General features: G+C 42.2%; 5 protein-coding genes and 1 long non-coding RNA gene across 12 annotated transcripts in view; 3 read left to right on the top strand and 3 right to left on the bottom strand.

Moving 5' to 3' along the window:
* Positions 1-8,081: 8,081 nt before the first annotated feature.
* On the bottom strand, positions 8,082-22,517 carry snx16 (sorting nexin 16). Of its 4 annotated transcripts, none has more exons than XM_034560229.1 (9): positions 22,331-22,474; positions 20,517-21,049; positions 20,146-20,232; positions 18,293-18,441; positions 18,031-18,100; positions 17,187-17,323; positions 15,300-15,416; positions 13,519-13,561; positions 8,082-11,405 (listed from the first exon to the last, which is right to left on the bottom strand). In XM_034560229.1, exons 2-8 carry the CDS (start codon positions 20,901-20,903, stop codon positions 13,543-13,545), a joined length of 966 nt encoding a protein of 321 aa, XP_034416120.1. In that variant the 5' UTR covers positions 20,904-21,049; positions 22,331-22,474; the 3' UTR covers positions 8,082-11,405; positions 13,519-13,542. The 4 variants fall into 4 exon arrangements, 3 of the variants coding, with proteins under 3 accessions (XP_034416120.1, XP_034416121.1, XP_034416119.1); XM_034560230.1 differs by having other exon boundaries at positions 13,524-13,561; XR_004611726.1 differs by having other exon boundaries at positions 11,317-11,405; positions 13,493-13,561.
* A 1,124-nt stretch (positions 22,518-23,641) lies between these two features.
* On the top strand, positions 23,642-30,460 carry LOC117749588 (leukocyte elastase inhibitor-like). 2 transcript variants are annotated; one of them, XM_034560223.1, is made up of 10 exons: positions 23,642-23,763; positions 24,325-24,512; positions 25,175-25,330; positions 26,244-26,384; positions 27,302-27,419; positions 28,082-28,224; positions 28,926-29,003; positions 29,227-29,316; positions 29,398-29,578; positions 29,784-30,460. In XM_034560223.1, the coding sequence occupies exons 2-10, from the start codon at positions 24,330-24,332 to the stop codon at positions 30,008-30,010; spliced, it is 1,317 nt and encodes a 438-aa protein (XP_034416114.1). In that variant the 5' UTR covers positions 23,642-23,763; positions 24,325-24,329; the 3' UTR covers positions 30,011-30,460. The 2 variants fall into 2 exon arrangements, with proteins under 2 accessions (XP_034416114.1, XP_034416113.1); XM_034560222.1 differs by having other exon boundaries at positions 26,223-26,384.
* LOC117749593 lies at positions 30,227-34,237 on the bottom strand. Its single transcript, XR_004611727.1, has 2 exons — positions 34,128-34,237; positions 30,227-30,757 (listed from the first exon to the last, which is right to left on the bottom strand). It is a non-coding gene; the product is annotated as an uncharacterized LOC117749593 (long non-coding RNA).
* Positions 34,202-40,765, top strand: LOC117749589 (leukocyte elastase inhibitor-like). Of its 3 annotated transcripts, XM_034560224.1 has the most exons (10): positions 34,379-34,520; positions 35,115-35,296; positions 36,877-36,978; positions 38,194-38,334; positions 38,586-38,703; positions 38,803-38,945; positions 39,163-39,240; positions 39,355-39,444; positions 39,537-39,717; positions 39,843-40,765. In XM_034560224.1, exons 2-10 carry the CDS (start codon positions 35,120-35,122, stop codon positions 40,070-40,072), a joined length of 1,260 nt encoding a protein of 419 aa, XP_034416115.1. In that variant the 5' UTR covers positions 34,379-34,520; positions 35,115-35,119; the 3' UTR covers positions 40,073-40,765. The 3 variants fall into 3 exon arrangements, with proteins under 3 accessions (XP_034416116.1, XP_034416115.1, XP_034416117.1); XM_034560225.1 differs by lacking the exon at positions 36,877-36,978 and having other exon boundaries at positions 34,202-34,520; XM_034560226.1 differs by lacking the exons at positions 34,379-34,520; positions 35,115-35,296 and adding an exon at positions 35,308-36,767.
* Positions 40,766-41,319: 554 nt separating this feature from the next.
* pigm (phosphatidylinositol glycan anchor biosynthesis, class M) lies at positions 41,320-44,629 on the top strand. Its single transcript, XM_034560227.1, has 8 exons — positions 41,320-41,737; positions 42,313-42,486; positions 42,671-42,791; positions 42,900-43,143; positions 43,264-43,367; positions 43,624-43,778; positions 44,209-44,310; positions 44,393-44,629. The coding sequence occupies exons 1-8, from the start codon at positions 41,567-41,569 to the stop codon at positions 44,558-44,560; spliced, it is 1,239 nt and encodes a 412-aa protein (XP_034416118.1). The 5' UTR covers positions 41,320-41,566; the 3' UTR covers positions 44,561-44,629.
* Positions 44,630-50,713: 6,084 nt separating this feature from the next.
* ahrra (aryl-hydrocarbon receptor repressor a) overlaps positions 50,714-68,626 on the bottom strand; it is a 58,146-nt gene continuing 40,233 nt past the window's right edge. The window contains exons 4-9 of the mRNA XM_034559946.1: positions 66,518-66,636; positions 62,096-62,185; positions 57,587-57,722; positions 57,187-57,320; positions 55,829-56,037; positions 50,714-53,830 (exon numbers count right to left, since the gene is read on the bottom strand). Coding sequence (XP_034415837.1) covers positions 52,684-53,830; positions 55,829-56,037; positions 57,187-57,320; positions 57,587-57,722; positions 62,096-62,185; positions 66,518-66,636 — 1,835 coding nt within the window. The 3' untranslated portion in view covers positions 50,714-52,683. The remainder of the gene's footprint in view (positions 53,831-55,828; positions 56,038-57,186; positions 57,321-57,586; positions 57,723-62,095; positions 62,186-66,517; positions 66,637-68,626) is intronic.

The raw sequence follows: 68,626 nt of genomic DNA, 5'->3' as shown, positions 1-68,626 counted from the left end.
TTGGGTTTTTGTCCTGTCTCCATGTTCGTTTTGTGACTTCCTGTTTTATTTTGGAAATTAACTCTCCTTTCGTTTCAGGTTCCGTGCCCTTCCTCTTGTGTCACCAGTCTGATTGTCTTCCCTGATTCCTGATTGTGTCCACCTGTTTCCCCACTTCCCTCATGTGTACTTATAGTTGGCGTCTCCCCTTGTCCTGTGCCAGTGTGTCTGATCCTTCGTCCTGCACACACGCCTTGTCATAGTCAAGTCCAGGAACCTAGTGTTAGAGAATTATTTTGTTCCCGTTCATCCCTCTTTGGAGGAGCTAGTCATTTCCAAATCATTACTGGACCCTCTGCAATTTGCTTACCAGCCTTGTGTGGGAGTGGACAACGCCATCATCTACCTGCTGTAACCAGCTCAGTCGCACCTGGATGGAACCGGTGGCTCTGTGAGAATCACTTTCTTTGACTTCTCCAGTGCGTTCAACACCGTCCAACCACTGCTGCTGAGAAGCTGCGGGTGGTGGGATTCAACGCGTCCACCGTCTCCTGGATCACTGACCACCTCACAGGCAGACCACAGTATGTCCGACTAGGCCGTGTGCTGTCTGAAACGGTGGTCAGTGATGTTGGAGCCCCACAGGGAACTGTTCTGTCTCCCTTCCTGTTCACCCTGTACACCACTGACTTCCAGTTCAACACAGGGTCATGCCATCTGCAGAAGTACTCTGATGACTCTGCAGTGGTCGGGTGTATTAAGGATGGACGGGAAGTGGAGTACAGGGCAGTTGTGGATGACTTTGTGGAGCGGGCCGGTAGAAATCACCTTCTTCTGAACGTGGCCAAGACCAGAGAGATGGTGGTGGACTTCAGGAGGAAGACAACGGCTCCACAACCGCTGAGAGTTCTGGGAGAGGATGTGGACATGGTGGAGGAGGATGTGGACATGGTGGAGGAGGATGTGGACATGGTGGAGGAGGATGTGGACATGATGATGGAGGAGGATGTGGACATGATGGAGGAGGATTTGGACATGACGGAGGAGGATGTGGACATGGAGGAGGAGGATTTGGACATGACGGAGGAGGATGTGGACATGGAGGAGGAGGATGTGGATATGGGGATGAGTCGACTCTTTTTCTTCAGGAAACGTCGGTCCTTCGATGTGTGCAGCAAGATGTTGGAGATGTTCTACCAGTCTGTTAGACCAGTGCTCTGTACTTCTCCGTAGTCTGCTGGGGGAGCAGCATTGGACACCAAGCGACTCACTCAACTGGTGAGGAAGGCCGGCTCCATCATTGGCTGCAAACAGGACTATACGGAACAGTTTGTGGAGAGGAGGACACTAAAGAAATGATTGTCCATATGGGATAACCCGGGCCACCCTCTCTATCACCTACTGCAAGGACAGCAGAGCAAATTCCTGATACAGGAGAACATTCCTGCCCACTGCAATAAGACTCTAGAATAAATCACCTCTGGCCAGATCCTCCTCAAATGAACACATGATCAATAAACCTGCACTGCTTTCACTTTATACTTATATTTAGATACACTGTATACACTTTCATTTTTATTTTATTTTTACATTTTCATTTCTTTTATTATTTAAATTCTTAAATGTAAATGTAATATGCCCTGCTATTTTATTTTATTGTATCGTATGTAAACATGTTTGCTGCTGCTTCACAACATTTCCCCCTGGGGATGAATAAAGTAATATCCTAGCCTAAATCGATTGTGTTCTGGGCTCTATAAATTACCTGCTGCTGGGCCATTCCAGTTTGGATACCATCTGTTGCTCCTCTGCAAAAGTCAACAAGAACTAGCATGGGGATTTTATAGAAGTAAAGCTGTTAGCTCAGGATGAAGGTGGATAAATTAGTAAATGTATCATTTACTAATCCATCTTCCATAACTACACCTCCAGTAACTTCATCTTGTTCCCCCTTGTTTTCCTCTTATAACCCCCTGTCTCCCAATCAAGTTCTTACCTTGATAACCTCTGCCCGCCCAACCACCTGCCCCCTTGACCCCATCCCTTCTCACCTTCTCCAGTCCATTGCTCCGGACCTTCTTCCCTTTCTCACCCATCTCATTAACACCTCCCTGTCAACCGGCTGTTTCCCCAACTCTCTGAAGGAGGCAAGAGTCAACCCTCTCCTGAAGAAACCCACTCTCGACCCATCTGAAGTCAACAACTACAGACCTGTCTCTCTCCTCCCCTTCCTTTCCAAAACTCTAGAGCGAGCTATCTTTAACCAAGTCTCCTCCTTTCTTCACAGTAACAACCTTCTTGACCCCCACCAGTCTGGATTCAAGGGAGGCCACTCAACAGAGACTGCCCTCCTTGCTGTCTCTGAGCAGCTTCACACTGCTAGAGCAGCCTCTCTCTCCTCTGTCCTTATCCTTCTAGACCTTTCCGCTGCCGTTGACACAGTGAACCACCAGATCCTCATGTCCTCCCTCCAGGACCTGGGTATCTCAGGCACCGCGCTCTCACTCTTCTCATCCTACCCCACGACCGCTCTTACCGGGTAACCTGGAGAGGATCTGTGTCTGAGCCTTGTCCTCTGACTACTGGGGTCCCTCAGGGCTCAGTCCGTGGTCCTTTTCTCTTCTCTCTGTACACCAACTCTCTCGGCTCTGTCATTCGCTTGCATGGCTTCACCTACCACAGCTATGCTGACGACACCCAACTGATCCTCTCGTGAGTATCCAGGTTGCTCAGCAATACAGTTCAAGCACATCTTAAAACAACAGCATGGCTGTTACTAAGTTACTTAAAGGACAGTTCACCTCAACAATCTAAAATACATATTGTTCCACTTTCCTGTAGTGCTATCCATCAAACTAGCCTAATATACATTGTCTGTAGAGATGTCTTTCTTCTCTCCAATATAATTCAACAATATAGCACTCTGCTTGTGGTGCTCGAAGCACAAAAAAACTCAACATCCGAGAGTCTTTCCAGAAATCAGGATGCAGTTAAGAACAGGCCAGTTAACATGCAGAAAGGATTCAATTAATACGGTGTTGAGTTGATTTGTTGTTGTTGTGTGTATGTGTGTGCACTCCAACCTAAAGGGGGGAGAGATGAGAAAGGGAAAATGTAATCGTAATAACAATAACAACCATAATGATAACAAATAAAGAAATAGAACAAAATATGGACACATGTTAATACTAATCCATGTTTACTGCCACCAGTAAAGCTACTATTAATAATAACAATAACACAATAATAATAACAAGTCAGGGGACCTCCCATGCCCTCTCAGTGAAGCAGAATCTGGGCACCACGGAGCTCTGGAACGGGACAAAAGGGTCTCCCGGTTTAATAATCTGGAATTTTATTTATCCATGTATTTTTTTTTAGAAGCAATAGGTTATCTTTCTTTTTTAAGTTTGACCGATTGATCCATCTTTTTGGAAGCCCTCAGACCCTTTGAGGAGGGGGTCGGCCCATTGTGGGCTTGATACCTTTTAAATAAGCAGCACCCAGACCCTGGGTCACTGCCCCTAACAATTTCCATGTACCTTATTTATCATTATTACTACGGAACAATATCCTGAGGAATAATAAGGATATTAATAATAGTATTACTAATGAATAATATGGTGGCTGATAATATTAATAACAATATATGTATACAATACATGTCCTTAATAATAACAATGGCAAAACATAAATATATGAAAACACACATATCAATATAATTATTAGGGAAACGGGTTTGTAAAAAACGAATTAGAGATGACCAGATGGAGTTAGTTGCAGTGTTTATGACAGAGGGGGATAGATTTTCCATAAAGCTATGACCTATAAATACGTGTTTCCAGTGTGCAGTGTGTTGTACGGTGTTCCTTGATTTCCAGCTCATGAGGATGCTTTTATTGACGATAGTTAAGGCAACAAGGAATGTTCAATAGAGCCGGTGTTGCTGGATGTTTTAATAAAGGCGGTGAGATCTGGGTGAATTATGGAAAGTGACGTGTTCCATCATGTGAGCTGGTGTCTTATTTATGATCTTTACATCCACATCTCAAACTTAAAACTCAGGATTCCGGGAAAGTATCAACAGTCATTTTCTGGGACACAACAACATCTGTAATAAGAGGGAAAGTTATTTCCATGGGCAGAAATTGGTAGATCTGCAGGGCAAATTATAACAGCTATAATTTATTGACTAATAAAAACTAAATAGAGATTAACTAAATATATATCAGGAAAACAAGAAACGGTTTCTTTTACTGAAACAAAAACTGAAAACTAAATGTAGTCAAAGATAAATTAGCAAAGGTTCAAGTGCACAATTTATGCCAACAAGTGTAAAACAAAATGTATTAAAAAAAGTACCCCAAAACATGAAGAGAATAGAATAGAGAAAATGTAAGAGAGCTGTACCAGGAGCTGTATTCTCAACAAGTTCCTTAGTACAAGCAGGTTCTGCCAAAGAATTGGACTCGGCTATCTCTAAAGGCTGGAAAGTCCCCGGCTCAGATGGTTTTTTAACACAAAATGGTACAAATCTTTAAAGCCACGGCTATCTCCATTATTACACAACCCATAAAACGCAAGCTTAGGAAGGGAGAATGTTCACACTCTTGTAGGGAGGCAATTATCTGTGTTATTCCCCAAAGAGGATAAAGAGAAACACGAATGTGGGAATTATAAACCTGTCAGGGTTTAAAATGATCCAACACAGCTTGTAGTAAATAGAACAATGTCATTGTTTAGATCAAGGCATTCGGGCTTGTGTTCTTCATCAGTGTCGTCAAAGAACGGTTTGACCTCGTCAGACTCTCTTCCCATGCACCTTGGAGATTGTGCCAGAACCCCACCCCCACACTTCTACAGTGTTCTGCATTATTATGAATGATTTACTTCTATGTTAGCTCGCTGACTCATAAGACTCTTACCTGACAAACTATGGAAAACACAAGGACCTTGCATATTGTCACCTCGCATGTTCAATACCGTTACTTTTCAGGAAATGGAAAGAACACTGCATTGTCAATGTTGGTATTTATATATGTATGGTTAAATACTTGCGTGCGTCAGTATATCATTCATATTGAACAAAAGGATCTGTTGGAGTTTCAAGATTTAGTCACAAGCTCTTTTTAATGACTTGGCTTCAAAGGGTTATATATAAATATAAACATACAAGCTGTATGTTTATATTTATATATCAAAAAAGGGGACAGGGTTCTAAAATGATCGAAATGAATAAAGATTATTGAAAAGCTTTTGTATACTTGCTGGCTACATGCTCTTGGTTTGCGGACAGGGGTGTTACGAGGCCCAGCAGCTTTACTTGTATTCGATCTTTGCAGAGTTGCTCTCACAATACTGACAGTTGGCAGTCTTCTGGTCGAAGCGAACATATAAAAGGTGTTACGCTCATCTGGCCACATCATTAACTGATTTGCTGATGAATGATGTCACTGAGGATTTATCCGAATATATATATATATCGTCGCGGCATCTCTGAACATGTGCCAGTCTGCACAGTCCCGTGGAGCAGCTGTAGCCTAATTTGTCCATAGTAAAACTGTTTTTTTTCTGAAGATTTGACCTTTTTAATAGGAGAACGTTGGCATGAGAAGAAGATAAATGTGGTCTAATTGTCCGAGGGGGGGAGAGCTTTGTAGCTGCCAGGAATTGTTGTGTCAACATGGTCCAAAGTATTGTTTCCTCAGGTGCAGGTGAGGACATGCTGGTGGAATTTAGTTTAACCCGTTCTGTACAGATGTAAAGATGGGGCCACAGCTGTGTCATTTCTGCCGAGTGGTATTGTCATGTTACTCTTTACATAAAAGTCACTAGGCATATTGATTGTGTAGTAGTCTGAGCTTAAGTGGCCAATTGTATCAGTAAACATTATAGCTACAGTGTTTTGTGTATGTGTATATGCTTGTTTCATATTTGCCTTTGTTTGATAGTCAGTATACAGAGAGTCATGAAACATGGTGAGAGAAGGTAAGAAGGTTCTTTGTTATTTTAACGGGCTGACACTGGTCCAGCAGCAACACCTGCTATGACCTTTCTGGCTCTCATCCAACATTTGCCCTGCTGGCCTTCATTCAGGGGACAATGTATTCTCTTATTATAATTTTTTTATTCAGCAGTTGCTGTGGAAGCTTCACTAGCATACACAAGCCTGAATGCTTTCATTTTGAGGAACTCTTTACACTTGTGATCACACATACTGAGAGGTTTATTTACCATTTGGACATGATGCAGCTGTACCAGACACCAGAGTTTCATTGGCACAAATTGATAACATGATTTCCTAATTAGTGCATCTTACACCTTAGTTTACATGTGAGCGGTTTAGTAATGGAGAATAAATAGGACAACTCGCCTTTAGGGCAGCAACATAAAACTGCCAGTGTGCCTGTTTGGTTGCACTGCTAACAGTCAGTCGATTATAATAATCCTTTAAAATGCCTCTGGAGAAACTGTGCAACATACATTGAATGACACATTGTTCTTAAAATTGTGGACTGTTTTTTTTTTTTGTAAGAGAGGTGGGAGGAGGGAAAGAAGGGTAAGAAAAGAATGGCAAGACCTTTTGTTCATGAAGGAAAAATAAAAGAATTGGGAAGATTTTATCAAATGTAATGTCTGCCAAAACACAACCTGCATAATGGCCTTAAATGAACACCTCACTGAATTCCCAACCTTATAAAGCCATAAAGCTTTTACAGTACTTATGCAGCTGGCTGGGATACAACACATGTTATTTATGTACAAAGATGTACATAAATAACAGGCTACCAGCTGGCCACCTACTTGTGTGTGTAGTTTAGAATTAGGAAATGATACACCTGGAATGAAGTGTATCAAACATATATTTTTTGGCAGACGGGTAGCAAAAACCTTGATTACAGCAATGCAGCACGATTGGTATAAGACATTTCTGTGGACATTTTGATACATACCGTATTTAGTGCCACGGAAATGTTACTTTTTAAATCTAACACAGTAAAAGTATGGTAAACAGCCTCTGTTTTTACAGCAGCCTTAAAAACTAAAAAGGGAGTTTGTTTTTAAATCGATGACTAATGATGTAAACTATCCAAAAGGACCTCTTTAGATAACTCTTCTTGAATATTTCATATCGGACCTTTCTGTTATTCAATAACATGAAACAAAAACTTACAGCTCAGTCTTATAGACACAAAGGCAAATCAAATGCGGGACCTTTTAAGCAGCAGACGCTAACGCTACAGTGTCACCCGACATCTGACCCGCGCAGAAATGCTTTATATTGCTCTCGCTGTTTCTACTGTCCAAATAAAATCACTTGAATGTGTAAAAAACTATACATCGTCTCTCTTTTCCACTTCTTGGTGTCCGATGTCTATGTGACTATATGTAGCCTGCTGTTTATGACTAGAGCGCCATTGCACAAAGCAGATGTGTACGCCTGTGCTCTCAATTAGTTTGTGCAAGAGTTTCAAGTTGGTTTCTCTCACAGGCCCGAATTTGTAAATCTATTTTTAGGTGTTCCCAAATCTTTTGCGCGTGTCATTTTTTCGTGTCGTCTTACAAATGTTGAAAATGAATAAGAGTTTTGCCAAATTGCCGGTTTGGGAAGGATTGGTGAGGCCCATACAGTAAACAAGGAATCCAGAAAAATAAGAAATTAGCATTTACACCTCACGGTTCAAGAAACCAAAGTGCCCTCTAAATGACAGTGTATTTAACATTACAGTCGCTGCCTTCCTCATCATCATCATCATCCCGCTGAGAGAACAAAAGAACAGCTGGATGGAAAAAAAAAAACTGTGAAAAGCCACATTGTGAAATCAAATCCCTGCAATTTGTGCCGGGGAAGCCATGGAGTTACGAGCATATACTCGTCAAGTTGTTTTGTTACGGCTAAAAAGATACTATGTCGGCAATGAAAGAAGATATTTCCGTGATAAGAATTTATTACATTTTGAAAGCATTACACTTATAAAATGGGCCTTACAGTAATTGTAAGTTATTAGACCTGACAGTTTATTTCACTCAATCACAAACTACTACGCCGATTTCATGAAAGCAGACTTTAAATAGGAAGAAACATACACGTGTAGTCAATAGATCATTCCACGTTTAATGGGTGAATTCAATATTTCGTTCTGATAAACATCTCTGCTGTAACATTTGTTGCAGTGTCCACAGCATTCATTTCGGACCAGACTTCTCAGTGAAATACCCCCCTTTAAATCCAGGACATTAAGAGTGACACCAATTGTTATTCATTTAAGCCTTTCATAGTGCAACTATAGGTGTATATGTGTAACAAAGACTTCATATTAATTCATGTAACATTACAAAAACAAGTCTGTTCAATCTATTCCAAGCAACCGCCTACACATGTGGGTCATTTCAAAGATTATTTCCATCAGGAGGAACAAAGTTGAATTGTTTCATGTTCTGCACAAATCTATAAAGCTATTTAAACACATCAAAAGAAAAGTTAGGTGAACGATGTTCAAGGCACTTAGAATTACGCGTGAAGGGAATTTACAGAAAACAAAACTCATGTACATTAATCACATATTGACACATCAGATCCAGTTGGGACTCAAGACAGATTCAGTGGTTGAAAAGGCAAGTTTCTGTCTCAAAACCAATGAAGTAGTACAAACCATATCCTAGCAAACATTATGGGTTGCCATTCATCCATAAAGTGCATCACATGACCCGTTTTCCAGGTCGAGTTTGAGACGATTCAATAGAGCTGTGGTTGTTCTCCACTTCATTAACTCGTCATCAAAGAGTGAAACCACTGCACTTCAAGTGTTTTTATATGGCTTTAGGACATGCAAATGATGCGTTAATCAACCACCGGACCCGACCCGCATATAACCATGCATTATAGTCACACAATTATCAAGACTCTGGTCCGACTCGAGTGCCGCTGCTTGCAGTGTGCGTCTGTGTGTTTGAGAGCGTTCTTAAAATCTAGTATACTCTTGGTAGTTTCTCAAGATTATCAACCCAAGATGTAAAAGGTCAGTTCATCCAGGCTGTACAAACTGTTCTCACCCCACTCTCACAGAAATCTAGCAGTGCAGATAGTTTTGGTTTTATGTGCAGAGGTCACAGTTACTCATGATGTTACTCACAGATGGCCCCATTAAGAGGGATTATGGTCCGGTAGATGGTGGTTCCAATTGATAACCGTCGTGGATAATCAGTGGATTACTGTTGAGTTTCTCATGTCATTTTTCAGTACTGTGGGCACCTCAAAACACATTTCCATTTACCTAATTTGTATCAAGATAGAGGCAGACATCTTAGAAGTGGATATCTTAGAAGATCCTGAATACAGAATTCAAAGCATATCAATTGCCTCCATACTGCTCTCAACATGGAGATGGCTGAGCCTGCGGCTAGCAGCTAACGGTGTAATGAGCACAGACGTTGCATACAACGGCGCCAGTGCTGAGAGAGCCAACAGTGTTTACCTCAAGGGGAACGCGGCATTATCAGCGGTAATATGAGCGCAATGCAAAGCGGCCATGACCTAAGACAGTGGTGAATCAAAAGAGGGACTGTCGTAGTGACTCAGTGTCTGCCAACCGTGTTAACTGATGACTTTCAGCCAAATCCCTCCTTGGTTATTCGTCACTTACTAGCATGGTTGGTGTAGATAATAAACAGATTAGTATATATTTTAAATTGATTAAAGCTAAACTGAAGGCTATTACAAGGACATTAGGTTAGCCTGGTTAGATCAGCTAACGCTATGTTTCACAATAGTTGGCGGATTGATCTAATTTCTAGACAGTGTCTTAAGCACACTAACCTTTGCTACGCCAGCTAAGCAGTGTTCACTTGTTTCACCATGTTAGACTAACATTGGGCAGCTGATAAGTGCAGGTTGTCAAGAATCTCTTAAAAGTAGAACATTTTACACTTCCGAGGACAGCTTGCATGCAAGAGGCACCACCGTAGGAATGGTGACGTGTTCACTTCCAGTATTTCCCGGTGTTGTGTGTCTTTAGATCGCAAATAGCTTTCGGTCGCTATATTAATGCTCTGAATCCAGTTTATAGAACCTTCAAAATCTTCAGCAGATATGACCAAAACTATCTGCATAGCCACACACCAGTAGGGGTAAGTAGAATCTTTTTGTTTCGTTTAACGGCTGAACTAACCCCACAGCGATACCCTTGTTACAACATCTCGGTTGACCTTGAGGAAACTGATACAGGTCCAGGCTCAGTCTACTCTAATAACAGGCAAGGTGCCAGAAGAGGTTTAGTGTTGTAAATATGTATGGACTCTCCGTAAATTGGCATACACAATGTCTAAAAGCAAACTGATGCATGTGCCAGGGGAATGATATAAAAGAGTACATTATCTCTCTCTCTCCAACATTACAGAATGTATCTCTGGTCTCTCGCAGGACTTTAGTTTACCACAAATCTTCCATGGCACTGCAACATTGGGGAGTCAATGCTTTTAGACGCAAAATGAAAAACCAATGAAGCATCTCAAGGCCAGTCGATAGTCTCAATGGGAGTCAATGGCAGTACAAAGCAATAACATGGAAGTACCTGCTAACATAAAGTTATCAATCCTCTGTCATACCCACCTGGTTACTGATGCATATCCTGAGACATATAATCTATCCAGAATGTTCTGTTTATTTCTATAATCACATGGGAGTATTGATTTTCTGGTTTGAGAGAAGGGCCTCTTGTCACAAGTGATGAGCCATAATGCACGTCTGCAGAAATGATGATGGTTCGGGTTGTCTGTAGATTGTCATTTTTTATTTTTTGGTCAGGAAGCCATGCTTTTGTGAGCATGATCAAGTTGATTCAGACTAGCAGCCGCTGTATGAGGTTCAAAAGCAAATGGGGACGATTGACAAATCCCCACAGTTTAAGACAGATCAACTTAGTTGGAGGTTTAAATAACTGTAGCCATGTAATTCAAGATATTGTTTAAATCTTGTACATGTTGTACGAGGTCTTCAGGATACCTCCTGTAGGGGCCAGACAACATATCCCATGACCCATCATCGTATTGTGGAAAATAAGTGAAACAGGCTGTTGCAGAATAAAACTGTTCCCTTTTAACATATCACAGATCTTGAGATTAATGCTGCTTCAGATCCATCTATAAGACTGAAGGTAAAACAGCAGTAAAATGTGGAAAGTGAAAAGAGGAAATCTGAGTTGTGATAAGAGGAAGGACTGATAAGGTAAACAAGGTCAAAAAACCACAGAGACTATGGAATAGCACTTGGAGGGAAAAAGGTGGAAAAGAGGGGTACCAGTGTCCATTGTTAATGTTCCAGCTTTTGGTGGTTAAGCTGAGTGACCTCAATGACCGGAGGAGAGGTGCTGAGTGGCGGACCACACCAACAGGCAGAGGATTGCACCAGCTGGACCTCACATGTGCCACTAGAGATAGAGAGGTCACACAAGAGGAAGCACATTCAGCAACTGACCTTTATAACTCGAATGAAATGCAACTTGAGAGCTGCACACCTCAGACAACATAAAGCCAGACAGACTGAGAGGATCGAACAGGACATGTACAGTAGAGGAGAGCTGCTAATGTCGCTCATCTTAGGAGCCATCCTTGTGGAAGGGGACACATACCGTTGGGACATGTGATTAATGCCACAACAACCGCCAGTTACAGGTCCACTGAAAACACAGCAGGAAGACAGGTTTTTATCACGGATCCTCTTTCATCTCACACTGCATGACAGATAATGGGGAGACGTCTGGATACAGAACGGCACACAATTTATGAGCAGCCCTTTGTGGAATACATTGCTACCAGGCGTTCTTCAAGATTTAATGCTGTAGATTATTTTGTAGTTTTCAAACTTTTAAACAGACACAGGTCAGTGTTACACAGGCAGAATGGAGTAGGGTTTTGTCGGTTGCGGTTTGAGGACAAGCGGGTAGAAGCCAACCCCAGATTCAATCTCGTTTTGGAGCGAGCTTTATCCGCTTGGCTTTTCGCCGTGCTTATTTCAATTTTTTTTCCCCGGTGGTGTGTCCGCCATTTTCACAACAGAAATCCCCAACAGTACAACATAAGAAAAGCCAGAAAGTGTGCAGGCTCTCTACAGATGCAGATACTACAACACACTTGTAATGGGTCATCATAAGTGATGATTGAGAGAGCTTGTGTTTGGATGAGTCTATACATGCCCCCCTCCCGCTCGCACCCCCTCATTCTGCCTTAAACTGATTTCCCCTGCATGTCATGTCACCAGAAGAGGAAGAGGAAGGAGCAAGACCTGAAATCAAACAATCTACAATGCCCATATAGTGAGCATACATCACCGTGTGAAAGAGAAGTGTGTGTTAGTCAAATATGATGCAGGGGAGCAGAGTGGCACGGCCAAAAGGTTTACAGAGCACAGAACACTGCAGTACGATGGAAACACACCACGGTTGGGAACAACTCAAAAAGGACAAACAATTCAAAAAGGGGAAATACTACTAAAAACGTCCCTTTTCTTAAGTGTCTATTTTAGAATTAACTTTGTGGCCTGAAACTCGGTTCTCGTAAAGAACAAGAACCTTCAAGCTTTGGAGTAAACACACATCTTTCTTACAAGTTTCGCTTTCACAAGGCCAGCGAAGTTTAAAGGGGACATTTTTGGCATAATAAATGTGGACGTCAAATTTGTGTTGATTGTAAATGTAGACAACTGAAGCAATACATTCCTCAATACATGTTATATAGAGCCAGAGAGCAGAGTTTGCATCCTTTGATGCAACAGCAACGTAGTTGGATGCATAGTTTACTGAAATACGAGTGTAGAGGATGTTATGACGGGGACACTGAGCGTGTGTGTGTGTGTCTGTGTGTCTGTGTGTGTGTGTGTGTGTGTGTGGGGGGGGGGTGGAGTATACGAGGGAGTAAAGTGGTGTGAGAGTGTAATGAGTAAAGAGAGTGTTTAGCAGTGCAGATATCAAGTGAGTGTACAGTAGGGTTTGCAATGTGTGCTCAAAAATGTCTGCAGGCCAACAGCAGCTTCCTGTGTCTTGGTACTTAGAGGCACCGTTAGACAGAAGCTCGAACGCGATGCATCCTGGTACATGTAGGCTTTACCACTCTGCGAGGAGAAATCAGCTTTCTCTGTCAATATAGTACATACTGAGGAATGAATTGCTTGAATTGACGACATTTACCATGAACACCGATTGGGATATCCACATTGTTTACTGAATTAGGTGCAATAAAAGTGAACTGACTCCAACCGTGATAAACATCCTCACTGAAAATACATAAAAGATAGGTATATATTGGAAAATGTTATTACAATGCTCACATGTCATAGATATGGCCAGTGTGGCTATTAGGAACAATAACAGCAACACTTAACTGCACATATGGCATACGAGCATGGTATTAAGACAAGATGTGAAAAATAATAGAAACCACGGAAATGTCTAGTTAACAATGGGATGCACATGACTGAGAAGAAGAAGAGGACAAGACAGAATGCCCGTGAGGTGTTAACCTGAGCTGGTATCCAGTATAAAGTACCTCACACGTTATGGGACTCTTTTTTCAGATTGGGGCAGCACTGCTGTGAAATGTGAAGGGCGAAAAAACACAAGAAGGGAAGGGGAACATTTTTTAAAAAGCACACTAACAGGTGTGATTATGGTGAAAATAATAATAATGGTAATCATATTTTCACTTTCAAATTAATGATATATTTGCAGACGTACATGCCAGTGAATCATTTCTTTAAAAGGACAGCTCAGAGACCGGTGTGTCTACCTAGCCATGTGCAAAGGTTTGGCTGTCATTTGGGCCTGAAATTTATGAATATTACTGGAAATGATCACCGATATCTGGGCCTCATGTGGGAATAAAGAAAATAAGCCAATGGGCAATACAAAACATAAAGTAACCATTATAAGGCTTTATAATGGATTTGTTTCTCCGTAGTAATGGGGGCTAATTTCTGGTACGGATTAATAAATCAATGCAGTGCAAAAAAAGGAAACTTATAGTTAATGATTAATCAAAAGAATTGTGATTGGATTAGTGTTTCATTTTTAAGTGGAACTTTTGACGGGTGCATCTGAAAGTTTAACAGGAGTATTCTCAGATCAAATTACAGAATTTCTTTGGAGGACTTTAACTTGTGGTGCAGTATTTAGTCCATTGTGGCATTGCTACCTTTGCTTAGGAAATTAGAATACTTTTCCAACTATAGGTAGAAGCAGAGCAGAGGGTTTAAATGCATCTGTCTTCTTGTGTCTATTTCCTCCTCTTTAATTTGATTAGGTAGTAGAGACTGAGGCAAGAAAAGTCCACACTGCTTAGGACTGGCCAATCAAGTTCACTACGGTATTCAACAAGCCATGGTCTTATTTAACTGAAGGAAGATCCATGCGTTTGTTTAGACATGCTTTACTTCATCAGTCAGAAGCCTCCAGCTTTTTCAATCTGCTCCCGTTTACCACGTTAATTTGTCGCTGGTGCAAACTCAACCTCCATCTATTTCAAATGAACTGCTTCCCGTGATGAATGGGGCATAAACCCTTTACTTCCCTGAAAGGCTTAGCCTGGAAACATCTTCAGGAATAGCAGCAGCTTAACACTAAGAAACACAAGTGCAACAGTAGAATTCACCAGAAAATGATTTACACTCATTGCGTCCTCATAGTCGCTGTAGTTACTGTACGTGTGTGAAATGGAAGAAAAAGGACTTGAAACTTAAGTCATGTGAGGAAAACACAAGAGAATTGGGAGACGTGGCCTTTGAAGGCATAGGTATCAGTGCACGGATGCTCCATAGGATGATTGATGCAACGTTAACCAATCAAACTTACCCTCGACTCCTGAGCCCCTTCCGAAAGCATTAGACATTACATTACATTACATTACATTACATTACATTACATGTCATTTAGCTGACGCTTTTATCCAAAGTGACTTACAATCATGTTACATTCATACACTGTAGACACAGCTACAGGGAACAATTCAGGGTTAAGTGTCTTGCTCAAGGACACATCGACTAGGGCGGGGATTGAACCGCCAACCCCCTGATTGAAAGACGGACCTGCTAACCACTGACCCACAGTCGCCCTAGACATTGTATTTTGTCACAAAAAAAAACACCAAATGGGAAATATCCCTCAGAAATAATGTGCTCGGTGTAATAGAACCAATTGTAGAATGGGATTGTGGGATTTACTTGAGAATGGTGAGAGTTGTGTTTGCGCTCTACGTTTGTGGAATTGCTGGTGCTGAACCTGCACAGCTCATTCACTACTGCGTGTGGTGTGTTGTGTGTGTGTGTGTGTTACCCGGTGTCGTCAAGCACATCCTGATCCGCCTCTGCAGCGGACGACTCCACATCTGCACTGCTCTCGCTGCCCTGAGCTAACAGACCACACAGGGACTCGGGGCTCACACATTCGCCACTGGGACAGAGAGAGACACACACACAGAACCAGGTTGTTACAACATAATGCTATTTCAGAACTTGCCTGTGCACCTTAATTACCACCGCTTTCTGCCAAAGAAGCAGCATGTAGCGGACGTCCACCGAGAGATTATAAAACTGAAGTGTCTATAATCTGAACTAATAAACTTCTTTCAGGAACTGCTCTCACAACACATAAGCCAATAAGTGGCTAGACTCACAATTAACCATGTGCCTGGAGAAACTCAAGATGGGACTTTTACACTTTGTTAACCATGGCACTCAAACCGTTACAGCTGACCTACAAACTTTTATGACCCTACATTTGAGATTTTTTTCAATCATTCGCATTCCGGGGGACATAAAGAGCATCCAATTTTTAATTTAAAGAAACTGTAACATGATTTTCTAGGCCTAGTCGTAGAAAGTCCCTGTATTTTATCTATATTAAAACATCTACATTTATAAAGGTTATGTGTAGTTAACTTACTGACAGCCAAATCTGTTTACAATTGTTGTAGTTTCCCTCCATATAAATTGGATGTTTCAATTACTCTGCCTGCAAGTATTATCTCAACCACAGCTCAGGACAACAGAGGGGGGGAAGGAATGCCCGTCCCCCCCACCCTATGACCCCTGCTGCTACGAAAGAGGGGGATAAGAGAGAGATGGAGACGAGGAAGACTGGTTCCAGCCAAACCTCAACGAAAAAGATGATCAGGTTCCAAAGATATCAGAGAAAGAAAGTGTGCGATTCAACAAACTACGTATCATCCAACTGGATGCAGACGTCCAAAGAGAACCTCACACTGCCCATCAGAGAGGTGAAACAATACCTTTTCCAGAAGTAAATGAGTTTAATGTTCTTCGGCCAAATACATTTAAGTCACATGATAAAATAATCTTCGATAGAAATATCTCAGACCTAAAGAGCTGTGCCGTGGTGTTTCATAAACTCAACTGCTGAACTATAAATAATTTTAATGAAATGATACTATTTAACTTATTATACAAGTATAAAACATCAAACGATGGATTTAAGTGATGAGTCACTGATTCTACCTGGTCACATGTAACCCTTTTCATTTAGTTGTGGTTCATTGTTATTTATTCTACTCTTCATCCTATTCTTTATTCATTCCCTCTATTTTTTTTTTTTTTTTAATCACGTATTCATTTATTTTTTGTTCAGTAATTCAGTTATGTAGTTAATCAAATAAATATGTTATTTAAAAAAGTTTACATAAAATATGTCCCTGTACACCTTAAGAAAAACTCAGAAGCAACCGTGAGATTAGGAATTAATTGATTAATATCAAATTGGGAAGTTTTCCCAAAATTGAATGGTGTCCAAAAATGTAATCTTGTGTTAATTTGTGTTTGTCAAACTAAATGGTGGCTTATAGCTTCAGTAGATAACCATCATTATTTGATACAAATGTATGGGTTTATAAATCATAATTGAATTATAAAAAAAGAGTTGTAAATGTATATTAATACTTAATTTATATATATATTCAATCTCGTATTATTATTAATATAATAATATAATATAATAATATATTAATAATTCTGTATTAAATCTGCTACTAGCCACAATGCTACAAGCACATGGTGCGATCCACGTGTGTCGTTTTTTGCATTTTGTAATTTGCTAAAACCCTGATTCCCATTTTCTGTGTGTGTGTGTGTGTGTGTGTGTGTGTGTGTGTGTGTGTGTGTGTGCGTGTGTGTGTGCGCGTGTGTCTACTACAGTATGTCTACTGACTTGATATGCTTCTCCAGTAGCAGGATGGCTTGCTCCCTCTCCTGCAACCTCCTCTTCAGAGAGGCGATCTCCTTCTGCTTCTCCAGCAGCTCCTTCTGGAGACGATAGTTGCTCTCTTCCAGAGTCTCACAGAATGCCTGGAGGAAGGCAGCGACAAAGAAAAAAAGCAGAGAAAATATTTGGCAAATGAAACATGTTTATTGCCTGCTGTGATGAGTCAGCACCTGCCGTCGACGTCAAGTCACTTCTTATGACATCCCTTGGAAAATGTAAAACAATTGCTTAAATACAATCTCCATATGGTACCTGAAGTTTGGCTCTGACTTTAAGATGACACTCATACAATACTTTATTTTGAGTACTTTGTATTTAATGTAGTCTTAAGACACACAGAGGAAATGAGACATCCATCTCAAACAGTGAGAGAGGGAGAAAAGTGGTGATAGGTCAGTCCTAATAGCTCAGACAGTGAAAACACTGATGACAGCAGAAATGAATATGGCAACAAATATATATAACAGGCCACTTTTGAAGAGCTCTCAGGGAAACAACTTTTGTTTATACCTTTCTATTTCCAAAGCTTCTGAACTGCAGTTAGGCGTTTCTTTTCATATCTAATAGAAATTTTTAAAAATGTGGCAGGCCTCGTAAATATCGAGGAGCCTAAAGAAAAAGGTGTGAACTTTAGATACTTGAGAGTTTTTCTAAGACATGGCCGGTTCTCAAAGCTACCGTATTAAATGTTCAATACTCAGCCCTACTAAAATGACCTCTTTAAAAAGGCCTTGAAAGAAGACGGAAAGCAGCACAAACACACATACAGCACATGCGCATGCACACTTACTCTGCTCTCCTCCAGACTATCAAAAGGCCCGGGGGGGTCATCCAGACACAGAAACTCTCTCACTGCCAGGCTGTCAAGGAGAACAAATGAGGTGACGTGAGTGAGTGTGTGTGCGTGTTCGGTGTGCTCAGCTCAGTAATACGATGAAAAAAAACTGGGGGAAAAAAGTAAGAGATTATCAGTTATCGGGTAACCACATAGTTTACACAAAAAGGCTAAATATTCTATTTTAACATAATGTATGCAAAATCATGTCACATACCAGTTGGCGATGTCCTTGTGTGCCACCAGGTTTTGCAAAAAAGCCTGTAGTCCCAACAGTCTGTCTTCCAGGAAGTCGCTGTCGTAGTTGTCTTTGAACCACCGCTTGGGAGGAAGCGAGAGGCGGAAGCCGGGGAACATCTCCTTCAGCTAGAAGACACGCAAACACATATGACATGATCTCCAACAGTTGGTTACGGCAGTTGTAGTCGAAGAACACTTTTCGGTTAAAGACAATATGAGGTTATGGAAATAGAGTGGCAAAGAGAAAGAGTACCTGCTGCTGCTCCCTGAATTGCTCCCACTGCACTTCTGCATTACATGCTTTGGTCAATTAACTAATGAAGGCTGCTGTCCTCCAATCTGTTTCCCTCCCTAAATAACCACCTTCTAAGGGCATCCCAACGACACACAGGTTCAAATTGGATACAAACTTTTGATCCAAGGTCACATTTCATTCACAATTATGTCTCAGATAAAAGTATGATCATATACTTCAAATGACATTAGATTGGTTGGAATTTCGAGTTCCACGATTCAAGTCGTATGTCATACGCAAAACAATCACAGTGTCAAACAGAGGAGGAGAAATCACATCATTACACCAAAATGTTAGGAAAATGGAGGCGGTACGCGTCCGCCGACCAGTCAAGTTGCAGTTTACATCCATGTTTGTCACTTTTTCGTTTGTAATTCCATTAGACATTTTTTTTATGAAATTGCCATATTTAGAATATGAATTCTTTACGACTTTTCTTTATGAGTTACGACCAAAAACATGTTTTGACTATCAACCGCCAAAATCTAACCACCGCGCCTGCCGCGGAGGCATTTTAACTGTGGAGCAACATGCGTCAATGCCTCTGGAGATCCCTGGAGTAAATTACATTGGTACGGCACAGTCTCCTCGCGTTCACCGTTCCCAGTCTGGAGAGCTGAGAGAGAAAGATGTGCATTGCCTCTTTTGATAACCCTTGCATCAAGCCCCGCCTCCTTCAGAGATGTGACCCACACAAACCAGACGACTTCTGAAAGTACCGCTCAGTGTAGGTGCAAGGTTTGACATGAAAACTCAAACTTACTCACAATACTAGTATAAATTAACTCAATCCCAAAAAATAACCCTTAATAAGAACCAGGGTGGACCAACAACTTTGGTTGATGGATGCACCTGATGGTAAAACATTTCCAGCCATTTGAATGTATGAACAATGAGGCCTCACATAATTACAGTATGTGGACCATTTATCATGGACCTTACACCTCTGCCTTTTGCGGGGAAAGCTAGATGAATAGTAGAGAAGGATGCCCCCGCCCCCCCCCCTCTAACCTCTAACTCCTAACTAGGGTGATGTTGTTTACTGTGGTTCCATTCTTCTTGCCTGGGGTTACTGATTTTGTGCATTTCAGTTATATAGATTTAATCAGTATTTTACAAGCCTATAAAAATAAGTTGTTCTTGTTTGTTGCATCCATTTAGCGTCATCTTTTTGCTGTTGCGGGCTCTTGTTATTCATACAGTATTATCACATGGCATCAAATCCCTTTCTGCTGGCAATATTTCCCCCTTTTGTAATCTGTGACAAAATGGTCCATCCCGAAACCACGAGAGACCTGTTCCCTAGTTGGCTCTGGCCTGTTGGCTATTTGGGAACAGAAGGCGTCTTTGTGTAGCTGTAATCACTTCTACAGTGCACTTAAAAACAAAAGAAAGTATGCTGAAAGCAATTCTTTCAAAAACAGCGTCCGCAAGAAAAGGATCACTAAATGAAGCTTCAGTTCGGCCACAGATATGGGACCGGCCGTCCTTTGCACACAAACGTGCATATGTACATACAACACACTCAAACACACCTTGTCGTTGAGTCTGGAGAAGTCTGTGTACCTTCTGAAAACAACCCAGTTCTCATCTGGAGTCTTCCTGACCAGGACCTTGAATACCTGCAGCAGAGACAAGACAACCCATGTGAACTTAAAGCCACGTTTACAACAAAAGATTGATCCAATTAATGAATGTCTGTGTCCTAAGTAATTGTTGACATTTGAACTTTAATCTCTAGTATTCTTCATGCAGTGTGGTTGCCCGGCCCCTTTAAACTACATGTCAATGTGGGCTAATTAGCATAGCATTTCAAATGTAATCAGAGCACTTAGCTGGAGAGTTGTGTGACAAATAGACACGATCAAAAAGGTTGTCATGACTAGCCAATTTTCTGCTTCCATACCGTGAACTTGGCCCTCTCCTCCATGACCTCATACCCCAGCACAGTGGGGGTAATGGGCCTCTCCTCGGCTTGCTGGTGCCCAACCGGATCCGATATGGAGCGTGGACAGCTGGAGTACTCTATGGAGGGCTCCAGAGCCCCATTCACCCTGGCCAGTGTCACAGGGCTGAGGAGGGGTGGGGGTGTCCTGCTCCGACTGCCTCTGTCAATGCCGCGGGATTGCCGCCGGGAATCCAATCCTACGCATCCTCTTCCGTGGTCCTCCCCGGCCAAGGCACCGGAGACGCTGCCTAGCGATGAAGCTCGCTGTGGCCGCCTGAGCTTGCTGCTACCTGCTGACAGGGCTCTGTCCATCGGCATGGGGACAGGCACAAAGGGTGATGCCATCTTTCTGAGCTTTGTCCTCCTGCCCCGCCACAGCAGTAGTCAACAAGGCTCTTTGCTCTGACTGTGCCTTGCTACAGAGGTGCTGTGCAACGATGAAGTGAAGCAGCAACGCTCACCCTGAGGGGGCTGACAACGACTCTGAGCACCTTGTACAAAAAAAGAAGAGAATAAACTGTATTTATTTTATTCATCATGATCACAATTTACTATGAGCCTCCCTTCAAAAACAGGTTGCAAGGATGAGATCCTCAGATGTCCTTTAAACTTCCACCAATGTGGCAGAATCAGTCAGCAAACATTAAGCTTTAATAAGGGTGCCAGACTGTAAGGGCAGATTAATTATTGACATGAGGCACATATCCTTCATAATTTATGGATTTGTGCATTATTTGTAAAATGCATAATGGAAAAAAAGGCATGGGAAGATCTATAGATACTTATAGTGAGTCAGATCCTCCTGCCACCTGCATGCAGATGTTGATTTCTGCTCAGCCTGTGAGTATTAATTCAGCATCAGTGGAGCTCAGAGAGCCCAGCGCCTCTGTGTGATTATCTTAATTACACCTTAATAATACACATTCCCTTAGATGTTACAGGATGCTCGAATACACATGGTCATGTAAATGTAAGCATTACAGAATAAAAGCACAGGGAATGAATTGGTTAGTTACGTTACCAAAATAAAACTGATGCTATTTACTGCTTTACTCTACATCAAAGTTGGTTGACAACAAACCCAGTGGCTAGCAAATACCCTGCTTATGCTTATTCTGTTTAAGTCGAGCGGCCAAGGACGCAGCCTCGCGTTTGGGAGGCAAAGTTAGCGCGCGAGCTAACCTGACAGCGATAGATGGCGTCCTGGTCCTGAGCAGAACGAACTTCATTAACTAAATGCGCCAGTGAGTGCAACGTTGCCCTGCTTCGCTGTTCAGGCACAACAGGTAGATACATTTGAAATTGCAGTTAAGCAAGGCAATATAGTAAATACTAAATAGGACAGTAACCACCAAGCTAAATATTTGTTTAATTATCTGAATTTCAGTCACTGCAATAGCCGCAGCTACCGTTAGCTAACGTTAGGCATAGTGGCTATTCACATCGACCCAAACAAAGTAGGTTTACGACAATTTGGTCAAGATAAGAGCTGCTTATAATATTAGTTCTCATGCCGAATGGAGTAGCATTTCCTAATAGTTTGTCGAACGTTGCCCCCTACTTTCTACAAGGTATTGTGACAATAATACACAAGAAACGCTAAAACGACAAGAATGCTGGACGGAGTTTGGCGTGTGCTCCATACCACTGAAAGTCCCTTGGATTCAAGGCTTATCACATTACCCTCAAGTTAGCTAGCTAGTACGCCAGGACTGGGCAGCCTTTTGTGGACAAAGCTAAGGTGACGCAGGATGACAACGAAGTTCGCTTACCAGGACGTCCCCAGTATCCGTCCCCTTCAGAAAATCATTTTCTTTCTGCATAAACAGCCCGGTGTCTGGTTGTTCTTGTTGCTGTTATTCCACTGCACTATCTCCACCCCTGTGCTGTTCATGTTAGCTCGGTTGAATTCAGACCCCGGCAGTTGCAGTGCGCCCAGATAGCCAGGTGGGGGCGCTGTAGTACACATCATATTGAACCGCAGTGTACTGGGTGTAATTCAGCAGCGGTTATCCAATGGGAACAATATTGGCAGTAGAGGAAGCGGTGAATATCAAACTAAAATCCTGTAGCATGGAAGATACGATTATGCAGAACATTCTAAGCAAGTGGAGACCTGCAGTATGACTTCACTCCTTTGCACATCTTCAACCCCAGGACTCTCTCATTCTACTTTTGCCAAAGCTACTCACTACATTTTTTAGACGGAACAAATTGTATCGATACATCTCTAAATACAAACACCACAACCATAAACTTATGTATGAGCATACAAAAAAAGCTGGTGCAAGCCTGATATTTTGTGGGCCACAGGTGAATCATGCCCAACATTATATGAGAAATTAACATTTTTGGAAATTTCTCCAAATATCTCATTAGAAACTGCACGTGTCGTCAGCATCTCAAATTTACTTTCCCTTTCCAGCCTTTAACAAAGAACAATTTGAATTATATTCTGTGATGCCACAGCATCAGCACCTGCATTGATAGCAGGACTTATGAGCTCTGAACACAAATGTGCATTTTAAAAACTGCATTTAAATCCAGTTTGAATTGCGTGATACATTTCATTATTCACAGTGCAGCTGATCATAAATGTGTGAATAAGATTTCTATAGTGATATTTCTGAAGACTATTGCTTTACAATTGTAGTCCGTACCTTGTCTTCATCTCAGCACCAACCCTCAATCCATCCATCCCTTTGCACCATCGACAGCTGCAGCCGGAGACATTATGTTTTTGGTTCGTTGACCCGTCTGTCATGACTCATGGCTGTCTCGCCTCGGGGTAAATTCTTCCATACCATTCTCGTGAACGCAACACCTCAGGTACGCCTTGAGGACATTTTTGTCCATAACTCCAGAGTTCATAGGCTAAACATGACAATTCCACACAAATGTCTCATAGTATAAAAGGGATGTAAACCGCAACATGACTTGGTTGGTGGAGGCTTACAACGCCCAGGTGGTAATTCTAGTGCGGGTATGTGCTGTGCCTGTGGTTAGCAGACTCTTACAAAGCACACCCATTGTCATGATGTCAATAGTGGGTGTGATTTATAGATACTTTCTCAAGCTGCAGCCAGACCTTTTGGGCTTGGGTGTGTCAGAGTGTAAAATAACACTGATGCTTCCAACAGAACACGTCTTCCTTTCACTGAATCGTTCCTGATCACTTGTTGCCTTGAAGAAGAGTCTCTCGTCAGTAAGTACAAGATGTGCCTTGTTGTCATTTGAGTTTGGTGAGAGTGATAGCAACAGATTAACCTGTAACTGTTCTTGCTTTATGCCTTTTTTAGCTTAGTTTCCAAAGCTAACAGTGGTCGAGCAGCGATAAACAATATCTGTGTGATTTTTACTGGCTTTGGTGATATTTCACTTTTATTTAAGAATCTAAATCGATTCAGAATAATCTGTTAATGGTAAAGGAAGAAAAAGGATCTGTATACACGTGTCTGGGGAAGGGATAGTATTGTTGGAGGACGCTGCCAAGATAAATACAAAGGTATTCAAAAGAATGCAGAAGCTGTTTGCATTTTACAAGTGCCGAAGACTATCGTTACATGAAAACCAGTAGCATCTCTGAAACACCGTGCAAGTAGACAAATGAATATTCTGGGGGAAAAAAGAGTGATTCCTATTCCAATTTGAACTTGTTATAATAAAGTGATTTGTGTTTTGCATAATAAGGGAAAACAAAAAGTTATCAGATAAAAAAATTTGCTTCGGTTCATAATGCGATGAGTAACACTCTGCTCTGTGTCAGACACAATGGAGACATCCACCTCATCCAAGACATCCAAGGCCAACACCACCTTCTCTCTGGCTCTGCTCAAAAAGTTCGGAGATGACGACAAGACAGCGAATGTCTTCTTCTCCCCTTTCAGCATCTCTTCAGCTCTGGCTATGGTGATGCTGGGGGCCAGAGGCAACACAGCCACGCAGATATCAGAGGTACAGTACACACATACACACCTAAACACACTGTGAAAATTAAGTAATTAAGTTCCAGTTCTCATGTTAACACACCCATTTGGGAGTGTTTATACAAGTGGTGCAGTCAAAAGTCCTTGTCAGTGGATCTGGTTCAACACGGTGTTGGAATTTCGTAACTCCATGTTTATGCAAAGGAGAACGGTGTGGGTTCGGGTTTCAACTTTGACAAGTTTTATCCATGTATTTTTAATGAAAGAGAAGGCATCTTCCAAGAAATATTAAAAACACGAGTAAATGATTCAGACAAAGAAATGTATTCGAGATGACAGGTTTTTTGGCCTGATCTTCCGATGGAAAACTTTAACCTAGCTGTCTTGCAGTGTTGGGTGTGTTTGGACATATATTACTCATTCTGTTAAAGAAAAGAAAAGCATCGGTCATGCCGAGGGAAAACGTGTGTGTACATGCATGCCTTGGTTTGGATGTGTGACTCAACGGCTGTACAGAGGTTTATTTTTCTCCAGCCAGCCACTAGAGACTTTAAATGCAGATAGTTAACCGAAGCATCAATCTGCCCTGACACACACAGACACACACAGACACACACACAGACACACTAACAACGTTAAACTGTACAGTGATCCTATACCGATGAGAGAAACTACCATTTGCACTCCCAGGTCCTTCACTTCACTGAGGCAGAGCAACCGAAGCAGGTGGAAGTGGAGGAGATGCAAACGCAGTCGCAGTCGCAGATGCAGTCGCAGATGCAGACGCGGATGCAGTTGCGGACGCAGATACAGCGGACCAGCAGACTGCCGAATTATCTGGTCAAGGTGGTATCAAAGCCAAAATTAGTAGTAATAATGTATAGGCTTAGTGGTGTAGTGTGGTGAGGAAAGCTGAGATTTTGGTATTCACACTTAATTTCCTACTGCTTTGCGCACACATTTGTTATCATGCTGCATCTTTTAAAACATGATTTGGAAATTTGAAGTGGCCTGGGAAGCTTTTTAAAAGCAAAACAAGCTGAGTTATGAACAGAAGATAATTCTGTGTCTTGACAAAGCAACAAAAGCACTCCATCCTAACATTGATTTGGTCCACTATGAAGAGGACAGTGTAAAACAAGATAATGGTGAGCAAATGGTGGATAAGTGTGTGCAACTGCAAAAAAAAACATCCCCTTGGGTTATTTCACGATAATGTTAATGGTGTGAAGGCTTTGGTTTGGTCTGTTTTTGCCTTTTTCCATATTCTTTCCAAAAGGTGCTGTGGGTCTGATAAAGAGAAATCCTTCTTCTGAAAACTTCGTGGGAGGTTTGGCTGAAAGTCATTCTAATTATAGTAAATGATGAGAACAATAACACCAAAATCATCCATTTTATATTCCTTTCACTGAGCAGCATTCCAAATTGGCACATAGACAAATTGAGAAACAGTTGCCAAATACAGCAGCATTGTCAGAAAAAAAGAAAAATACTGACCATCATTTTTGTCCTATAGCATGGATTTATAAAATGTATTAAAGATGCTAATAGTTTAATTTCCAACACCCAACACAGTGTTTGCAAAGCTGTAGTGTGGAGCACCAGGGTTAATAATGATGTTGGTGTCTATTCTCATTATTTAAAAGGTAAGCTGACCACTAGGTCAATGGCCCATACAAACATAATACAACGCTGTCTTGCATCTATCACTGGCTCAGTGTGTCTTTGTAACACACAGGTCTTCTCTGGCTGTTCGCAGTGCCTGAAACCCCAGAATGGTGAAGACGATGTCCACGCTGGCTTTTCCCAACTGCTGAGTGAGCTCAACAAGGCAAACGCTCCGTATGCCCTCAGCCTTGCCAACAGGCTGTATGGGGAGCAGTCCTTCCAGTTTGTCAAGGTTGGTGTGTGTGAGCCTGTTTTGCTCAGCATTAATTAATTCACCATTCAAGAAAGTGAACTGCAACCCTGTAAATGTGCAGCCTAATTCCTAGTTCCTTGGTCCTGGTTCAACAGACAATGGACCCTTAGCTAAGCCCCGCCCCCTCTGCTACTCCGTCAAGCTGTCAAAACAACCGTGGAGCCCACACTGTCACTAACGGCACTCTGTGAGGACATTTTTTGGGAGAAAAAAAGCTCTCAGAAAGAAGCAGGCGGAAGGGCCGACAATATATGTTAGAAGGAAATATCCAGGATGGCAAACTGATTAAGCAGCGAAAACTGGTTGGAAAGATGACGGTAGAAGCTGAAGCCTACCGACCACGGTGTTAAACGGAACCACCACATCACCTGGCGATCGAGACAGACAACGATACAAATTAAGGAGCTACACTGTTTCTGTCAAGCCAAGCCAAGCATGTGTATACATTCAGTATACCTTCAGTAGCTAGCGTAGCATAGAAGACTTTAGAAACATATATCTACTTCCAAACTCTGGGTATCGAGTATCTTGACAACGTTTATCAATGACTATCTTTAAATCCACAAAACCACCATCAAAATGAAGACAATCTGAAACGTTTGCATTAGAGGCGATAGAACAGAGTTGGATGGTTGTCAGACACTGGTCGGGTATGGCTGCTGATAAGCTGTGGTTGGTCAATAAATCATACTGAATGACGGCGCTCAGCTCTCCACTCATGTTGGCTTTATTTAAAAATCCCTGATTAACAAATCAATCCTATGTTCAAAGAACTGAAAATGAAACTTGTACAAAGTATTATTCATAGTATTCCTTGAAGTATTCATTTGTGGATTGGTTTGTGTGAGTATCAAATTGTGGTGTGAGTATTCAGATGTGCTGTTTTTTGCTTTCAGGATTTCTTATCAAAAACCAAAGAGCACTACAACGCTGAGCTGGAGTCTGTGGACTTCAAAACCGGTGCAGCTGACGCCACAGTCAACATCAATAGCTGGGTGGAGGAGCAGACACAAGGTAGATCTCACACAAACTCATCAGTGCAATACACATATTGGGGACTATAATGCCCATTTCCAGGCCTTCTCCATCTTATGAAAACAAAATGTATGAGTGGAGCGAGTCTGCCATCCTCCTACTATTAATAATTTGATTTCTCATTCAGAAGTGCCTCAGACATTTAGTGGGCGTTTGCATTTATTATGCTCTATTTTCATTACAATGGGGTCACGTAATTCACAAGCATTACAGTGTTTTCTTTTTCTCGTTTCAATTCCTAGTTTGAATTCTATCTTATATCAAGCAGTTATGGTTCGTCTCAGTTGAGGAATTGGATGTATTTTAACTTCCTTTGGTTCAATTCAATTCAATTCAGTTTATTTTGTGTAGCTCAATATCACAAATTACAAATTTGCCTCATTGAATGCTCGATGCATTCAATTAGAATTGTTGTAGTTCACTACAACTTTAAAAAACTGTAGGTTTCTCATTCAAACCCAGGTTTGAGTTGATGTTTTTTGACCCATCTTTGCTTTATGTGTTGTGTCCTATGGGTTTGATAATATTATTTTCACTTAAAAAATAAAATAAATAATTCGACATGATGATATATTTGAGCCTTCTGTTACTTCTGTGTCTGTGTCTTAATAATGACGTATTTGCTCAATGCTGCTCACCAGGAAAAATCAAGGAATTGCTGCTCCAGGGTGTAGTGGACGAAACGACCTTGCTAGTCTTGGTCAATGCCATCTACTTCAAGGGCAACTGGAACAAAAAGTTTGAGGAGGATTCTACTGTTGATGCAGAGTTTAGAATTAACAAGGTAACACTGCACAAAGTCGGAGGAAAATAAATCAGCATGTCTTGCAAACGTTTCCTCCAAATTTGTGAAGACATCCGGCTTCCATCGTAATAATAACATGTTTATTTAGAACTATGATATCATAAGTATCATACATTTGACCTTTTGATGATAACGAGGGATGGGTACCGACACCCGTTATTAAAAGAGCCCCGGTGCTAAGTCATTAAAGACCGGAGTATTGATAAGTTCCCACCTTATTGGTTCTTTTATTGGTACTTTTCATAATTTTGGTGTCAGCTAATATATCATCACACTGCAGCTCACAACCCCTTTGGCGGCCCTCCTCCCCTTATCAGCGGTACCTGCAGGCAGTGAATCACATGAAGCAAATGACTGATACAGACTGATGTTTGTGTTCTTCACTCAGGAATATTGTTTGATTTATTGACATTTACATTTGTTTCCAGTGAGATATCAATGACTTTGTATAGTGACTTAGCTGCTGCTTGAAACAACATTTAGTTATGGTTAAAATATCTATAAATTCTTACCCTGTTCCTAATGTATTCTATTTTTTTAAATTGTATATATATCTTAAAAGTAATTATTATAAGGATGATCACTAAGAGTAGTTAGTAGCATCGATAGAATCCTAACGATACCCATCCCCATGATAACTCAACAAGAAAAGGGTTTGTTCTGTCTGCTGCTTTCTTTAGAATGACATGAAGCCGGTGAAGATGATGCACCAGAAAAGTAAATTATCTTTCACCTCCATTCCCGAGATCAACTGCCAGGTAATGTCCATGTTTTTCAACAGTGTGGTTTTGCCCGTGTCTGTTTGTCTGCTAAGCAATCTGATATTTGAGAACAGATCTCATGAAATATATATGACATTTCACAATTGGTTCCATTTTTACAATAGTTGAACTCATCATATTTTAAGATAATGTCCATTCCTGTAACTAATTAGATTATCTTCAAATTAAATGTAAAGAAAGACATAATGTGTTTGGACAGATCCTAGAGATGTTCTATGAAGGGGAGGAGCTAAGCATGCTCATCTTCCTGCCCAATGAGATAGAGGACGACACAACAGGCCTGGAGAAGGTAGAACACATATACACACGCAGACAACAAATGCGCGATTTTAAACAGGCCAATTAATAATTCATATCGCATCCACAATAGCTGGAGAGGGAGTTAACCTATGAGAAATTCATGGAGTGGACTCGTTCAGACATGATGGGCCAAACCCAGGTTGAGGTGAAGCTTCCTCGATTCAAGATGGAGGAGATGTATGAGTTGAAAGATGTTCTGACCAGCATGGGCATGGTGGACGCTTTTGATGTCACAAGGAGCAACTTTTCCGGTGAGGAAACACACCATAAATGTATATGCTGCATAATATTTCTCAGATTATTCTCAGAGCACAACATATCTGAACAGACAAATGAAAGATCACAAAACCCAAAAGCACAACCAAAACATCAGTTATGCATAACTCAAGGCCATCTGCATCACTGATTTTAGTGTGCATGATAAAGCAACAGGCTCTCTCTTTCCTCTGCTGACAGGCATGTCCCCAGCAAACGACCTGGTGCTGTCAAAGGTCGTCCACAAGGCTTTCGTGGAGGTCAACGAGGAGGGAACGGAGGCTTCCGCCGCCACTGGCGCTGTCTTGTCGGAACGCTCCATAATGATTCCTGCTACCTTCATCGCAGACCACCCCTTCCTCTTCTTCATCCGACATAACCCCTCCACGAGCGTTCTCTTTGCCGGCCGATACTGCTCCCCTGAGTGAGAGCTACCGTACGGCTGCAGACATGGACGGAGACTATGAGACAACGGGGCCCTGAGCACAGACATGTAAAAGGGCTCCCGACCCCATCCAATGAGAGAACGAACGAATACTTATTTGTGGGTCCTTTTGCATCTCTCTGTGGACGTGTTGAGTCTTTGTGGTCGTATCCTGTCTCTTGGTTGTTCTGTGTTTATTTTGGGTCATTTTGCATCTCTGTGGTTGTTCAACGTCTCTTTATGATAGTTTTGCGTCACTTTGTGGTCCTTTTATGTCCTTTTGTGACTTCCCAACAAGAATTATAGCCCCCTTCACTACTCCGTCCATGCCTGTAGAGCATATTGATTTAGCCAGGGGGAACCATGTGTGTTCCTGTCCTACATTTTCAAGACCCTGATTTTGTAGGAGAGCCTTAATGGAAACTACTCTGCTACTAGATTGAATAAAAGTGCACATGGGAGCTCGGTGGGGTTGAATATTATTCATATCTTTTGCATTCATGCATTTTACGCGTTTGTCCACCTTCTGTTAGTCTGTTTGTCACCCTGCACAAATACTTTCTATCCGGGAGATTGTGTGTGTTTTGTGTGTGCGAGTCCACGACTATTTCTACCAGGTATAGAGCAAAAAGTGTGTACTTATCTGTGTGTCTCAATGATTGAATGAAGCTTGGCAGACTTCTTCTGTGGGCAGATTCGACTGTAGGCCCCATCGCTTCCACGACCGTCCACAGTCTCATTGGGCTGGGCTCTAGAAAAAACACCCAACCCACACAAATACATTTTTACAACATATTCCTCTTAAACCATTTAGTATGCGTCATTTGAATACGTGCCACCTTAAACATGAATATGAATTGAAAATATCACTTTTACTTAACAAGTATATTTCATTACAATAAGCTTCATCACAATGTAGTTATTATACCATTAAATTGTGATAACCCCACTAAAACTGAAACGCTTTCATGTCAACAGAGTAAGTGCAATGCAACATAACTCCGATTGTTTCTTTTCATGAGAAGTATTTTGAACTTAAACAGAAAGTATAGTGGTTGCATTCTCTCCTCGCAATGGCAACAACAATTATCAAAGTAACGCATGGTTCACTTACTAGAGTATCAAACACTCATAACCCGACAGAAACTGTCTCCTTCACGTGCACAGCTGGGATTCTCATAAAATAACAAATTATTATGACTGCATGCGCACACTCCCTACCTCTAGCACCTAACATTACACCACTACAGTGCATTGCGTGTGAGGCTTAAGTGTACGTGTAATAATTATTTACAATTGGATTAACTTTCTGATGGTTATAAATAATAATAATATATCATTTCTTAACACGAACCATGGGACACTTCTTTTTTGCTTAGGAAGGTTCCTAACTGAGTGAAATAACCTGGAAGTATCAAAGTGTCGGCCATGATAAGAGCTGTTCAAATTCTCTAAATGCGGAGGAAAGGAGCTTCAATGCTTCATTTCTTAGGTCCTTTAGCAGAGGATACACTGGACCATCCTTTACCAAAGGAAAAAATATTATGAAAGTCCCAGACTTTCTGAAGAATTAACAGGTGGCTTGAAGGTCCTGCATTTCTCTGGAAGCAGGAGGAGGACTGGGAACTGTGTTGGAAGACTCAGTGGACTCGGATGACCAAGAGGTGAGAAAAGAGACACCAGCAAATGTCATCAGTGTACTTAACGTGTCTAATCCTACTGACCAACATAATGTCTACTTTCCTTACTGGAGGAGGCAGTTGCCTGACAGCAGTTGCCTGGTTCCTCAGGTTAAAGACCATGTTGTTGACACAGACTTTCCAGAGAAAGAGTCTGTGGCTCATCATTCGGCGGACACCAGTCAGAATAGGTCAAAGCAGGCTGCTAAACGACAAAGTGTCACAGTGGATATAAAAGTTTAGCATTTTGACACTGGATGATCTAATGAGAGTGGAGATTGCCATCATTTGCTACTGCCAGCGACAGGTGTTTTAGTGAGGAGATTTCTGCCCTGTCGCCCAGGAAAGCAACCGTGAGCCGACAGAGTGCCGTTTATAAGCTGGATCCAATTTTGGAGAGTTGGAGAGAGGTTGTGTAGAGGAGCAATGGCTGAAGAAACCAAAGATCCACTCATCCTCTGGCAAGGCTCAACATGTATATATGCTCATTCTTAAGCATATGCACCGTAAACTGGGCCACGGTGAACGGACTGATGAACTGTCCACAGTGAGGAAGAAGTTTTGGATCGCCAACGCCAATTCAGCTTTCAGAAAGATCGTTGCTGAATGCAGCTTCTGGAAACGCTACAATGGAAGAGCAGTGGAACAAAAGATGGCAGATCTTCCTATACCGAGAATCCTTCCTGATCTAACACCATTCACCAACACAGGATTATATTAGATAACCTTGGACCAATCAAAGTAAAGAGGGGAAGGTTAACCTGTAATACCGTGTTATAGTGACCTGTATGGTGTGCAGGGAGGTAACAGTATTATGGAAACTGATGCATGCATCAAGGCTTTGTGGCATTTTATAGACAGGAGAGGACAAGTGGTACACTGAAGGTCAGACAATGGTACTAACTTTGGGGCAGAAAGAGAACTAAAAGAGTCACCTACTGCTTTAAATCATGATCGGATTCAGGGAGGCTTGTCACAGGTTGGACAAGACTCCGTTAGAGTTTTAATCCACCAGCAGGTTCACACCATGGTGGGATTTGTTGTGGTGAGAAGGGTTATTAGCTCTGTTCTTTGTCAGCAAAGTGTGAATGATGATGGACTTCACACAGTGTTCTATGAAGCGGAGACTATTGTAAACGATTGGCCAATTACTAAGCTCTGGGACAATGTCAATGACTTGGAACCGCTCACACCTAATCATCTACTTCTCTTGAAGGGTAAACCAGTTTTGCCACCTGGAGTGTTCAAGCCTCATGAACACATTACATTATATTGCATATTACATTACTTTATATTGCATATTACTAATGATGTGTGGAACAGATCAAAGTGTTTGTCTGAGATAGGAAATGATACACAGGGATTTTACTACAGGCAAAGACTATTTCTAAAATACACGTTTTATTTATTAGAATTTGAAACTCAGTACAAGCAACAGACACCATTGCGAGGCGTTCCGTTGCTTTGCTTTGGATGTAAATGCCCGGGTTCAGGGAGACACTTTTAACATGGCTTTCCTACTAAATTGTGCTCTTGATAGAAGGACGAGCATGAGATGTGAATTTAGATTGATATCTTTAATTTAAGATGGAGAAAGTGCTTGATAGACGCAAAGGTGCTGTGCACTTGCTCGATGGATGAACAGAAACTTGAGGCCGACCAGGCAGCGTTACAATACTGCGATGTTCCACCAGAGGGAGCTAATCTCAAGGTTTCTTTGAGAGGATTGGAAGGAAAGCAGAGACACATGCTGACCCAGTCCTGCCCAGAATCGATTACCAGCGATGGCCGCAGTTTCTCGGTCCGTGTACATCACATTAAAATCCCTTAAGGTGGCCTACTATTTATATGAAGTGAAATTAGTTTTTAACTATGGATATTTACTTTCAAATCTAATCTGAATTTAGAGGTAGATTGTGATTTAAAATTAAGATGTTGTAGGGCTTTATTTTGAAATTCAATATCAGAACGTCTTGATTGTCTCTAAATGTGACACCTTGAGGTGGTCTACTTTTAATCTGAAGTGTAATTTGTCTTGTATTTACAGAACTATTAATATTATAATTAATTAACATAATTATTGTCTATAAAACACATTCTTAGTGTGCAATCTCTAATCCAGTGGTGTGATTTGTGTAGAAATAGCACTTACAGTGATACAAGCTTTTGACAGGAATCTATTGTCATTGACCTCTCAAAACATAATATCATCCTGTCTATTATCAGGAAGAACGACGTAATCACAATTACATCCAAAAATTGCTTTTCGTCAAGTCACAAAACCAAACCCTGTGTTTAATATTACAGTAATAATAGTTACTGCAATATACTACTACTACTACTAATAATAATAATAATAATAATTATAATTATAATACAGTAATAAACTTTAGGGAAAAAATGAGAAGGCTGAAAGCTATTGTCCCCGTACGGCTTCCATACCATGACACATGAGACTCAAGGCTTTTTCCCATCCATGGGCTCGTTAAAGGAAGGCTTGGACACGGCTGTGGGGTGTGACGCATGCGCAGTGTAGCTGGGGCTGCGACGTCGGACGGTGTCCCTTCGGGTGCTTTTTGTTGCGCTCCGTGCGCTAGCTAGTGAGCCTGTCAGGAAGCGCACACCATATTTCAGTGCGCATGTGCTGTACCCCGATGTTTGAGGCGTGACATCTCCTCTTGTAACTATCCTTGATGTGAATGCGGAAGCTCATTTGGAAAGTTTTTGGGGCGTGTCAGTCAGCGTGTAAATAATAAAACTCCCGGTTCAGACAGACGTCTTCCTGTGAAGGAAAGAATATTGAACACTTGAGGACTACAAGACAAATCCTTGTCAGTAAGTAGAAGATGAGTTTAATTCAGATTCAGACGGTGGGATGGGATTATTTACTTTATATACAGTTTGTGTATTAATAACTTTACTCGTGTCTACAGGTCAGGTTCAAAGGGACCTGTCGTGAGTTATAGATGCATATATGATAGTCATTTAACTTGGTTGACTCATGGTGTGGCGTTACGAATGAAGTATACTAAATAATAGAATATGTTATTCTAAGTTGTAATATAAAGCTACTAAATGTCACATGATAAGTAGCTACTCTTTTTCTTATCCACGAGCGATATTCACCATTTCAGCTGTTATTATTCCATTGATAAATCCGCAAGTGTAATACTTTCCTAAATGTATAATATTTTGTAATCATATTGACAACAAAATCATATATTAAATAATTTCTTGAATATATGATTTTTTGACATGTATTTGCATATAGACACCACAAACGATGCAGCTAATTTGAAAATAAATAAATAATGAATGAAAACAACCGCCACATACTTAGTTAAATATTACTAGTATATATAGGTAAAGAGACATTTTAGAAGTTTGTAATGCAATAATGAATGCTAGTCGGCCCTCCCTTCTTTGTAGACATTATGGCATCACCAACCCCTCTGTCCAAGGCCAACACCACCTTCTCTCTGGCTCTGCTCAAAAAGTTCGGAGATGACGACAAGACAGCGAATGTCTTCTACTCCCCTTTCAGCATCTCTTCAGCTCTGGCTATGGTGATGCTGGGGGCCAGAGGCAACACAGCCACGCAGATGTCAGAGGTACAGTACACACACACACACACACACACACACACACACACACACACACACCAACTGTCCTTGTGAAAAGTAAAAGATCAACATGAATGGCTTTGTGGGCTGGTGCACCTGGTTCAGGGGGATTCTGTGAAGCCTTGTTGGTTTGTCCGTTCGGTGGACAAAAGGATGCAGGTTTCACACAGAGAAATGCACTTCATCAAAACACCATCATGAGCCGTGTCCTCCTAAATCCCCAGAAAGTCAACCCACCACCTCCTTCAGATACTTTCAAGCAATAATGAAGATAGTGGGATAAATTTGATAGGAATGAAGGGCACAGAGGCGTACTGCTGATGTGTCAGCCCTCGTTCACGATGAATCACCAGTTTTTTTCCTTTCGGCGTCAGCAAAAATGACAAAGATCTCTTCTGTTCAGGTTGTGGGGCGGGGGGTTGCGCTTTGTTGTGTTACTATGGGAACGTGAAACATAATATTGAAGTGAAAGGGCAATAAAGATATAGGTAAAGTATTCTGTACACCTTATCAGTTCCCATTATGGTATGTGCAGCAGACACTTGTCAGGCTCGCCTGGGTGTTACGCGTTGAATCGCTGAATGGATGATTATAATTCTAACTATAATTAATTAAATAATTAAACCCAACTATTTAGAATCAGACAATTCATAGTAATGACTGTTTTTACTCTTACTATGGTCTAATTAATGTAGGTACAGCACCTGAATTTGAATGAAGTTCCTAAGTCATTAAGAAGCCCGGGCTTCCTTTGGAGGAAAAAAAACATTTTTTAAAGCCTAATTGATGTCCATTCAGTGGTCATGAGACATGGAAATAATTATGCATTGCAATACACTTGTGGAATAATGGACTGATTTACTTTAACACCTTGAGGAGAACAAAAACTCACACAGTGGCAGGCTGTATAGCAGTAGCAGTAGTTGATGTAGCAACAGCAGAGGAATGACAATAACAGCATTTCTCGCAAGCAAAGACACACCCAGACAGCTCCGTGCTGCTCGACAGGGTCGTGGACAAAGTCGGTGTTATAAATGCATCCTTTTATGAAAGAGATCCCTCTGCAAAGCAAGGAGCTTTGTCCTGCTGTTTGCTTTGTGTAAAGGCTGGGTTCATTCCAGAAGGTGGAAGCTCACACACTGTGTGTCCAAACATGACTTGGTGAGTGTGTGTGTGTGTGTGTGTGTGTGTGTGTGTGTGAGAGAGAGAGAAAGAGAGCAGAGGTGACAGTGACATGAGGCCGCTAATGAGGATTTGACTTAACAGGCAAACTTACCAAACATGTTCTTCTAACTTGGACATTAGCCAGCTTACCATCAGCAATTACATCATCCAAAGTCATCACCTCCGTATTTCTTCGTGCCGGAGAGGGGTTTATAACGGCAGAAAAGGGTTTCCCTCACTTCTCAAGACCTCAATGCGACTTGGCATCATCTTTGATCCATCTTCCAAATCTCAGGTTAACGTGCTGCATACAAATCCACCCACTCAGATGGTATTATGACTTCCTGTCCAAAGACAGGTTGGTTGCTAACCTAACAGTCAACACAACTGCACCCCCACTGTAGGTCCTCAGCTTCACCGAGGCAGAGGAGCCCCGGCATGCGGGAGCAGAGCAGATGCAGATGCAGCAGCAGGCCCCGTTCAAACTGCCAGCGCATCTGCTGAAGGTGGTAACAAAGCGGACAGCGGAGGAATGATGAACTCACTGAGGGGCTTCTTACTAACGCTCTGGTGTCATGTGGTGAGGTGATCCTTGGAGACAAGAGGGACGGAGGTCAAGAGAGCATTCTGTGCTTGTTTTGTGCCGCTTTGCTTGCTGATCTCCAATCTGCTGCTAGCTCAAACTGAATTTGAAAAAAAAAAAAAACACAACAATGCAAAGGAGGTGACCAAGTTGACTGCTGTGTACTGAAAGATTAGTGTGTGTGTGAGTGTGTGTCCAACAGCTTGAAACCACAAATTATTACATACCGGTAATACATAGGAATGTAGTCCTGGCTTTGATGGCTATCTCCTGGTGTGCTTTTTCATCTCAACCCTCTTAACAAAAGGAAATTAGTATACACACAAAATAAGCTTCCCTTTCCTTTTGTATGAATGCCTTATTCTTGTGTATAACCTTCTTGTATCTGGTTAACACCATATTTAACGAACGGACAACTTTCTATGAAAATGACTGTGTAGGTCTGTGCTGATTTGGATACTCACTGCTCTGAATTTAGCTGAATCATCAGATTGTTCGTGTGTTTTTGAAGATAACCATGTAAATAACATTGTGGTGGAGGGATGACGTGCATCTTCACGTGGATGTTTCATTTTCATGGGTTCTTTAAAAGGTGTTAAAGTGGTCCCTCTACTTTTTCCATTTTGCCTTTTGCCATATTTTTCAGTCGGTGTTGGGATGTTGTGCATTAACATTGACATGTAAATGATGACGTGTTCTCAGATACAATGTGTACAGTATGTGGAGAGTGAAATACTGAAAGCCTTCGACTTAAAGGAGTACCCCTGTTCAAAACATAAGTATCATACCCATTAAGTGATGAGAAGGTCCAAGCGATCCAATTCTTTCCAGTAGATCATTATGGACCAATCGTTCTGTGTTATAGATTCGGTGCTGATTCCTTATTCTTTTATTACCAATTAATGAACAAGAGAGGGCTTTGCAACCAAATATATCAGGAAGTATTTCAGGTGAGCGACTGCCACCCAGCATCACTCAACGTAATGTATGCAAACTTGCTAAAGCACCAACGTCAACAAGGAAAACTCATCAAACTCATCACTTAATCGGCAAGATAACGTCTAATATACTGTTTACAATAGACTGGTCTGTCGCGTGCTCAGTGCATCTCTGTAACACTTGTCTACTTTTTCCACAGTGCCTGAAAACCCAAGATTGTCTGGATGACGTCCACGTGAGCTTTGCCCAACTGCTGAGCGAGCTCAACAAGGCTGGCGCTCCGTATGCCCTCAGTGTTGCTAACAGGCTGTACGGGGAGCAGTCCTACAAGTTTGTGGAGGTGTGTGTGTGTGTGTTTTTCCGCATGTGTGTAGTTTACATATGAGGCAGGAGTGAAGGAGAGGCCCACATAGGAATCTTTAGGCTTTGTATAAGGAATGATGAAAGTGGGGGTGGACAGTACGCCAGGATACCATCAAGTTAAACCGTGGAAATACTTCTCCGGCTGTTACTGTACTCTCGAAGGTTCAGCAAAGAGATTATTTGGCTTTGGGTGATCAGACTCAATAAATGTGTCGTTGATGATTCCAGGATTATTTAGGAAAAACCAAGAAGCACTACAACGCAGAGCTGGAGTCAGTGGACTTCGTAGCCGGCTCAGAGGCGGCCAGGCTCAACATCAACACATGGGTGCACGAGCAGACAGAAGGTGGGTCTGACACACTCACACACATGGAAACATGGCAATAGACAGATAGAGTGCAATAGAGTGGCATTGCTTCACGTTTGTGGCTGTTCTGATTTCCAGGTAAAATTCAGGACTTGCTGGCCGAGGGTGTTGTGGACAGCCTCACCAGGCTGGTGCTGGTCAATGCCATCTACTTCAAAGGCAACTGGAACAAGCAGTTTCAAGAGAGTGCCACATGGGACGCTAAGTTTAGACTCAACAAGGTAACACTGCTCAAAGAAAACATGTCATCGACTAACACTGATTGACAGAAGTCAATGAATCACAGAATGTACTGGCCACACCCAGCTGTGATGTTACTATGTACTGACCACACCCTGCAGTGCACTTTTACTTCATTGTAACAAGTCATTGTGTACAAAATGTCACTTTGTGTTAAGGTTCTTTTTAAGCTTTGTGTATTTGTCTGCTTGTTGTCAGAATAAAACCAAGTCAGTGAAGATGATGCACCAGAAATCCAAGTTCCCCTTGGCTTACATCCCAGAAGTCAACTGCCAGGTGACTAGTTTGTTGATCAATTCAGTGTGTCAGTCCATCAAAACATTTTTAAAAAAAGAACCTAGTAGTAGGATATAGAATTTGCTGTAAAATTGTTATCCCTCTGTTGCACAGATCCTAGAGATACCTTACCAAGGAAAGGAGCTCAGCATGCTCATCTTTTTACCCAGTGAGATAGAGGACAGTACAACAGGTCTGGAGAAGGTAGGACACACACACACACACACACACTTGCTCTCGTAAATAAACCCACAAGATGCAGACAAACTAAATCATTGATTGTGTGTCCACCCCAGATGGAGAAGGAGCTGAGCTATGAGAACTTTGTGGAGTGGACTCGTCCAGACATGATGGATGAAGTTGAGCTCCAGGTGGGGCTTCCTCGGTTCAAGTTGGAGGAGAGCTACGACATGAAGAATGTCCTGGTCAGCATGGGCATGGTGGATGCCTTCGACGTGTCAATGTGTGACTTCTCTGGTAGGACGTGCGCATGGATCATATCAGATATTTTCATAATAATAAATACATTATTATTATTATTATAAACAATTAATCGAACAGACACGTGAAACCTGAACTGTCTCCGTTCTCCCCTGTGACAGGCATAGCTCCAGGCAACGACCTGGTGCTGTCGAAAGTTGTCCACAAGGCTTTCGTGGAGGTCAACGAGGAGGGAACGGAGGCGGCTGCCGCCACTGCTGCTATCATGATGCTTCGCTGTGCCGTGCCCATGACACGCCCCTTCATCGCTGACCACCCCTTCCTCTTCTTCATCCGACATAACCAGTCCATGAGCATTCTCTTTGCTGGCCGATACTGCTCCCCAAAGTGATCACGCCATTGAGAACAGTGTTTCTCAACAGGAGGGGGGAGGGGTACAATACATCTACTATTGCAACAGTATACCATTTTATTAGCATTGCTGGAAGAATGTTGAGAATCACAACTCTGGAGTTCCCTCCAACTAATCACACTGTGAGTCCTTCATCTTTAACACCAGAATGACCAGTAAAGTTGGAGGTGTTGAAATGTCCTCCGTGTAGTTTGCATCACCTCTGTGTGTTTCTGGAGCATTGTGTACTTGCACTGTTTGATCTTTTGCACCTAATCTCATCTTTCAGGATCTGGTTTACTGTGTGTAATGCACGTATGGCCTTGTTTGCTGCACCCTTTACACCCTACCCTAGTTAATCTATACCATTAAAGCCTGACACCCTGAGAAAGAGTTTGCCTAATCACAAATTCTATTTTTTCTACGTCAACGTTACCTTTATACCATATGAAAATACGACTCTTGCAAGATTTGATATCACATTGTCAGATAGATATGTCCTTAGTGATGGGTGTAATCAAGGAAAGTGTGGTTATTTGTAATTGTACTATTATGCATATAATAAATAGTAAATATAAAGAACAAGAGCTTACATAAAGGGTTGAACTGGCATTAAGTCCAGGTCAATGTATGTATTCTGATGCTTTTACATGTGTAATAAAAGTGTTTGGTTTTGTCACATTGAAAAGAAAAGAAGTGTATTGATACTTTCTAAGATCTGGATCAGCCGCTTGTGTAAAATGGATACACCTCTGTTTGATCAGTCATTGTGGTTTGTGTGTTAATACTAAACTGGTTATCAATGATACACCTTTAAATGTTAATGTTTAACCTTATAGCTGACAGCAGTAATGCTTTGGTCAATTATGTATGGGGAGACTAAGTATACTACAGGAACTACTTTAAGTGTCCGATCCCTAAAGGGCGTTTCTTCCCTGAGACCAAAAGAGTAAGCAAGCATCTTGTCTGACTGGTGTAAAGAAACATTTTAGATGAAGACACATTCATAGGTTAATAACGCATATTCTGCACACACAGGGTTGAATTCTACAAAGCAGATATAATAAGATATATGCTGCGTAATAGAACAATGGGACATCTAATGTTGTGTTAAACATAACACAGGAAGACGAGGGGTTTGTCGTTCCCAGTACACAGAGGGACGACATAATGCATGTCAGTAAATGCATCTTACTCCAGCCCAGCAGGTGGTGCTGATGCATCGGTGTGTTTGTGTCCCGACTAGAAGGCGAAGAAGAAAAAGTTAGGAATGGCACTTCCGGATAACTTCCTGGTTGTCTTGTTTGAAGTCCAACTATTTAAAAACGAATCTCTTATTAACAACACATACGGACTATATCACCTGAAATCCTAGGGGATAATGAGATGAGGGAAACGGACACGTTGGCTCACGCATTCCGGCTCAAAGATGACAAACTAGCTTCGTTAGCCTCCGGTTCTGCCCGCTGAACTGGTTTCCCTGCTTGGCTGGTGATGGAGAGGCTAATAACCGAGCTCACTGAGAAGCGTGTCCTCCTCACGGCTTCCTTCGCCGTACGACTGGCCCTGGTCGCTTATGGAGACTACCAGGACAGGACTATGGTGGTGAAGTACACTGACATTGACTACCACGTGTTCACAGATGCTGCAAGATTCATCACTGAGGTAATAGCAGTCTTATAACGCCTGTGACCGGAAGCAAGCAGTCAGAGGAAGCTGCTCCGTCCCCGAATGTGTCTCCTCATATAATGCTGGGTCAGCAATGAGAAATACGAGTGGTGGGAAGTAACAGCTAACGTTACATCTCTTCGGCGTCATTCCGAGATACTCCTACTATATGACGTCAATGCTAATTTAATGACATGCTAACAATTACTTTTAAAAACTCCAAACAAAATGTCAACATAAAAAAATAAAATTACAAAACAATATTGAAATATCGTCTTTTGTATTCTCTTAAATTCGTCAATCAACCAAAGTTATAGTTGCCCTTCAAATTAAGTGTTTACATCCCAAACATGATCAGTTCATCGAACATGATGCATTGTTAACGTTACAGATCAAACTCCACGACACAGTTAAAATGATCTCCACAACATCTCAACTACAACATTAAAGTACTGCTTACTGCATGTTAATGTCTCAATAATAATTAGCAAATAACATTGACTTGGGGCCATTCTGCGTGATGAGTACTTTTGATAAGTCCACTTTGTTACTCATACTTCTGTGCTGCACAGGGGCAGTCCCCATACAACAGATCCACCTACCGCTACACCCCTCTCCTAGCCTGGCTGCTCACCCCTAACATCTATCTCAGCGTGGTGTTTGGCAAGATCCTCTTCATTGTGTGTGACGTGCTGTCAGGACTGCTCATCTACAGAATCCTCCGTCTGAGAGGTCTGAGCTCTGAGGTATGTTTTCAGGCACTTTTTAATACATTTATTTGTGTTGTTTAACAGAAATCCTTCATGAGGATAGTTTGTTTATAATAGCTGACTGTCGTTGCAAATACCTCATTTGTTTTGTCCTGTAAAACAACAGCGTATAGCAAAATACACAGCTCAGATTAAGTGTATTTGGTGAATTTATGTTCAGACTGCACGGCGTGTTTGTTCTCTGTGGCTACTCAACCCTCTGCCCATGGGAGTGTCCAGTCGAGGGAATGCCGAGTCAATACTGTCAGCTCTGGTGCTGGGGACCTTACTCTGTTTGGAAGGTAAGGATGTAGATGTTGCGTGTATGGAGCTTTTGAGTTTCAAAACAACATTTTAAGGTTTAATGTAGATACTCAGCTCCTGTCCTCCTGTTTTGTTTCTTCTTCTAGCCCGGCATCTGATGTGGGCTGCCGTGCTTTATGGTCTGTCAGTCCATATGAAGATCTACCCCGTTACATATGCTCTGCCCATCGCTCTGTCCCTGCGCACGCCAGAGACCAGATCAGAGAAGGTCAAAAAGGGGGGTAGTTGGTTCATGGGGTTCATGGGAAGCTTCCTCAACCGGCAGCTGTTCCTCTTTGCAAGTGTGGCCGGAGGAGTTTTCTGTTTGCTTACAGCCCTCTTCTACTACATGTGAGAAGCTACCCCGCTAGTTAAAATGTCGAAGTATTTCTGTTAGGACTCAATATTAGCTTCTCCATGCTCTCCCTTATCTAAAGAAATACACTGAACAAACCTTTCCTGAATTGTCAGGTATGGATGGGAGTTCCTTCATGAGACTTACTTGTACCACCTGACCAGAAGGGACATCCGACACAACTTCTCTCCATACTTCTATATGCTCTACCTCACCACAGGTATTCACCGCTCCATCCCTTCATAGCCTTCTAGCGTGACACCTTGCTTCAGACAGAACTGCAGAACAAAGACCAGCATCTGGTTCAAGCTGGCGTGTCTGGTCAGCAGCAATAAAATGGTTGTTTATTAAATCGGTTTTAAAGTTGTAAACTATTTTATGAGGTATTTTCCTTGCATCTGTGTTAAATTGTGAGTTTAAACTTGCAGGAGACGATGCATCTCTCTCAGGCTGGTCTAATTATTTTGTTGGCGCAGACAGCAGGTGGAGCCAGTGGCTCGGCCTGGCAGCATTCCTGCCTCAACTCGTCCTGCTGGTGGTGGCGTCATGGGCCTTTCACTCGGACCTAGCCTTCTGCTGCTTCCTGCACACCGCCATCTTTGTCTCTTTCAATAAAGTCTGCACTTCACAGGTACATCAAGCATTACATTTTTGTAATCCAAAAGCATTTTCATGATTGAGATGAGCCGTAAAAAGGAAAATGGGGATGCTTGTTTGAGGGAAGGGGGGGTGTAGGTTCCAATTAAGAAGATATACTGTATTTGTGAGGCGTGTTGTTTTGTAGTTTAGTCTTATGACACAGGATTTGACTTTTCAAAAGGCATATGTCTTAGAGAGAGAACCACCTGACATGCAATAATGAGATAAATCAAAGCGTGAAAAAAAAAAAAAGACATGTAATGAATTAACTTACCGGACGCACACGTCATGTCTGAGGTCACAAAGTAAAAACAAAGAGAGGAAGGCAGCCTATATAGACTCTCACTGAGTGAATGTAATTGTACCTGTTTTATCCTACCTGCCTCAGGTGTGGTCATATGTTGTGTGTTATCCTTTCATAGTACTTCCTGTGGTACCTGTGTCTACTCCCTCTGGTCATCCCTCACCTGAGTATGTCGCTAAAACAGGGAGTGGGACTGCTCCTCCTCTGGTTTGCTGGACAGGTAATTCAATTGATCATATTTTTGGGTTTCTTTGAGCAAAGTAACTAACTACTAAGCTATTAAATGTTCTCTCCACCATAAGGGTGTCTGGTTGGTTCCAGCCTACTTCCTGGAGTTCGAAGGCTACAACACCTTCCTGTTAATGTGGCTGGCTGGACTACTCTTCTTGATCATCAACTCATCCATCTTGATTCAGATCGTAGTCCATTACAAACCGACTCAAACTCCACAGAGACTGAAGGTTGAGTGACATGCCTGTAATTTTAGCTGAAGATGATGGACTATGGATGTTTAAAAATAAAGTGTTTTGTTTTGTAAATTCTCAGACTCCCCTTTATTTAACTACTTCCTGGAACCTAACTCATTTTAGGACAGAACGGATGCATACAGTGCTATTTTCTGAGTCACTAAATCCATGGGTTAATTAATCTGTCGTTCAGTTAAAACCATTGATTAAATGCATGCCACTGGAGACCAAAACACTTAAAATCCTCAATGACTCACATAGGGCTGAAAACTGCTGTTGTTCTGCTTTCTTTTGGGTGAAACTTTTGAAGTCTGTTCTTCCACCTGTGGTCACACCACATGACTAAGCAGATGTTTTACATTTGTTGTCAAGGGGAAAATACCATCCGTGGATCAGAGAACACACACACACAGCCCTTCCACAGTTTAACAACCACGATGTTAAACAGCTCTTCACCGAAATACTTAACACACCCTTCAGAGGTTTCCGCTTGCCCCTGCCACTGCCATCTTGAGAGAGGGAGGCACTTTCTCAGTCCAGGGGGAGGAACGGGCAGATGGTGAATAGCTAGGCGTCACTCAGTTTGAGTGTCTCAATTCAATCTTGGTGCTCACCCCTTACGTTTGAAGCTGGGATTTGGGATTAGATGTCCTCTTACCAAATCCACGGAGGTAATCTATATCATGTCAATTTTGTGACCTGACCGAGATAAATAGTACCTGCACGTTAGTCGAATGAATTGGGAACAGTTTTCTTAGTTTGGAGAAAAATATCACTATTAAATTACATTGTGAAAATACTAATGGCTAGACTGTGATCGGTAATTATCAATACATCCAGATACGGATACACTGTCCTGTAATAGACGCTTCTATTTCCCTATGTACATTTTCCACATGGCCTCAAAGTTCATGCCATGCGATGTGATTTAAAAAAAGACTGGACTCCTCCTTAGTTGCAGTGTGCGGTTGTGACCAGTAGGTAGAAGCATTCGCCAGCAGACGAGGCAGTTTAGACATCTATCCTCTAGTAACCCTAGCAGATTAATCAGGCAACTGGAGCATGAACAAAACCCAAAACAGACAGTGCTGGCAGTGGCTACATAATCTCACTGTACTCTCCCCCTAATCTCACTCGGGAATTATTAGAGCATTGGCTAGTCCTGTAGGTTCAGATCATGTTTGCTGGCCTTGCCCCGTGGGATTGAATGTGGGAGTGCATACTGATGTGAGATACACCGTGGAGGGGTGATTTAGTGGCTTTCCTGAGACATTCCTCCACAGCACTTGGTGTATCTGTGGAAGAGAAAGAGCGTGGTTCCTTGTGTGATGTGTACACTTGTGTCTGACTCACGGTCAGCTGCGGCCTGCATATCCAGTTTGTGAATCACCAGGTTGCACTCAGTGACCTTTCAACTGGCTCTTCGCCCTCGGGCACATAAACCATTTCATTTTAAACCGCATCCCACTGAATACCCTCACATTTATTTTGAAATCCCCAGGACTGAAAATATGGATGTTGTTTCTTCTTCTTCATCCCTAACCAGGGATGCTTGTGCCTCTCCAGTTCCCCGGTGGGTTGGAAATATTTTAGAGTAGCTACATTTATTTGACCAAATCAGAATTACAAACCTTTTTACAGTAACGCGTTATGTCAGTATCAGCTGCAACACCTGAACACATAGCGATGGAGGCTGCTTGAAAAGTAGTGAGCAAGCTAGCAGTTAGCTAAATACTGGATAATGATTCAAATGAATAGCTAAAAGTCATGAATAAACAGTTTAAATAGTGAGGTAAATGTACTCTGTGAATGGATAAAGGATTGTAATAGTTACAAGAATATGAATATATGTTTGAAATAGAAAGTGAAAAATTGGACAGCTCAAATAGTTAGCTAAAGGTAGGATTAACAGTTGAAGTAGCTAAAGGTAGCATAAATCATTTAATTAGTGTTGGCTAAAAGCGACATTAGGATAAATAGGTGAAACTGTTAAAAGTAGGGCAATAGTTAGCTAAAAGTGTTGGGAAAATGTTGGGAAAAAACCCCAAAATATATCTGAAATGGCTTATTCTCTCCAGTTATGAATTACAGTGATAATAAATAGCTAAAAGTAACAGGTAATGGTTGAAACACCCAGCTCTAGTGTGTTAGTGGTGCGAATGAAAAATGGATTCAATCGTGTTCAATAACAATCAGTTTAAACTTCTGGAACTTGATGGGTGGTTCGAAGGGGTGCTTGAGTTCATCTGACAGGGCAGTGGGGATGGATCAGACTTTAAAAAAAGGTCGGACACAGCTGGTGAGAGGTTGTGACAGAGCTAAAGAAAGTAAGCAACAACTCAAGGTGCTGTTTATTGTTCATTAGCTAATTGTAGTCGGAAAGCAAGAAGTGGCAAGGTTATGGGCGAGGGATCGCGTGACTGTGTTCCATATGCTTAGCAGGGTGTGTGTGTGTGTATATGTGCATGCTAATGTGCATGCATAAGTGTATGTACATGCATGTCTGTGATATACCCACAAGGATTCTCCACATTGTCGCTGGGGGATATGGGGAGAGGAGATGCGGACATAGTTGTGTCTATGCATTGGTGCATCTGCGTGTGTGTGCCTGGGTGTGTGTGTGTGTGTGTGTGTGTGTGTGTGTGTGCAGACCAAGATCTATAATCCTATGCAAGGTTGCGTGACTGTTCATACCCCATTCTTTGCTGCTCCACACACCATTTGCCCTAATTGGTCACACCCACTCTCTCTCACACACACACACACACAGACACGCACACACACACACACACACACACACACATACACACACACACACACACGCATATGCACACACACACACACACACACACACTCTCTCTCTCCCCCCCCCCCCCCACAGATACAGCTGTCAACAAGCATCAAACACTTTGCTTACACTACAGTTGCCTTAAGCAGTCTCTCCTCTCTATTTATTGGATGTGCTCTCTGCATTGCGTTCACCCTTTTCCAGAGCTAACTTCTCTTTTCTCACCTCTATGTTTTGTTTCTCCACCTCTCCCTCTCCCTGTGTCTGTTTCTTTGTCATTCTCACTCCTTTCCCGTCTGTGCAGAACAAGTGTCATATGGCATGATGGCGTGATGGACGGTTGCGTGCATGCTGATGAATATTAAACATTTAAAGTCAGCCTCATCTCCCCCTCCCTCTTATTGTCACATCATCAGTCTCACTTACCTTTGGGGTAAAGTGAGCGAGAGATACTACACCCAGTTTTGTGTGAGTTGGTCGTTACTCACTTGTAATTCATGATCTAGAGCTTGAAAAGCACGACACTTCCTCCTTGTTTGGCTCTATCTAATGTTGAACATGGTGGTGTGCATTCAGTTATGGCTTTTAATATTCTGTATCTGCGCATGTCCTGTAAAAAAAAAATTAATTAATTGAACTAAAACTTCTTTATGCCAACACCACTTAGCCTTTACTATTCCTCCTGTACTGTATTCCCCCACTCCTTGCCAACTGCCAAGTTTTGAAACGAATAAATTGCCACACACACACACACACACACACACACACACACACTCTCTCTGCTTGCTGAGGGAGGCCCCAGAGAATCTCACTGTTAAGATGAAATACATGTTAAGTTCCTGTTCAAGTGAAAGCCCAAACAACTGAACACAGTGTTCAGTCTCAGGACAGCACCTGGAGGAGGAAGTACTATCTTAATTGGCTAGAGCATGTTTTTAGCTAAGAGGAAGAGAACAGTTCTTCTGTACGGTCCGGGTCTACATGGGTAAACATCAGCGCTGACACACATATGGCCATTGTGTAACTTGTTGCCTGAAGTGAATCAACCAAATACTGGTAACCATAGGAAATAACCTTGTTCAGTGTATTTTTACTGGAAGGGAAGTGCAAATTTAAATGGAGAAATACTCAATAGCAATTATCTTCCAACACACTGACACATACATTAGACCAACAAGGACATCCATTATTAATATTCTGCACATGAGTGACTTCTGTGGTTTTTGATGCAGGGTAATGTGCAATTCTAGCTATTGCATCGACTTCATTGTTGTTGCAGAGGCTATTTTAACCACAGAAGTTCCACTCGATGTTTTCAAATCTTTATTCACAGCACCTTTAAAATCCAAAACATATTATGTTCCGGTATCTTTTTCTTTCAGTTTGGGTTTGTTTCTATCGCTTCCCTGTAATGTAAGGTAAAAAAACAACAACAATAAACTCCATACCAGCATGCAAATGCAACGTCTTGCACACACGCCACATACACACTCACAATCGTCCCCACACTAACAGATCTTTGTGCATCCTGAAAAAAAGTGAGGGACTCACTGCAGGTAATGGTCGGATAAGATCTGGACGTGATGGCTGTAAAATTATACAAAATCTGAATTTGTTTTTGTTTCTGTTTGGCAGCAGGCAACTGAGTCACTGGCGCCACTGGTACTGAGCTCTGATGTCTCCGTAGAGGTCAGAGGTCAGGCTGTAGTAAACAATGGATGAGGAAAGCTAAACAAGGTGGCTCCAGAGAGTCCTGGAGACAGCGCATGCAACATAACGGCAACGTCCCTGGTTCAATGTCCCATTTCGCCTTCAAATAATCGCAAAAGAAAACAGCAAAAAACAAACATTTAATCCAATGGGAAAGAGTCTATATTTCTCCTGGTGTAAATATTTAATATATATTTACCCAATTGCTTGAATTGTGATTATTCAAAGAGCCATTATTGAATGTGTGATTTTGTTTCCAATGTCATGAACGTTTCCATGTGTTGTACTTATCGGTCGTTCAACATTTGCTTTATTCCTAAACCTCTATTTAATCTCCTGCTATCTGCAACCACATCACCCTAGAAGTTTCCCTTGACCCAATTCACATCTAATATTAGCAAATCAGACAGATTAACGCTAACCAGCAAGACTAAAAGGAAAATAGTTGTATTTCAAGCTGTTAATAAATTATTTATTCAAAGCCAATATAATCTACACTATTCAATGCAGTTAATGATCAAAGATCACATTCACAATGCAATGGGAGGACCACTGGATAAAATAGACAGTGAATGTCCGGGGCCTAATCCGGCGTGCCAAGTGAACACAATTCCAAGTTGATAAAAGTCCTGCTCCACTGGGAATCCCCTGGACCAGGACCTAACCACAGCTTTTAGGCTCCGTCTCTGCCTCCTCTTGCTGCCTGCTTCTGTTCTTGCCCTACACCTCTCCGCGGATGCCAACATTCCCCTGGCTCCAGCTCTTGTCCTAGACAGTGGTGAGAGACTGGTGTTGAGTTTCTCAGATCGTGTGAAGGAGCTGTCATGCCAACTTTACAGCACATTAATCATACAGGCAATGTGGCTAGAGATACTCTGTATCCTGTTCTGCTGAGTATTTATTATTAATAGAGACACAAATCTGAAGGATGAGCCCACATTTGGTGTACGTGAAAAATTAAAAATCTGCTAAAGAGACATGGCTGTTAACTGAACCATAGAATTTGGCAATTTTTTTATTCTGGAGACCGTTGTTAATGAGAGCAAGAAACCTTAAGATTAGTAGACTGGCCATGTGTTTACATTATTATTTCACATTATTTGATTTGAGCTCCAGGGTTTTCATTTGGCATTGTTACGAAAATGACTTAGAAAAAAGTCCTTTGAACATGTACCAACTCGCAGTAAGCCTTTGCCGAGGACTGTTTCTTGCACAAAGCCCTGTTGCTGCTCGCTTCCACTCTGGTTTCGATCTATTGAGAATCTTAAAAGACGTGTATGCTCGTCATTCACAGCGGCGCAATATTCACACAGGCCTTTCTCACAGCAGACGTTTGACTTGTGATAGCAGGAGCACAGATGTCACTAATACCACTAACGAGAGCATGCATGCATGCACGACACCATGACACCTGAAATCAAAGCTGTCATTCATTTGATTATTTACACCTGTGCTTTTCCTACTGCGACAAGTCAACCCGTCCTGTGTGAAAAAGGTCCAAGTGACTAATTATGTGTAATCTGATTACTGTGGATGTGTTTTTTTTTGCCGGTAGTCCAGAATGTTGATCTGTTGCTCGCTGACCAAGCTGGCAGTAGTTGGTGGCTTTGTTTTTGATCTGCCTAGTGGCAAAAGAACAACACTTCACCCAGAGTTTACATAATAAAGAAAAGTCTTTTAATAAGTCCCGTTTGCAAAAACACGTAGAAACATTGGAAGACATTGCATATGTACACTGTGTTCGCTAACTTGCAACTACCTCCTCCATGAGACAAGTATGACTTTTATAACAATTATCAAAAAAAGATAGCAAGAAAAACAAAAAAAGGCAAAACTGTAGTTTTTAAATTAGACGCTTTTGCCTCTTACAATAAATACGAATCATCAAACATTTATTGAAATGAACACACACACACACACACAGAGAGAGAGAAAAAGACAAAGTCAAAACAGTGACACCGTGTAACAGTTGTGCGTGTTGACTCAAAAACCTGTCTGGGTAGGTTGAACTTCAACTGAACTACTCCCAGTAGTGCAATTTCGAAGCTACAACAGTAGCTCCACAGAACTGAGACTCTAACATCAAAACAATTTGGTGCTTTTTAATTCATTTTGTGCAAAAACATTGATTGTGAGGAAAAGGTTGGATGTTTTCGGACTCAAACGACGACATGAAAAGTGTATATTCATTTCAAAGGAAATGTGTCGCATCTGCAGTGAGACAGGCTGTAAAGAGTTGAAATGCTGAGCTTGCCGTGAACACTAATCCAAACTGTACAACACTAGCTTTGACATGAAATGACATAAAGTAATTCATTATTTGTAGGTTGCGTGACTTAATATGATTAAAAAAAAAAAAAAAAGATTGTGCACATTGGAAGAATAATCAACATCGAACCTATTCGGTTCCTTCAGTTCAAACATTTCTACCTCGTCCAAACAAACCTTCAACTGATTATGAATATAGTCATTTCAGCGGTGCAGACTATCTCCCCTAGGTCCAAGTTCATTTTAGGTCCTGCAACTTAAAGGGCAATTCAAGTGTGATCTTTTATCTCGGAGCCAAGCAGCACACGCTTTGAACCACACGTGGTGGAGCGTCATGCGCCACCTTATGTAATCGGTTTCTAGTTTAATAAACAGATGTAGTGAATATACTTCAAGCTTTGGCCAATAGTTGTACATGTTTCCGAATATTAACGACAACGTTTTCCAAAGGTGTCTGCATTTGCAAGGAGAAACCTTTTTTCTTCTTTTTTAACTGTGTATTCTTGGGCGCTCTGACAAAAGCACTGCATTGTAAGCTATGCTCTTGGAAAATCAAATTCAGGACAATTGCATGGTTGTGTCATGCATAAAAAAGAAACAGCTTTCCTGTAGCTGCAAAAAGGAGGAGGGACATAACTTTTTGTTTTTACTGCAATTGATTAAGTTTCAAGTGTCTGAAAGTTGACCTATTACAAGTCTAAAATGCATAGAAACCACTAGATTCCATTCAAACATCACTGAGGGCATTAATAAAAAAAGGTAGGCGATTTATAGTTGAAGCACTAAAACATGCAAAACCACCATCAAGGCAGATCATCCTATAAGTTGTTAACACTGACTGTGTGCCATCTCCCTTGATAACCCCAACAGTAGGTGTAAGTCATCTCCTGTGTACAACGTTTAAAAAAACAACTCTCTTTTTACAGCAAAATCTTTGTTCATCCCACAAAACCCCGGTGTACACAACACATAAAACAAAAATGAAATTGTGTCTATAGACATAAATTGTCTCATTGTCACTAAATCCAAAAGTGCTAGGAACCAACTACAAAATGTATCTCGTAAAAACTAAATTGTCTATCCATAAACTGGATTCAAGGTATTATTTTTGATTGTCACAACACAAACACTAGAACCTGAGCCTTGTTTGTGACCTCTTCATCGAATCGAAGAAGAAGTCGTTTAAATGTTAACATCCTGGGAATCTCTTTGTAATGCTGGTGCATTGGGCGCAATACAAAGTACTTTAATGCACACTGATTGTTTGAGAGAGTGTGTGTGTTTGCGTGTGTGTGTGTGTGTGTGTGTTTGTATTTGTGTTTGTGTGAGAAATGATCCGCTGTGTTTGCGCCAATCACTCTTATGGCATATAAATGTAAGGACTGGATTTGTGCTGCCCTGTGCTCATAACACAAGGCATACTGTTCCTCGGACCAACCATCATGGACTGGCTTATGTTGTGAGCGTTCTCAGACCACGGCGGGGAGTCCATGGGCTCCCGCTTGATGGAATGGACCAGGCCGTGACCTTTGAACTCATAAGTGCCATGCTTGTTGTAGTCCGGGTGCATGTAGGCCTTGTGAGGGTCCTGTGGATAGATGTGTGAGTCCATGAGGTTGACAGATTGGTTGCTGCATAGAGAGTCTGAGTGAGAGAGCCTCTGAGGACTAAACTGGCTGTTGTCGTTGGGATTGCCCAAGTCTTTGTCACATTTTAACAGGCGTCCGGTTGTGTTCCCGCTGTTGTTGACCGCATAGTTCTGATAGTTGCCGTTGTTGTACGGTGGGCTGATTCCTGCTTTCCCTCGGTGGCAGGGCGAGTACTGCGGATCAAAATAATCTGCCTCCGATTTAAGATGGAGGCCTGAGCTCTGATCGTATACCCCGTTGCCGTAGCGACGGTCGATGGCCTCTGGGTCCCGGCAAGCCCAGGGTCGCCCGTAGGCATCGCAGCCGTTCTCAGAGTCCGAGTCATTCTCCACCTTGATGGGCTGCATCTCGGGCATCAGGTGGCCATCGTAGCACTCCCCGTAGCCGTTCTCGTTCTTCACCAGGTCCACGCAGTAGGCATCCGGGTCTGTGGGAATCTGGACGTTCCCGTAGAGCTTCGAGACAAACAGTTCGCCGCCTCTGCCGCTGTGGCAGTTCGGGGAAAGGCGGTACGGCCTCCCATACTGGCCGGCCTTGTTCATGCGGTTAGATGGGATGTAGCCGACACCCTGGCCCGCTCTGAGGGGGCCGGAGTTCGGCCGCAGAGGCCAGCCGCAGCCCAGGCCTGGACTAACACCTTTGTGGGAAGCCATGGTGGACTTGCAGTAGTTGAGAGGCTCCTCTTGGTTGTAGTAACCCTCGGGGCGGTACTTGAGGTTGTCTTTGGAGAGCGGGGTCCAGGGGGTGTGGTGGCCCCGCTGGGTTGCACCAGGAGTGGGACAGGAGAGGAGGACAGGGTCTGCTATGTCACCCATTCCTCCACCAAAGGAATGCCTCCCTAGGTTGTCCCCTCGCTCACTTTAAGGGAGGGGAAAGACATGAAAAGAGGGGTGGGGAGGAGAGAGGAATGGAAGAAGGAGATCATTAGTCACGAAACAAGATGGCAAACCATCAGAGTAGATTATAAAACGTTTCTGTAGTGCTTGAGGACATTCAAGAAGAGGTGGCCTCTTGAAATATCATTGATCCGCCCAGAAATCCATATGGGATCGTCCACAAACTGATTGTTTATTCTACTGTTTGATGAGTGACACAAAGCCCAAATATCTAGGTTTGGTTCACTTAAGTTCATGAGAGAATCATTCCAAAGGTGACTCATCCTTTCCAGGATTCATAACATCTGAAAATTGAGAACAGAGTCAACATCCATAGCCCAAAGATCAAGGGTGGCCCTCAATCCCAGTTAATAGGCAGGACTGCGCAGTAAATCTTAGATATTAAGTATTCAGTGAATAAAATCTAAAAACACAGTTATGTTTCTAATCTTACAAACTGTATTTTAAGTGTTTAATTAACTTTGTTAGCGATTAGAAATCCATCAGTGGTGTCAGCTAAAGTCGTGCTGTCTCCTGATTATTGTAGAAGAAGAATTTTTCAAATGAGGTCATCAAGGCATTTTGATCACTGCATATTGGAAATACTATATTCCTTGTTATGAAATAAAGGCCATTTCAATCTTCTGATTTTAATGGCAAACGACTCCTTGAATCAACACTCTAATTGTCTTTTGCTTCTCTTTGCTCTTTTCTCTATCTCAACAGGAGCTTTTCACAGTTGTGTTGACACACCAGAGTAAACACAGGTGTAATTGATCAAAGTAATTATGCCCTCATTCTATTTAGTGTGTCACAGCCATTACAGTGAGCCAGCGAGCACAGTACCGGGTCCATAATTCATTAAAAACAACTGTGTTTACCCTGCAATTACATGTCAGAATGGCTGCTGTGAAAATGGCCTACTGGATCACATAACACTGTAATGATAAGATAAGTAAGGCTTCGGAGCGGTGTTGTCTTTTTGGACCTGGGCAGCGCACACTGTCTATTTAAAACCATTACATGTGTAAATATACACATTTTCAAGTATTTCCCATTGCATTATATGAGAAGATGTTCTTCATATGAGCTAACCCCCAATACCTTTCCTTCAAATCAGCTGCCATGTATTTTGTACACGGCATTGTGCTCTCATACTGAAGACCCAACCCCATGAGCTTCACAGCCTCATGATCCAACCGGCCAACATACCGTGCACTTATAAGTAATTGGTATTTTTCTCAAGAAACCTGGATGATGCTGTGAAGGAATGAACAGCAGAGGGGGTGGTAGGGTTCTGCTCCCTGACTACAGCTCAACTCTTGGCCTCTCTGCCTCCTAAAGTTGTTAATGATGCATGAAGCGCAGAGGGCCTCATCCAAGCTGGGACATGTATTTGCTCCTAATTGGCAACAGGTAAGACCTCCAGCTCTCGTACGGTTTGGTGTCTGAGCCTGCTGGGCCAGGAAAGGGTTATGTCTGTGTTCATAAAGCTGTTGCTGGGCAGTACGCTGATATATCTTGAAAATAAATGTAAAAAATGAATAATACACAAGCACTGATGCCCATTTTCCATCACTCTAACGTGTTTGAATATGTTTGTGTCCCGATGCAATCACTAAGTATAATTTCACATATTTACCAAAGTAAACATGTTGGCCCTTACGATTTATGAGGGCCAGTTATGATGTAGCGGATGTGGCCTTTCAAGGTTTATAGTTTTGACCTTTACTTCTAGCTCCCTATCAGGCAAAGTGGTGTAATTTCTAGAGGAGATAACAAGCTGCCAAAATGCATCAAAGGACCAAAAGGTGTCTGAGACATCAAGTGTGTGTTAAAAAGCTTGACCTTTAATTACAGTACAGCACCCCCATTAAAACAATCAATAGCTTTAGACCAAGACTGTGTGAAAATACATCATTGCTCCAACTTTGGTTAAAGTGTCATGGATGGCGCTCATGGACTGTAAGGGCTCTCTCACCCATGCTCCAGTGCAGAGATCATCCCTTCACCTCCTCCCTTGTTCTTTCCCCGCATTAACATGTTCTTCATTTTCATCTCAGTGATGGAGGGCAGTAGGAGGGGTACACCTATGCAGAATAAAGCCAGCTGGGGAGGCATCAGAGCCCCGGAGGCGGACTTCTTTTTCTGACCGTGGAGGAACTTCAACCGACCCTGGAACTGAATAGTCTGGGAGGGAAGAGAAGAAGAATGTACTGGTATGAACACACTTCTATTTTTATTTAAACTGGTTTTAAATTTGATTCCAGGAAACATTAAAAAGTGTCAACTTCTCCTGAAACACAGTGTACTATACAGTCGGGACACTGTTTTTATGTAATATATAAAAAACGGAACCACACACACACACACACTGGTAACCACATTAGTATTTAAACAAGACTAAGCGTCTATAGCTGAGCCTCTTTGAGGTTGCATCGCAGTGCTTTGAGCTAAATGCTAACACCGTTATGCTAACAGTGCTAGCATGCTGATGTTTAGCATATAATTGGCCCATTCAGGAAATCATTTGAGGTCGTTTTGCGGTCCACTTCCAACTTGTTCGCATGCTAACATTTGCCGATTAGCACTGAATTCAAAAGTACAGTTGAAGTTGAAGGGATTTTAATGAGTTGTTGTTGAGATATTTCAGTCTGGGCCAAAGACACGTTGGCATCCATTAGGCCTCTGTGGCGGGCAGATATGTTAAAAATAAAGTTAATTTCCTTTTCGTTTGTTTCACAGGAAAGGAAGATTCTCTGTTCTTTTTATTGGCTAGCAGAATGAGTAGCGTGCATTACATTCATATTTTTTTTGTGCCTGCAATTATGTTGACTGATCAGGAAAGTATCTCACCAGTATTTGCTCGCTACTTGGCTATAAGGGCTTCCAGAATAAAACTGCCGTCTACAATTTCTGTACAGGCAACATCAGTGCAACCAGAGCACACTTGGTGACAGTGAACTTTAATGACCCTGATGAAATGGTCCAAACCCATATGCCTACTGCTCTGTCATCACAACCCTGGACTTTTCCACCGCTGTTCTCCAAACCACTCTAGTCACAGCCATGAAGGATGAACCAGGCTTCTATTCTGCTGCCGTGTCCAAGCACACAGTTGCCTCATAATGCATTGCACAACAACTATAAATAACTGTATGCACTATAATTAAAAAATAAGTTTCGCTGTACCGAAGGGGTCATACTATTTTTTATAGGCCTGGGTCTTCTCCCAGAAAGGGGGCAACATTTACTCCAAGGTTTAATTTTCTTTTCTTTTTTTGTAAACGTTAATGCTTGTAACTGTTCAGTTTAGCTAGTTTGGTTCCGACCACTCACCAAGAATCCGGAGGTGCTGTCCAAGAGGCATCGGACTCTGGCAATGAAACACCTGTTGAGAAAGCAGGAGAGCTCAGGAGGGATCCCCCCTGCCTCCGGAGAATGGAACAGGCTGCTCACAACAAAGTCCTCACCTGAAATGTAATGGAGAAAGATGGAGGAGGTGAGGAAGAAGAATTTCATTTCAACTGCAATTGTTGTGGCAAACCTACAATGTGTTTCACAGTAAGCAAAAAAAGAACACACACTTATATAGACATACTCTAGATCTCACGAGTAACTAGCAGCACTTCAAAATTAAAAAACTTAACAAAGAACGTCTGTGTCACCCCCATATCCACATTTCAACCAAACACTATCCCAAGGGAACTTGTTCATCCCTTCCCAGTAAGCTACCCACCGGTCCCTGCAGGTGGCTGGTCCTGGTGTGCCGACATCCCCTGTGGAGGACACATGGCCCAGTGGAGCTGGCGTCTGAACTCCTGGCGGTCGTCTATGTGGATGTAGTCAAACACATTCTGGTGCATCACGTCAGTCTGCCGGGGAAGATTGAGAAGCATTTAGTACATTTGTTGAGGAAAGGACACTTCCAGTTCATCGCGTCATCTCATGAAAGCCTTTCGGAAACATGAGATTGCAGCAGACTGACTTTGGACTGTGTTGAGCTGCCATCAGTGCAGCTGGTGGGTGCTGTTTAGAACGGGGGATTCCTGCTATGGCTGCTCTGACACACACACAGCCTGCCTCAGGATTCCCAGGGAGCATGTTAACTTCCCCCAATACACTCATGAGGACCCTACTGTCCACACAAAGTCTACGGAAACATACAGTACATGCGCACTATATCATTAGATATTTGTTTGCACATACACACACAGGAGCATTTACTTAGTACTGTAACAGTCTAAGGGCCGCTGTCGGACCAGCGACAGGGCAGCTGTATTTGTCAAACATCGCGTGACGCCGGCTCTCAAACAGCAGTCCAGCCCAGCTTGCCTTCCCATCCACACACACACACACACACACACACACACACACACACACACACACACACACACACACACACACACAGAGTGAGTCGGGTTCCAGCCCACTCTCGTCATGCCTCTCTCGCTCTTTTCCAGCAATAGCTTTGCTTTCTGTCATTCCATGGCAGATTCCTCACTAAAACGTTCAACCTTCTCCTGTTCCCTCCTCCCTGCACTCTCTCCATAATTTCCACACTGGTGGCACGCGAGGGTTTTTGATCGGCTGCCTCAGAAAACACAATCTGTTCCCACCGTCTTCGGCGGGCGCTCCGTCCTGTGGTTTTGGTTCCCTATCCGGCAGACAGACGGATCAAGTGACTATTGTTTATGTTTCTCGTAAAAAAATCGTGGAGGAAAAGAAGAGGGGGAGAAAAGAAAGAGAATAAGGGATATTTTCACTGACCTTCAAAGGCTAACAAATGGGATCAAAGGCCAGTGGAGGTTTTCTGCTCTTCTCCGGGGCTTTCTTGTGGTGCTACTTAGTGAAGCGTTCTCTTTTCTTTTTCCCTGTGGTATATTAGGGATAAGTGTCCTTCTGACTACAATTGTGGGCTCAAAATTATGTGACATGTTGTCAAGGCCTTAGAGGCAAACAATGCGACTACAAAACAACCATTAGCTCCTTTGCGAGAAATGTGGGAAAGGCTAAGATGTTTCTGAATTATAACATGGTGATCTTTGAGTACTTCTCAACACATCTTTGAGTACTGACAACAACACATTCACTCGTAAGTTTCTTATAAAGAACATATGTATCCACTGTAGTTTAGCCCATAGTTCTCAACATTGACAGAGAACTACATGATTTGAATTTGAAGAATTGATAAACAGTGATCGTTTGCCTCGAACAAACTGCTTTGGCTCTTTCTCTTGAGCATGTAAAGTATGTTTTTGCAAAAATATCGATGAACAATTGTCAACACGAATAGACAATTACATTAATGGCACAGACTATGTTCTGTATGATAAAAGGACATTGTGTGGTTGTGTTGGCATAACTCCACCCTGAAATATCTCTACAAATATTGGATGACCAATTGCCATGAAATTGTGTACAGAAATACAAAGTCCCCAGAGGATTAATCTTGCAGAAATCCCCTGATCTTTTTTTTTTATCCAGCACCACCAGCTCAAAATGTCACTTTGTCCAGAACCTCCAAACTTATCACACAGCCATGTTAGCATTTAGCTCAAAGCCCCGTTAGCATAGCATAGCTCGCAGTCTTGTTTATATTAAGTATATTGAACAGTTGTCCTTTTTCTTTTTTTTTTTACACATGCACACACATTTGATGCACTTTAAAGTTTTAATTTCCTTTGTCTTTCTCCACTGGCTCCCATGCCACCCTGCACACACACTCATGGGCGCACAGACACACGCTGACCGCTGTGGTTCGCATGTCGATTTCATGGCGCTGGGTTACTGCCCCCGTCTGCTTGTAAGCCAAGTGGGAGCGCTTTACCAGAATAATTTCCACACCAAAGTGTCAATGTGCTGTGCATGTGCATGTGCGTGTGTGTGTGTGTGTGTGTGTGTGTGTGTGTGTGTGTGTGTGTGTGTGTGTAAACTGACATGAGGTCAAAGGAGGGATTTTAACAGTGAAAAGCACTTTATTCATGGTTTTGAGGGAGGGAAATGATTTCAGCATCGCAGGACAGGCAAGCCTGTGTTGATATCATCCATAATTAATGACTGGCTGGGTATAGCCGCCGGAGAGGAAGGAAGCTAAACCGTTGGTGACTTATCAGTGCCCGCACACACACCGACACCCACAGTGTGTATCTCAGGGTGAAACGGAGGTCTTCACCTTCCTGTGGCCTCTTAGTGTGTGACTTAGTGGGTTCAGTGTGCCCCTCTAGATAGAGTTATCAGGCGGACTGGAAGAGAGACTTTTACTGACTCATTAGCCGTAACATGAAAAGAAAAGAAAGTAGAAAGGGATGGATGGAAGAGAAAACATCTTCCGGGGGTGAAAAAGGGAAATGGTGAACTTTCTGAATGATGGCGGAGATCTCTGACCTCTGAGGCTTCCTATCTGTGGATGTATTAGCTTGCCTTTGGGAAAAATGGATATAAATCTCTAATATAATGTAAAATGACACCTGTTTAAAATTATGTTATAATAATAATAATACATTTATTTATATAGCACCTTTAAAAACAAAGTTTACAAAGTGCTCTACATAGAAGCAAGGTAAAAACATAACGTCAATACAAGTAAACATTTCAGAAAATTCATGAGGCAAAGGAGACCATGCCATATAGGCAATAAACACAATAGAGGAATTGAAAATTACAAATACAAAATAAAGCAGAACAGACAAACTAAAATAGGGGAAACAATAGGAAACTGGATAAAAGGATGACATCACTTAAAAGCAGTTCTATAAAAATGGGTTTTAAGAAGTGATTTAAAAGAAGTTACTGATTCTGCAAGCCTTATCCCCTCAGGTAGGTCGTTCCAAAGTCGAGGGGCTCTGATGGCAAAAGCACGGTCACCCTTTGATGTAAGCCTTGACTTTGGAGCGGCCAGAAGGGCCAGAAGGGCCAGAAGGGCCAGAAGGGCCCCACCGGAGGATCTAAGGCTGCGAGCTGGCTCATATGGGGCTAACATTTTAATGATGTAGCTTGGGGCCAGACCCAGGCGTGCTTTAAAAGTGAGCAGCAAAATCTTAAAATCAATTCTAAAACGAACAGGGAGCCAGTGGAGAGAGGCCAGGACTGGAGTCATGTGATGCCGTCTGTTAGAACCAGTCAGAAGCCGAGCTGCTGCATTCTGGACTAGTTGGAGGCGGGAGATGGATTTTTGATTTATGCCGGAAAGGAGGGAGTTGCAGTAGTCGAGTCGAGAGAAAATGAGTGCATGAATGACTTTTTCCAGATCTGAGCGTGACAATATGGGTTTGATTTTTGAGATTATTCTTAATTGAAAGAAGCAGGACTGGACAATTTTTTTGATCTGTGATTCAAAATTTAATTGAGAGTCAAACATTACACCCAAATTTCTGGCAACAGGTTTTAAATAAGCAGCCAGGGGACCAAGTTGACTCTTGATGAGACTGGTGTTATTGTTTGGGGAACTGAATAATATGACTTCTGATTTGGAGTTATTGGGCTGAAGAAAATGTTGAGCCATCCAGCAGTTAACGTGATTAATAATAATTGATCCAAGTTATTAAATAAATCCTTTTGGTAAATAAGCTTCTTTTTTTTGTTGCTTTCTTACAGAGAGTAAGGATGAGATTAGAAGACCAATACACGTTCACGCCTGTACTGTAAACATGAAGCTGACGCTAGCAACTGCTTAGCTCAGCATAATGACTGTAAACAAGTGGAAAACTACCAGCACCTCTAAAGCTCTCTAATTATCATGTAGTGTATTGTTTAATCTGTACAAAAACACGCCTATATGCCACTTTATGGTAATGTTCCGGACAGAATATGTTTTTGTGGGGAGCAGTAACTTTGAGATATAATATATTAATTTGTATGACTATTAGACTGTATATTCATCAGACAACAAGACCACAACAAGAAATTGATGAATATTAACAATGTTTGTCATTTTTCATACTGGCTGTGTTTGCTGTCAGATGCCTAAATTCCTGAAATAGTTTCATGGGTTCAGGTTACCCGAACCTCAGGCAGGAGGACTTTGGACGACCGACAATTAGTCAAAAACATGATAAGTTGGGCTCATAATGCAACCGGCTGAGCACAGAGGGAGGACCTAACTACACACCTACTTTTCAGGGAAATCTTGCAGTTGATAAAGACATTGATAAATGGTTTGTACATATATATATGTACATATATATATATATACTGTGTATATATATATAAATATATACTGTATGCATATTCAAGACGTTCAACTCACCTGATGAAATCCCAGATAGTCCACAATGGTTGAAGAGGCATAAAATACCATCCCATCACTGCTCACCACCAAGGCAAAGCCTGTAAGAGACTACACACACACACACACACACACACACACACACACAAACACGCACACGCACACGCACAGGGAGACAGGAATAAGCAGTTACTCAGGGTAACTCATGCAGCAAATAAACTCAAGTGCAACAAATACATAATTGACAAACACAAACAACTGGATTTAATCGGTGCCGTCTTTGCAAAGCTAGCTTTAGAAGGCATGATTGCACTCAGCAGAAACACGGTGCCACAGAGTCAAATGTTTTTTGTATTTAAGACCCAACTGTGGTCACAGTCATTACTGTACTTTTTAAGCAAAGCGCAGCCAGAATTTGACTCTTGCCAGATTTTATATAGCACATTAATATCATTCTTTCCATAATTATCAGAACAGCAAATCAGAGTAAAAAATTGAACAAAAGACTGAATAATACTGTACACTGGTGCAGGAATGAAAGACAGATGGCTATAGAGTTGAGTGGGCCAAGTAAAACTTGCTGATTTGCAATGCAAAATATTGCTTTGGACCTTTTTGAATATTTTCTGGCGGTATTTCAATTCTTTTATTTTTCAAAGCAGTTAACTTCAGGATGACATACACACCAATTTGCATCCCTTTAAACGTATGTATTTCATCAGAAACTTTGATAATTAAGTCTGTTTGATTGCTAACAGTCTTTGATTTATGATACCAAACACATTGATTAAAAGCAGTGAAACTCCAGACACAAACACAGACTCGGGCCTGCATTCCCTCTTTACACATGCACACGCACACGCACACGCACACGCACACGCACACGCACACACACACACATACAAATCATGTGTTTGGCCAGCACAGCTCGCAGAGACAAGTGTTGATTAAAGAGAGAATTTCAATAAATACATAACTGGCTTCAGTCAATCGAGGAGGGGAGGACAGATGGAGGTGGAGAGAAAAAAGAGCAAAACAAGGGAAGGAGATGTGGAAGAGTCTTCCTGTGTGTGTGTGTGTGTGTGTGTGTGTGTGTGTGTGTTGTGCACAGCTGTGATAGCGTGACAACTGCAAGGCTACTTGACTTGCGTGACTGCTGCTGCCGAGTCTGTCATCTCTATTTTACTGCGAGACTATGCAGGTCTTCCCTGTGTGTGTGTGTGTGTGTGTTCTATGTGGTATATCTCCCCGTGGCCTCTAAATTCACACTCCCTCACTTTCTCCTCACATTGATCTGATTGCCTCAGTAATGCTCAGCTCCCTGCACACGCTGCATCCCGAGTGCATAATAGACTGTGATACCTGTCTGTCTGTGAATAGAGCAATTTGTCCACGAGGTATTTAAGTCAAACTCTGACAAAGCAACGCTGTGACAGAAAAACTATCTGGACTATGATATAACAATATGGTCGAAAGCATACATGATGGGGAGCAGAGATGGGAGGGTGACTCAGGGTCCTGGTGGTGTAGGTGCAGATGTTGTTTGACAAGTTCAACTGGCACATGTTCATAACATCCAGGAGGAGGGGAGGGTGAGGGGAGGGGGGGCTCACATATAGACACACCGCACTCTGCAGCAAGCACTCAAAAGTGAGAAATAACACATGCACAAATACATATCTGGTGTAAACAAGACCGTTTTGAATCTGACTCAGCACTTGCGAAGCATGATTTGGTCAACAATCAAAGATATGTGTTTAAAATGAACAAAGGGCAATGTGGGATCATTATAGCTCAGCATAGTTTCCAAAATACGTCTGAATAGGACGTGGATGTGATGTTGCCTTTATGAGGTCCAACAAGGCCATAAAAAAGCCAACATTTACCTGTTGGGTTTATTTAGGTTGTTTTTAGCCCGCTCACCTTTCACCATTCCTCGTCCAAGTCTTTGAAATGCCACAGTCAATTTCTGCAACCCATTTTCTTTTGACATTTTTATTTTTCTGGAACAAATAGGCCTTGGACTTGAGACCTGGCAGATTGTGTGCAGGCGAAAAAAATATTTTCTTTTCTTTTTTACAGTTGATTACTGTATTAATTGGCATTCTGAGACGGAATGACTGACCAATAAATTATAGATAAATACAGTGCATTTATTTTTCACATGTCCGAAACTATTATGGGAACATCCACAATTTACGTTGGGAGGGTAGAGGCCATGCACAATTTAGCAAAAATGCCTCTACAGCTCAAATAATCATTATTCTATTTTCTTTATGAAAAACCACCAAGCTGAATTCCAATAGAGACACCTTTATGTCTCTATTTTGAAATAAAAAAAGTTATAATAAAAAAAGAAATACTGTACTTGTATTGGCTGCTTTTTTGGTGTGTTTTCTCCTTTCACATTTCCTTCACTTCCTCGCATACTAAAGCCTTTAGGTAATGGAAACAGGCACCTGCTGCTGGCCTGCACCGCCACATATCTGCAACTACGACGCCCCCAGCTCCCATAACCGCCCCAGGGAAACTAAAAGCATTGACTTACAAATCGTAAGAGTCGCTTTGCACGCAGGGCCCAAAATAAAATATTGGTTCACTGAAATTGGAAACAAGGGAGAGGAGGGGAGGAGGTGGAGGAGGTAGTGGTGGTGGTGGGGCGGCCGTGTCTCATTGTTTCAACAGAGTTCCTTTGGTTTTTTCCGTATGTCTCGCTGTCACAGTGAGACGAAAGCAGTGACGATGAGGTCATGACAAACATGCAGACCTTCTGCCATCAGAAAGCCACATCCTTCACCCACATATATACGAAGGTTAACATAATACGGGATTCTGATATATTGAATGATGTTGACATTGAAAAGGTTGGATATCAGCCAATGAGTGAGACCGCAGCCCCACATAAGATACACATTACAGCTAGCTGTGTTGCTCTAGGGAAGGCAGATAACACAGCAAGTACCGCGTGAACTGCCATGGAACTTGGCAGAGATATGCAGGGTCCCCAGAGGATGATCCCTACTGACTTTGGTGATTCCCTGACAGACATGTTTGGTTCTGACTTAAATGTCTCGACAACTATTGGATGGATTGCATCAGCAAGTTTTGCTCTTGTTATTTTGACATTTGATATTTTATACAATATATATAAACATAAAACATATAATGTTTTAAATACAATATTTACAATAAAACTTAAGAGTAAATGGTATATTTTTCTTATTACACTCAACTTCCAAAATGCATACACGAACATGCACAAGCATGAAGTAATGTACCTGCCACACAAACATACCATATACCTATAAGCACACATCCTCACACATACAGAGACACACACAAACATCTCCGCTTGCCCCTCTCTTGGGATCCCGTCCCCGTAACAACTAATGCACAGTTTGCTGTGAGGCCCCGGTGCAGGCTGAGTCACGCAACGGGAGGCGGCACATCGGCACGGTCAATCTATCCTTTTGTTTACCGCCCCATTGAGACAACCCGACACGTTAACAGAAGCATCAGTGGACCAGCTCGCCCTCGTGCTAGTTGCTGGCCGATGATCAGTGTCGTTTGTTGTTCGACAGATAGCCATTAGGGTATTGAGTGCGTAGCAAGGAGCTGATGCTAAAGTAATTCCCACGTAGCGGGCCGCCGCTTCTGTGTCTGATTACGGTCTCCCGTCTGCTCGGATGCCGTCTAGAGAAACATTCGCCTCTCTAGGAATTTAACAACATATCGAACAAGTTTTATGTAAAATATATTCAAAAGATGCATCTTGTGCATTATTGTTGAAGTTCGACCAAGTGCCCTGGTATCATAAAAAAAAAACTAAACAACACATGCCATGTCTTACCCTGAAATATATGCACGTATGATAATCTCCTCTGTCTGATTAAAGGTCTGAGGTCAACTGACAAAAAACAATTCTCCATATTTGCTGATTAATGTTGACAGGCTTGGTGTGTTTTTCTCACTCTCTTCTGCTCACTTTCACACATGACTACATGCATCCAGACAGAGATGCACTCACACACACACACACACACACACACACACACACACACACACACACACACACACACTTGACTGGCTGCTAAAGCCGCCAGCATGTGTGAGTCTCCACCTCCTTCATCAGCTCTGACACTCCCGTCTCACCCGTATGTCACGCAACACCACAGCTCTGCAAAAGAGGTCAGGGCAAAGGGCGAAGGGCACACACGCATGCACACACAAAAGAAAGAACCCCCCCCACCCCACCTCGCTCCTGACTGAAGCTAGCAGGTATTTTCATCGCGGGTACAACCAAAAAGACACCGGTTTGAAAGCAGCATAGTGAAAAGTGCTACCCTAAAAAGAACACGTAGGACGGCACACGTACACACACATAATACTTTATGTTCACGCAGTTATTCCACACAAACAGACAACAGCCATGTGGGTTCTTACTTCCAGAAGGAGGCTGCTTTCATTGACTGTAGTGCCCAGTGGAAGGCTCTCTTTCCTGGGTTCAGGGTTGGAGGATGCTGTGCTGATACTGTGCTTCCTGGAGGGCTTGTCGTGGTTCGCTGTGAAAAAGACAAAGGAAAGGGTCAATTGTCTGGAACGAGGGGCTTATTTATGTTGAAACAACAAAAACTAAAAAGGAAGTCGATGGTTTAAGGATGTAAAAAAAATGCTATCGATATGAAAAGAGCAGCCACAAACAGAACGTGTAAATCATTCCCGGTCCTTAATTTCACGAACCTTATACAAGGCGGTCTGGAAAATAAAATCAAGCACATCTCACGTAGGTCAAACTCTTCCACTTTCCATGTCAGCACAGGAGAATAACGATAACGACAATGATTACATTTTCTAAAGCTTCTAAATTCTCCAAAAAAAGCCTTTGTGATGCGGCAGCGGAAGTTGGGCCGGCACGCAGACATGTGGCCGACACATTAACTGTATCAGTCTCCTTTCGCACTGCGCGATCACCAGATATCAGTCTGTGAGGCGGGGGCTGTCTAACGAGGAAATACAGTGGAGGATTTCATGACTTTACGGGATTCTTCTCACACGACACAGCCACACGCACACGCAAAAGGCCCGCTGGTACACACAGCTTGAGGTGGAGCGCAGCATTGAGTGCTTTTGGGATGTCTGGTGGGTTTCAAAATAGATTTACTTGCACTGAAATGTGTGAAAGATGTTCTTTATTCAAGAGTAGAAACATCTACTTAAGTTATAAAACTATCACAAGTGAGTCCCACTCCATCAATCACTTACACACAGGCTCTGATCTCTCCGCTGCGGAGTAAAAGGCCTACCTACTACCATGCCAGAGTGTATACACACGCAATTAGCCTACGAGGCCTTGGCGTGCAGAAATGTCACATGTGCATCGGTGACGTGTGCGTTGCGTGTCGAAGGCATGTTTGCGTGTTTCTCTTATGGGCGTGCTGTCAGTGGGCATGTGGCTCACTCCAAGAGATCAGCCCCTCACTCATTGTAGCAGGCACAGATTAGTCACGCAACACAGTCACACACACGCCATCGCCTCATTACGAAAAACAATCTATGTATGTATGTATGTATCTTCCGATGCGTCGTATAGTCCCCGCCCCCAACGAATAACCCCATTACGGCTTCCATTCCTCCCCCTTTAACCTTCTACCATCTCCTATCCTCTGTCCATCCCTCCCCCCATGAACCCTCCTCCTCCTCATCTCTGCACCCTTTTCTTTGTTCAACTCGGCATCGCAGGCGATCGACAACCAATTTCGTGACGCTGAAAGAGTTCTCCTTCTCTTAATTCCCTTCTGAAGCACGCAAAGCTAATGCGTCCGTTTTTTCTCTCTGTCCCTGCTTATCTATAAATTTTGACTGGATTAACTTCTTCCCCCGTTCAATCATTCATCGCCTCCGGGTGCAACATCAGGTGTGTGAGTGGAAATAAAGGCCTCAATGTGAGCGATGGAAATCAGGTTAAGCGCGGTCGACTGCATTGACAGGCGGCTTCGTAAACTCATAAATGCCAGTAATAACGGCATTTCTATTTCAATAATAAGTATTTTGTCATCACCTCTGCTAGGTGCAAACACCCACAAACAAACAGACTCAGAAAAGCCACACACACACACTCACACACCATTCTCTTCAATCACTGCAATATCATCCAACTAGTGGAAACTAGCAGAGGGAAATGGACCTAATAAACCTCTTTATTTTCCTCCTTCAACGCCTCGTGTATTTTTGTTTTCTCTCTTACGGCAGCTTTTGGAGAGGATGCAGCGTCAGGAAAGACAAACACACGGCATGATTAATTAACGGCACAGGTACTTCCTCTGCCGACAATACCGGCTTTATTCATCACCGCTCGCGTCTTTGGGTTTGCTTTTCTTTGCCGCTATTTTCTCCCTGGTCTATAAAAGAAAACAGAGTGGGTAATGGTGAGGCGTTTATGTGCTCTGTGTGAGGACGGGGTGTCAAGTAAAAAGTGACAAGTAGTAGGATGTCAATGCTGCCAAGGGGTGAGGCTGAAAGTGTCAAGCTCCTTTAGTCGGCCCGGTCTGTCTT

The sequence above is a fragment of the Cyclopterus lumpus genome, chromosome 20 (assembly GCF_009769545.1).
Source record: "Cyclopterus lumpus isolate fCycLum1 chromosome 20, fCycLum1.pri, whole genome shotgun sequence".
NCBI lineage: Eukaryota > Metazoa > Chordata > Actinopteri > Perciformes > Cyclopteridae > Cyclopterus > Cyclopterus lumpus.
This window is presented reverse-complemented; position numbering and strand designations above follow the sequence as displayed.

What these genes read in the sequence shown, in the direction of transcription:
- snx16 (XM_034560228.1), bottom strand. Translation starts at nt 20,903, where the DNA reads ATGGCATCACCCTTTGTGCCTGTCCCCATGCCGATGGACAGAGCCCTG. An exon ending in TCTCCAGACTCAACGACAAG is followed by an intron (nt 18,442 to 20,145) that starts GTGTGTTTGAGT and finishes CGTGTCTTCTAG; the next exon opens with CTGAAGGAGATGTTCCCCGG. An exon ending in GATGTGCTTGACGACACCGG is followed by an intron (nt 11,406 to 15,299) that starts GTAACACACACA and finishes CTCTATCTCTAG; the next exon opens with TGGCACATGTGAGGTCCAGC.
- LOC117749588 (XM_034560222.1), top strand. Translation starts at nt 24,330, where the DNA reads ATGGAGACATCCACCTCATCCAAGACATCCAAGGCCAACACCACCTTC. An exon ending in ACACAACAGGCCTGGAGAAG is followed by an intron (nt 29,317 to 29,397) that starts GTAGAACACATA and finishes CATCCACAATAG; the next exon opens with CTGGAGAGGGAGTTAACCTA. An exon ending in CACAAGGAGCAACTTTTCCG is followed by an intron (nt 29,579 to 29,783) that starts GTGAGGAAACAC and finishes CTCTGCTGACAG; the next exon opens with GCATGTCCCCAGCAAACGAC.
- LOC117749589 (XM_034560224.1), top strand. Translation starts at nt 35,120, where the DNA reads ATGGCATCACCAACCCCTCTGTCCAAGGCCAACACCACCTTCTCTCTG. An exon ending in TGCCAGCGCATCTGCTGAAG is followed by an intron (nt 36,979 to 38,193) that starts GTGGTAACAAAG and finishes CTTTTTCCACAG; the next exon opens with TGCCTGAAAACCCAAGATTG. An exon ending in CTAAGTTTAGACTCAACAAG is followed by an intron (nt 38,946 to 39,162) that starts GTAACACTGCTC and finishes GCTTGTTGTCAG; the next exon opens with AATAAAACCAAGTCAGTGAA.
- pigm (XM_034560227.1), top strand. Translation starts at nt 41,567, where the DNA reads ATGGAGAGGCTAATAACCGAGCTCACTGAGAAGCGTGTCCTCCTCACG. An exon ending in GACCTTACTCTGTTTGGAAG is followed by an intron (nt 42,792 to 42,899) that starts GTAAGGATGTAG and finishes TTCTTCTTCTAG; the next exon opens with CCCGGCATCTGATGTGGGCT. An exon ending in ACAGCCCTCTTCTACTACAT is followed by an intron (nt 43,144 to 43,263) that starts GTGAGAAGCTAC and finishes CTGAATTGTCAG; the next exon opens with GTATGGATGGGAGTTCCTTC.